The sequence below is a fragment of the Sminthopsis crassicaudata genome, chromosome 1 (genome assembly GCF_048593235.1).
Source record: "Sminthopsis crassicaudata isolate SCR6 chromosome 1, ASM4859323v1, whole genome shotgun sequence".
NCBI classification, from domain to species: domain Eukaryota; kingdom Metazoa; phylum Chordata; class Mammalia; order Dasyuromorphia; family Dasyuridae; genus Sminthopsis; species Sminthopsis crassicaudata.
Genome location: NC_133617.1, coordinates 237,306,328 through 237,378,416, shown reverse-complemented (window position 1 = coordinate 237,378,416; position 72,089 = coordinate 237,306,328).

Below are 72,089 nucleotides of genomic sequence, written 5' to 3'. Positions count from 1 at the left end.
TTCCCATGGTTGGGAAAGTAATGGTTATTCTTGGAAAACTTGTAGATGTTCCAGAACATAAGAAAGGTTTCTTCCTTGTTGCAGTAAAGAAGAAATACATTAATCATTTTTTTAAATTCTTGCAGCTTGTTTTACTTCTTCATTCTGGGAATGGCCATTGCTTAAAACTAGGACTTTTCTTGATATCCTTACAAACATATCACTATTTCAGTGGGCCTGTGATCTCATCATTGTGTTAGTTCCTTCCAAGGATGCCCAAACATGCCTTCTCATTTCTCTGCCAAATACCTAGGAAATAGTGCAAAATGCCATACTTACATGAATCTGCCATTTGAGGACAATAGTTTTGTGTGATGGATGTCTACTGTATTACCAATAGTCAAGACTACCCATTTTTCACTTACCATGCCCAGCTTTAAGTTGGATAATTTTTTTCAAATATGACTCAACCATAGAGACTTATTTTCCCAAAGCCTTTTGCAGTCAATAGCAAACTAAAAACTTCCTCTTTTCTCAAGCTGCTAGATCTCGTAAGTGTCCAAAAATTAAATAAAAAACAAAACAAAACAAATCCTCTCCCCTTCCAAATCAGGAAATTTATTAATGCCATATTATATCAGAACTGGGTCACAAAAACAGAGAGGACTATGTTTGAATTTAGGAGACCTAGGGCCAAATGCCTGCTGTGTGACTATGAACTAGTTATTTAACCTAAGTCACGGATTTTTCTTTTCTGTAAATTGAGGATAAAAATAATTGCCCTATAAATCTCATGGTGAGTTTAAAAGAGATTAGATATGTAAAACACTTTGGAACAATAAAGTCTTCTATCAATGTCAGTTTGGTACAGATTTGAGAGGTACCATGTATCAATAGGTTATGTTTTTCTTGCTATCTATAATATCTTAATAATCTATAAATCTTTTCTTTTAGCAGCTGGTTTTCATTTCCAAACCATTTCCCTTTACTCCTCAACACTCATACTCTTCTTCTCTAGGCTTCTTGTGATTTTGAAAGGTTAGCAGGAAAGAAGAAGAATTGACAGAAAATTCAATTATTCACTTAGAATCATCAATTTAGAACTCAAAGGGATAAGCAGTGAAACACCCTAATATTACAAATAAGGAAATTGAGAATCAGGAAGATCATATGACTCACACAAGGATTTGTTCCTAGTTCCTCTAACTTCAGAGACAAAAATTTTTTCCACCACACCAATTCATTGGACTTGATGTCCATTTTCTTTCTGGCTCTATTCTTTCAGCACAGAGAAAGTAATCTAATTATTACAGACAAACAAAAGGATTCAGAGGTTACTTCTCAGTCCTGGAAGTCATTTCAATTTTCCATCTTCTGAAATCGGGGAAATAGCATAGTGAAAAGGAGCATGTAAGTCTTTATGCTAGAGTTTTTCAGAGTATTATTTTGAATATAGAAGTGATTATTATCTATAAAACCTGCAAGAAGAAATTTCTGGGTAGGAAAGATTTTAACATAAGCAGAAAATGACAAAAAAAGGTTTTGTTTATTTTTGCTTTTTGTTGCCTGGATGGTATGATTTATTAATTATTTGTGTTCTATTACAAAAATGAGGTTTTATGTGAAATTCACTGAAATCCTGAAATCATTTCAGTGGCAGATCATAATTTACTACTGGGGTTTCAAGAGTCACTGCAGAGCACAATGGCATCTCCATATTCATATTTCAGATCTGTCAAGACACCCGGATAGTTCATCTGATCACATGGATTTCCATCCAGGTCTTGAGAGACAAGAAATCCGGCCATCACAGAGAGCCTGGGCAATTAAAATGAATAAGCGCTCCCAGTCTCAGTGGATGTCTTCTGGGTTACCATGGGGGACATGGATTGGTATGAGGTTTAATCAGGCACTAACAGCACCTTGCTGGGAACTTCATGGTTGATAAAGGCATCAGCATCAGACCAAGTAGCTCCTACTTTTTAAAGAGAAAGCAGTCTCTTTTGAAATGTAAAAAAGGCAGGCTTTGTGGCAATATGCAGTACTCAGAGAATCTGAGAGGAGTTGCAATTGTTTTCTTTCATGATGTTCAGCATTATTCCTGAGTTTTGATAATGAAATGAAAGGCACTCTTAAGGCTAAATTTTTAAAGGGTCCTCTGCTATCCTAGATACTGCTTTCTTTTACTATGGTGGCTAGTGCATATAGTTGTAGCTTTGCACATGTCGATGTCATGTATGATGTTGACCGCAGATGCATTCTTACGTCTTCAAGACTGACAGAGCCCACCATCACTGTGCCTATGAAGGGTCTGCTTTAAGTCACATACACCCCCAAAATGAAGAGGTAGTTTTCAGATGTAACCTGGAGTATCTCAGAAACAGAAATGTTTTTTGTTTTTAGTTTATGTATTTTTGGCTCTGAGGAAGAGGAATCCTCTTTGAGTGATTATTATTTTTATTTTGACTTGCTATATGCTTTATTGCTCTTCTGTTAGTCTTTTTTCTCATCAAAGGGGGGTCTTGTTGACAACCTTGCTGAAAGAAGCCCAGGCTTTTCCTATAGAATGCTTCTTGAAAGCATACACATGTCTATAGACCTATTCTCTACTCCCTCCACTGCCTCACCAACCAACCTCAATCCTAAAGTCAATGGCATGTCTACCTCTGTGGAAATATTTAGACTGAATGAATCCCCTTACCAAATCCATGAAAAAGTCCCAAGTATGGGGATTTGAAGGCTTTGATTTAGAAAAGAAAAAAAAAAGATTCTGCTTTTATGTCACATCATTCAGGAAAGGGGTTCCATTTTCTTACTCATGGTCTTTTATGACAAGCAGCATCTCCCCACCATCTATCCCTTCATCATCATCATCCTTCCCACTAAGTCAGGAAAGTAGTAGTTCTTCCTTTCAGTAGCCAGTGTAACCCAGATTGTGACAGCTTGTCATTCTTGTTGTTCTGAAACCCCTTCAATGAAACTCAGAACAACCTTTTCACCAACTTGCATCTACACCTCTTACCAATTCCTTGAATGACACTCACCCAAGATTGCATTACAAGAATTCTTCCTTACCAACCTGCAGCTCTGAGCCTGACTAACTGTTTTTTACACAGTTATATCTTCAATAGGGAGAAACCATTGCTAGAACTTTGGCTATCTAGGTAGCAGAATAGAAAGAATGCTAGGATTGGAGTCATGAAGACTTACCTTTGTGAGTTTAAATTTGGCCTTTGACATCGTGGTGTGACTTTGGGCAAGTCACTTCATTGTTTGACCCAGTTTCCTCATCTGTAAAATGGACTGGAAAAGGAATGGTCAAGTATTCTAGTATCTTTGCCAAGAAAACCAGAAATGAGGTCACAAAGAATCATACATGATTGAAAATGAATAAACAACTACAAATTACTGAAGCTCATTCTACAAATATTAAAGTGTCTTATTTTTACAAGGTAGATGACAAGGGGCTGAGAACTGTAAGAAACTGATTACCATTCATTCACATTTAATTCTTACTGGAGTCTAGCAGCATTTTTACTATTAGAGAAGAGAAAGATATAAAAATCTTTTCAATAGAAGCTTTTTAACTTTATAATGATGCTTTCCTTTTACTTTTAAACTCATACTAGTAATGGGCTAGCTGGATGTCCCAGTGGAAAAAAGTTTAGCAATATAATGAAAAAGATTCAAGTTCAAATACTGATTCCGACTTAATAACTGTGTGATCCTAGACAAGTCATTTAATGTATCAGTCTCAGCTTCATCTGTGACGATTGAATCTACCAATAGGATTGTTATGAAGATAAAATGAGATGATTTTTGTAAAGTGTTTTGTAAATCTTTAAAGATACATTTGAATGCTGGTTATCATTATTATTGCCTATATTTAGCTTTAAATGGATGTAAACAAAATAATGTAAATTTTCAAGGGACTTTGAAAAATGAAAAAGCAAAAGAAATATTCTTAGGATAAAGAAACTAGTAAAGAAAGAGAAACACAGAAAAAGATTTGGGTTATTGGCAGAATCATGGAATGTGGCGGGCAAAGAAAGAAAGAAAATTCTTAGATGTCAAAATGGTCCTTAGAAGAAAATGCTTGGAATCCCTCTCTCTACTCCTCCCAAGCCTCCTCTTTAGCCTGTTCCTTAAAAGTGATGTGAGACGTTGTTACAGTTGCCACAGTTTCTCTCCAGGGTAGAACATGACAGTATTTAAGCCTGTGTCAGGTCTTCTATTCACGCATCTTCAATGCTCTAAAGACAAAGGGGTTAATTGGAAAGGTTGAAAACCTTCCAGTACATTGTGCGTGGGACTTGAAATTTGTGTGTGTGTGTATATGTTTGTGTGTGTGTGTGTGTGTGTGTGTGTGTGTGTGTGTGTGTGTGCATGTTTGTTTCTAGGCTTTTCCTTCCAGAAGACTTTGACGGTTGCTGCACTGTATCTTAACTGTCAAGCTATTTTTTTTCCTTGCTAGCTTTCATTTGTGTTTTTCTTCACCTTTTGGAGACCCCTTACCTCTCCCCTCTTAAATCTACACTCACCACAGAGCAGACATAATCCCAGATTTTCAGTAAATCAACACTATATGCTCCCTACTGACTGAGAGAATTTGATACTGACAGACTGTTATACCTAAAAGAAAAATACTGCCACGGTTCCTCTCACGTTCTTCGCCTGGAACTTGGAGTGGGAAGAAGTACGTGTGGTATCCATTATAAATTAGGTAACATGGGCACAGTTATTCCTAACATGTATTTCATAAAAGTGGGTGCATATGTTTACCCCATTCCCTGACTGGGTCTCCAACCAAACAAAGCCCCACTACCTGGAATATCTCCAAACACAATTAACTTCTTTCAACAAGGGCCCTTGTGATTTATTCAGAATATAGCTAAGATAGAGTCCCTACTGCCTGTGAGCATGCAAAAACCTATGTGTGCAAGACACAGGGACAAAGGCTGAAGTGTTAGAAAGCTGAGACGTCTCTGTGTTGGACAATTCTTGGCTTTGCTTGGTGAAGGTGCATCATGGTATAGTTGAAAAAATGATTTTCTTTTGTTCCTTGGCTCCAAGCCTGTGGCAGAGATAGGGGTACAATTTAGCCCTTGGCTTTTGAGTGGAGCAAAAATAGACTGTGGGTTTTTTGTTAGTAGATGCTTTGAATGCTTTGTATAAAATCGAACCCATCCCTGATAAAGCCAGGTTTTCTAATGAAGCATGAGAGGGAAACTAGTGCAATCCGCCAAAATGCTTACAGGTTGGAAGCCAATCATATCCATCAAATTCTAGGTGAATACTTTGGGTAATGATAGGAACAAGTCTGGCCCCAGGATTCCCTTTGGGAGTAGGCGCTTTTGTCAGCAATGGCCCTATAGTGCTTGCTGGAGTTCCAGGTCATCTTAATGCCTGGCAGTATAGGAAGAATGGATTTATTTGGGGATTCCTAGAAAGCTTGAGGCATTTTGTCAAACCTCCTCAGAATGCTCTGTAGGGGCCAATCATGCTATGAAAGCACAACATGAACCTTTAAGGTAGCTCCAGAACCAGACTTTTCCCCAAGGAAACTCCAGACTTTCCTTTCCAGATCCATCATATATTATTCCCCTTCCAGCACTCATCAATCCAAATTGGTCTTCTCTCTGTTCCTTACACAAGACACATCACCTTTGGTTTCCCTGCGTTGGAATGTATACTCCCATCTCATCTCAGCCTCATAGAATTCCTTTCTTCAAGATACAACTCAAATACCTTCAACATGAAAACTTTGCTGATTCCTCAATTGCCAATTAAATTACCTTACCTATTCTATTCCGATGCTACCTATATACATATTAGTTTTCTTCAATGGAATATTTGCTTCTTGAGAATGGGATTTAGTTTTGTATTTGTATCTCTTGCCCACAGTACAGTGTCTCATACACAGTGAGTGCTTATTACATGATTGTTGATTGATTGATTGATTGAGGTTCCTCACAACCCCGGGTAATTGTGGGCCATATGGATCCCATATATAGTTTCATAATAGGCTGGGGAATCTCCTCTAACCAAAGAGTGCCCCAAATTCTAGTTATCACTCCCTAGCTCTGCTACTGATACAGGGTTTGTAATACTTCTATCTTTTCCCCTCATTTATCATTGAAAGAATGGTTTAAAAATACATCTCTCCCATTTCACAATACTCTTTGGGAGAGAAAAGAGCTTTGCCATACACCCTTTGGGCAGCCAACAAATAATCTTCCAACTGAAGAAGAAAATAATTCTTATGTTTCATTCTCTTTATATTCCATGTTAATCTACACATGCATTTTTTTCCCTCTGGTCTATGTTTCTAGTCTGTTTTTCTGTCTTTGTTTTTCCTCCCTGAGGGCAACAGTTGATGAAAGAAAACAATCATCCCTGTCCTCTGTAAAGTTGAAAATCCCCCAAGTTTGCCTTTGGTGTCCTATGACACTACTGAGTCCCAGCATGCATCTGTCTCCTCCGCTCATTTTCCATGGAACCGCTCTGTGTTTCTAGTAATTGATTAGGGGCCCTGCAGTGGTCCTCTCCACCCCCTATAGCCTGTTTCATTTGTGATGACCACACCTCCCTCCTACCCCACTGAGATGTCAAAAGCTGCTATTCAGAGCCTGGTTGATCAATTGAAGTAGATTTCTGCTGGGAAGACTCCCACCACCATCTCCTCATTTCTTTCCCTAGTGCCTAAAACTTCCTGGGATAGTTCTTATCTCTGTATACTTGGCAAGAAGAAAACTAAACAAAAATGCTAGATTTAGTGATGTATAAGTTCCGTTTCTTAAAGAAGGACTATTTTCACTCCCAGTCTAAAGACTCTTGGTCTGGCTCAGTTGAGTTTACTAGAAAATCTTAGCATTTGCACATTACAGATTAGCTGAATCTCTCCCCTTCTACCCTTACCTTGTCATATTCTGTGTTGATAATTATAGTCTGTGTTGAAGCTTGGTTTCCTAGCTTCTGAAGTGGTCCTTATACTGGACCAGATCACGGCTCTCATTCAGCAACAACAAACATTAGTGCCTCTTTCTTGCTAGATATTTTTTCTTGTGCCTACAATAGCAAACATTTGTACAGAATCTTAATCTTGTGAGAGCTAACCTCATTTAAATCTTAGATGCAATGCTATTATGCATGGTAGGGAATAAAATACCTCCCATGACTAATGTGCTCAACTAGAAGATGTGACTAACATCTTCTAAGGTATCAGAAGGGAATACCATTTTAAGCATAGAGTATCAGAACAATTCAGGAATATTGTGGTGGCAGAGTTGACCAATGAACCCATACTTCCCCAAAGGCTGGTTAGCAACATAGACTCTCAGAGTATGAAGGACTCTCAGAGGCTATCAAATATAATACCCTTATTTGTAGATGAGGAAACTGAGGCCCAAAGAAGTGAAGTAATTTGCTCGGGGGCCCAGAGCAGGTGACTAGGAGATCCAGGCTAAAAATGTAGGTCTCCTGACTCCTGCTTCAGTGTTCTTTCCAGTATTTTATACCTTATCTAATTATTTGGAGTTCAAACCCACTATTCAGCTATATCAAGAAATTTTCTATAATCAGCTAACAATGACAGAAGTATAGGGGTTGTTTCCATATTTATGAATTCATGACTCAGAGTGTGGTTTCTGTAGACACAATTATGATTTGCCATGTTTTATCAGAAGAATCTGCTTAGAAACAATAAACAGACCATAGTCATGATGAGAAGAGAAACAATGGCAGCAGAAGTAATAAAATCATGGAACATGATTAGGGCAGTGCTTAAAAATTCAGTGGCTTTGCATAGTCATGAGTTTGGAAAATATTAATTGTTATAATAGGAAAAACACTGTTTTCTTTATTTTGATTATTTGTTTGAGGTTTTTTTGTGTGATTCTCATATTTTTGTCCAACTGTGAGGACAGAAGATTCATAGGACAATAGTACTGGTAGGTCTGAGTAGGGGATATGAGTAAAGTAGTACAGAAAAGAGAATACTTTATTCATACTTAGGGCAACAGAAATAAGGGACCATAGCTTGGCACAAACTCAATTATGGTTCACAGAAGACAGTTGTGACCAAGAGCAGGGACAATTAATACAAAGAATTATATAGTTTCCCCAATCTAAATGCCTTCTACCCCTCCCACCTCAAACACCTGGCTTTCAAACTTAACCCATGGCCATATATCCATTCTCAGACTGTGATCTTTCACTTGAGATGAGGATTAAATCAGCTTCAGTTGAAAATCTAAAAGGGGGCTAAAATAAATTAGTGGATTGAAAGTTAGGAGTTCAAGTTCTGCCACAAATTCATTGAGACAATTTGCTTTGCCTCTATTGGAATTAAGTTCTTTATTTATAAAATGAAGATTATTGGTCTCAATCATAGCTAAAGTTTTCCTTAATTGTAAAGTTCTATGACTCTTTTTACTCAAAAAGTTAAAGTTCTGTGGTCTCTCCAATAAGGAAAAAAAAAAATGAGTCAAGTACATTCAGACACTTGACCATTGGGTCCAAAAAAATCAATGCAAATTCTGTGATAAAACAAAAGCATTCAAAGACTCTCTGAGAAGCTATTTCAATTTCCCCCCATAATGCAAAACAATTTGGTAGAGCCTATATTGAACTCTTCCACTTGTCCTAATATGATGACTCTTGAATAATTTTATATCTAAATACAATCAGGCTCATTGTATTAAGCTTCCAACTTTTCCCCTCATTAATTGTACTTGCAAGCTTTGGAGATTAAGGAAAAATAACCAAGAAACCTGAGTTCATATAACTAAGACACAAGGATTTTATGCCCTTATTTATGCCCTTATTTTGGGGACTCATTTGCTTAGTATGGCATTGTTGTAAAACAATCCACTCCTGATGAGGTCAACAGTGAAAAGTTTGCCTTCTGAAATTAGTAATCAAGAATGAAAACAATTAATACAGAAAACAGAGAAGTTCTACACTGTGTTCCCATGTAGATGTCTATAGAACAATAAATCAGGAGGGGAAAGAACAATATAGGCATTTACAATTAGTACTCATGCCCTGGAAGGAGAATTTCTGAGAGAGAGAGAGAGAGAGAGAGAGAGAGAGAGAGAGAGAGAGAGAGAGAGAGAGAGAGAGAGAGAAACATCTGGTGCAAGTTGGTTTATAAATAATATAGTTAAGTATGCAGGTAGTGACATGACAGATAGTCTCTTGAGTCCTTGTCCTTTTGTGTCCAGTTTTGAATGTTTTTTATATTCAGACTCTTATGATGTAGATTGAAGGCTTCTAGCCTGTTAGTGCCAGAATCAGGAGCTTCTCTGTAGTCTTGTTAAATATTATTTTCCCAAATCATTGCCTTATACCTCAGACTCATATATTCAGGGAAACATACTTCATTTGTTTTTAACTGATCCCTTACCAAGAGAAGGAAACTTATCATGGTGAAGAGACTTTATCAAATGTATATTTTAGTACTTTTGTCCCTGAGCCATTTTCTTTTGAATTGACATAGAGATTTGATGATGAGAATGTTGGTGAAGGTCAGGTACATGAAAGTTCACATTAAACAATTATGGATGATTCATATCATCTGTATCTTATCTAGGACATTTTGCAGATTTGCAATTTTATCATTTTCAAAATACATATTTTATTTAAATTTTAATTTTCCCTGATTACATGTAAAGACAACAATTTTTAAAAGTTCCAAATTCTTTCTCTTCTGCCTTCTCTGTTTTCAAGAAATTTGATACATGTACAGTCATGGAAAACATATGTCCAGATTTGTCATGTTGTGAAAGAAAACACTGACCAAAAAAAAAAAGACAAAGAAAGTTAAGAAAAAAGGCCTTGATCTGTATTCAGATTTGATCAGTTCTTTCTCTGGAGGTGGGTAATAGTTTTCACCACAAATTCTCCCAAATTGTCTTAGATCATTACATTGTTGATAAAAGCAAAGTCATTCACAGTTCATTATCATACAATATTGCTGTTATTGTGTACAATGTTTTCTTGGTTTTGGTTATTTCACTTTGTATCAGTTTATGTAAGTTTTTCCAGGTTTTTCTAAAAGCTTCCTGCCTATCACTTTTTATAGTACAATAGTATTTTATCACAATAATATACCATAAATTTTTCAAATATTTCCCAGCTGACAGATATCTTCTCAACTTACAATTCTTTGCACCTCTAAAGGACCTGCTATAAATATTTGTACATATATATATATATATATATATATATATATATATATATATATGCCTTTTTCTTTTTGTTTTTTTAGTTTCATCATTTTTTGAATGATTTAAATTAGTGAACTAATTATTTCCACAGTGCCACTATTTGTTATTATTATTATAACATTATTGTTATAGAATTTCCTCTTAATATTCAGAGTTCTATTGAGAACATGATAATGGATGAACTTTGAATATAATTATTCTTCTTTGCCATAAAAGAACTCATAAAAACAGTTTGATGTCATAAATTCTGCATAAAATAATCTGTACTGGTAACTAACAGTAATGGTATGGAAAAATGACATGGAAAATGGAAAAAGTCTGGTAAAATAATAATAAACTAGAACTTATCTAAATAGATCCTCAAGTAACAAAAATTGTTTTGGTTTTGTGCATTGTCTGATCCAATTGTGAGAAAGTAATAAAACAAGTATGAACTAAGGATTTAGTTAAAAAGTCAACTTCAAGAGGATATTTTGGGGCAAGGCAAGGCAAAGAGTATAAGCATTTGTTGAGTGCCTACAATGGAATGACATGGTATAAAGTACCTCAAATATTATCTCATTTCATCTTCACAATAACCTTAGAAGATAAGTGGAATTATGATTCCCATGTTACAGATGAGGAAACTGAGGCAGGCAAAGATTAAATTATTTTCCCAGGTCCACAGAGCTAGTAGATATCTGAGACCTTATTTGAACTCAGATCTTTCTGATTCGTGGCAAAGCATTCTGTTCACTGTACCACAGAGCTGCCAATTATAACATCTGTTTGGCTATCATTATCTATTTTTATAGTCCTAGATAATGAAAACTGACTTTCCAAATGATAACACTGAAGTATTGTATGGTGAAATAGCAAAGAAAGATGTGATATAACTCTCCAACAAGATGTTTGAGGTATCATTTATTTTAACAAAATTCTTGGGAATAAAGTTTGAAACAAAAAGGAACTTTAAGTGAAATACTTCAGTCTCCATTCTGGGTGAGATTTTCCTGTATTTGCAACTACCACTAGTATTTCTATAGGATTTATGAGTTGCTCATAAATCAATTTACATGTGGATCATTTGGATGGACCTCTTTTCATGAATAACTTCATTCTATTACTAGAGTATAATCTTCCAGATAGTAGCAACAGTGTCTATTCATAGGTACCCATTATTGTCTTCTTGGTTGCTATGTAGCCCATGAATCTTTCATCAGTGTTGGTTGGCTAATGAATAATCAAAGCAAAAGCATCCTCTCAAGAAAGACAAAGAAATCAACAAGAGAATTTATACCAATATATCTATTGTTAAGTATTGCTTTCTCTTACCAACATGAATGTTTTAGACTGATGGCCTCCACTCAAGCTGTTCAGAAGATGATTTCTGACTGGTGTCTTCATGTTCCATAAAAAGCTTTTCTAGTTTTCTAAGTATTGTAAAATTAAACTTGGCTTCCACTTTGCCCTATACAAATTTCTTCAAATGTTAAATAGAAACAGCAATACTGGCACTTCCTAAATCAAGTAACTGTTGTAAGGAAAATATTCTCTAAGCCTGAATGGAGTATTTCAGTATTAACTATTGTTACTCAAGCTGACCAACTAAATAACTCAGAATATGGAAAACTATAGTATTTTCCCCTAACTATATGCCAAGACCATTTTTAGTGTTCAATTTTACAAGATTTTGAGTTCCAAATTTTTCTCCCTCCTTTCCTCTCTCTCTCTTCTCCCTTCCAAAAATCCTAGGCAATTTGATATAGGTTTTACATATGCTATCATGTAAAACATATTTCCATAATAGTCACAGTTGTGAAAAAAGAAAAAAAAGAAAAAGTAGAATAAGGGAAAATATACTTTAATATGCATTCAGAGTGTCATCAGTTCTTTTTCTGGATGTAGACAGCATTTTCCTTTTTAAGTCTTTTGTACTTGTTTTGGATCATTGTGTTGCTCAGAAAAGCTGAGTCCATTCATAGTTGCTGATGCTGTTTTCCTGGTTCTACTCTTTGCACCAGTTCATAAAAGCATTTCTGGGTTTTTCTGTAATCTGTCTATTCATCATTTCTTATTACAATACTATTATAATAGTATTCTATTACATTCATATACTACTGCTTGTTCATTATTCCTCAATTGATGGGCTTTTCCTTAATTTCCAAAATTTTGCCATCATGAAAAGGTCTGCAATAGATATTTTTTGCACATGTAGTCCCTTTCTCCCATTTTATGATCTCTCTTGGATATAGACTTAAGAGTGGAATTGATGGATCAAATGATATGCAGAGTTTGTTTGCCTTTTAGGCTTATGACAAATTCTAAGGACAACAAAAAGGTCTTTTTAATTTATGTGGGAACAAGCCATGAAGAAAAGTTACCATGTTGCATGAAAGAATCTAAAATTATCTCAATAGCCTAGAGCAGTGGTGACAAACACAAATAAAAACAGGGACCACTAAATTCAATATAAGGATCCCTGTAGGAACATATTGACTAAGAAAGAAAACCACATATTAATATTAACTATGTTTTATTGTTGTTTTTTGTTTGATCTTTTTCAATTACATTATAATCTGCTTCAGGCCACAATTGGGAGAGTTGATGGTTAAGGGCAATCATGTGTTTGATACTTCTGGTCTAAAGTAGTGAGCCTAATTTGATCACACACAATTTAAGTGGAATAAATGTTAAGTCTTACACTAGGATTTTTCTTTAAAAAAATCACACTTTCAACAAAAGAATTAGGAATAAATGTCTATTTATATTATGTCCTAGTTCATAGGAAAAGACCTATGCTTTAATGAACCATAAGATCACTAAGAGTCAAAACAAAATTCTTCAATATATCAATGGTTCTGTGATCTTACAGACTTGGGTGTTGTCTCTGAGGACACAGATTATGACCCAGTCACATTATCTTGTACATGCCCATTTTCTCCTGTAAATTTTCTAAATGAAAGTCCATCATACATTAGGACTTTTCCTGTAGATCACTTGACATCATATAGTTTCAAGTTGAATATTCAGTCTATGTTTTGTTCATCTCTTTTTTCATATGACTGGTCACCTTTTATAATCATATATCTCTTCTGATGATGCCCTTTATGCCACTTCTCAAGAACATTTTTTGTTACTATATGCTAAAGGTTACTCACACCCGTCATGTACTTTTCTATTATTTTTGAGTGACATGCAACTTAAATTCTTCAGAAACTGTGATATTATATGACTCATAGTTATATAGCCTTACTAGAAGAATATTGACATTAAAAAAAAAAAAAAGATTTGTTTCAGGAAGAAGGATGGACTCATTAAAAGTGTTGCACAATTTCCCAAATGCAATACAATTCATCTTTTTCATCCTATTTAATTCTAAGCCAAGTTCATTGCTCTTCCACAGTTTGTCCAATAAATATGTAATGGTTAACCAGCTCTATGGATTATCAGCTCAACTGTATATCATAGCCTGAACAGTGGACATCCTTCATGCAGTTGGTTTTCTTATTTAGATAGGTCAAAATCTTTTGAGGGATTATCATGTGTTATTATGTGTGCTTTATGTCACATGGAAGCCTAAAAAGATAAAGTAATTTAAATTACATTATTATGACTTTAGTTGGCAACAGTATGAAGTCCAGAATAATGGAGGACATAGACTCACTGTACTCTGCTCTGGTTAGACCACATCCAGAATATTGTAATTTCCACATGCCACATTTTTGGGAAGACTTTGAAAAGCTTGAGTGCTTGTAGAAGAGTATAATCAGCATGACAAAGGGATTCAAAACAATGAAACATGAGGTTCACTTTTGAAAGACCTTGGGCAGTTTATCTTGGAGAAGAAAGAACTAGTCAGTATTTCAGAGTTCAATGACAATTTAGAAATCTTCTATTTTACAATAAGAAAACTGAGATCTAGATGATAGGACAAAAAACATTAAGAAATAAGAGAACTAGGATCTGAACCTTGATCTTTTTATTCACAATTAACTGCTAGATTTGTATATGTTGTTTCTATTATACCACACTGTCTCATAAGATCACCTGACAATTATTTTGCCTGGCTGTGTTATAGAAGAAGGAATATAGTTGATTTGCTTGGTTTTAGTTGGCAGAATTAGGGCCAATGAGTGAAAATTGCAAAGAGATAAATTTTACCTTTGTATAGGAAGAAAAAAAATTGCTAATAACTAGATTTGTTTCAAAATGAAGTGAGCTGCTGCATGAGTAAGTGACTTCAGTTCAATTTATCAGATATTAATTTTCTCCACCAATGTAGATCTTCTATCACAGACTGGATAATCATTTCCCTCTTAAATCTTAAATGATTATTGCTATAGACTACATGATTTCTGAGGATGCTTCCAACCCTGAGCATCTTTGATCCCTAAAGTATTCTATTTGGTCCTTAGAACAACTCTGTGAAGTAGACAGGGAAGGTTAATAATATTAATCTCTATAGTATATATTGGACAACCTGAGCCTTTGAGAGGAAGAATTTTCAAAGGTCACACAGCAGATAAGTTATACCCAGTTTTTCTAGGTTGTCTCTAAAAACAATTATAGCTTTCCTTTATAGATCACTATGTGGTTATAAATTGTTTATATGCATAATTTCTTTTGGTTCTTGCAATTCTGTGAGGGTGCTAGGCAAATATTATTCATCTCAATTTCCTTTTCTGCAAAATAGGGATAAAAAAAACATTGAATGACTTGGACATTTAGGTGGCATAATGGATAGAATGCTGGCCTAGTGTCCAGGAAGACTCATCTTGAGTTTAAATCTGGCTTCAGACATTGTGATCCTGGACATTTAACCCTGTTTGCCTCAGTTTTCTCATTTATAAATTAAGCTATAGAATAAAAATGGCAAACTGCTTCATTATCTCTGCCAAGAAAACCCCAAATGGGTTCATGGAGACTCAGACATGACTGAAAAATAACAAAAGTAACTTGTCTGAGTTCATATAGCTAATAAGTGGCAGAATAAGACGTAAAGTTTGATCTTCTGGTTCAAAAATCACCACCCATTTCATTAGATCATGAAATCTGAGTTTTGCCATTTTGCCCCCCTCCGTTTGAGTATTGCTATCTCATGACATCAGTATTCCAGATAGCCATAATCATATTCTAATTTATCTTTTTAACTCCTCATAAGAATCACGATCATAGCGCTGGAACTAAAATGAACATTTAAAGATGTTCAGTCCAAATCTCTCATATTAGAAAACTGAATCTAAGAGAAAAATTAGTGACTAGCCCAAAGCAGGATTTGAATCCAAGTCTTCTGACTTTAGAGCCAGTGATTTTCCCACTGTGCCATACTATACTGCCTTTCAAACTAGTTGGATTCTAGAGTAATAACTCTTTTCTCCACTTACCAAAAGCAGTATCAACAATTTTCATGACTCAACAACAACAATAACTTTTATAGAAATGGTTTACAGTAGCCTTAAGAGTCTTCCAGAATTAAAGAATAAGCCTATATCCACACTGGGCATTCATAATTATAGGCCCACAATGTATTAAAGCAAACTTCCTCTTTGCCTTCCTCTATTAATAGTCCATTTTCTGGGGCATTTATGTAAGAGGTGTTGTAGTTTTGGGGTAAAGGGTGGTTGTAAATTTCCTGTTGCTCAAGAAAGTGAAGATTAAGAAAACAAAGGCAGTTAGTAGCTCTAATCCATCATCAAGGAATTAACCAATTGGCAGTAAGCAGGGACAACTCAATTTCTTTATATATCTGAGGCCTAAACAGCTTAATTGGGGAAGCATGTTAAAAGGGATGGAATGACATTCATTGTGGATTAAGCTAATACATTTCAGATCCATCACATGGCTTAATTTAACAAATTCCTCGTCTTACTGTTTGGCAGGCAATGGCATCTCATGAACATTATTACCAGTCCCTGGACTTGAATCAGTTGAAAAAGCTGACTCCATCTAAAAAAGGTTCATCTTAGTAATACCATGTGCTACACTGGCAGAATGCTTTATGGTCTCAAAGAGTGTTGTTTGCTTAGTGCTTAAACACTAGTGTCCCTTTATCCTCAGTCCCTCCTCACCATATTTGAAGGGGAAGGGTATCCCATTTAATAGATGGGAATTTGAAAATGGGAAAAAATGTTATATTTAGTTCCAAGTCTTAGATCATACTATATTCCTCAGTCAAAAGCTCATCAGATTCAGAACTAGCAAAGACCTAAGTGATCTTCTAAGGAATTACACAATGGGAAGAATGTTGAATTTGGGACAGCTCTGTCTACTTCCTAGCTGGGTGACCTTGTATAAATCAGAATTCTCTGATCTGTATTTCCTCATCTGTAAAATAAGTGAATTGGACTAGGTGAATTCTAAAATGTATCCAGTTTTAAATATGCAATCCCATAATCTAATTTAATAATCCAGTCTTTACAGAGGAAGAAAATCAGGCTCCATGAGTATACCCAATGTCATACAGATAACAGATAGCAAAGCAGATTTGAATCAATGAGTGGAATCCATTGGTAACTAGGAGATACAGTAGATAGAGTACTAGGTCTGGAGTCAAGAAAACTTGTTGGAGTTCAAGCCTCATCTCAGACACTTAATAACTATGACCATGAACAAATCATTTAACCTCAGTCTACCAGTTTTCTCAACTATAAAACAGAACATAACCATAGCACCTATCTTTCAGAGCTGTTGTGAGAATCAAATGAAATATTATTTGTAAAGCACCTGGTACGTAGTACAAAATTGTTATTTCTTATCATTCAATGGATACCAAATCCAGTATTCTTAGTACACATTATCCCCCACCTAGTTTTTAAGATCTAGATTATTGTTGTTGTTTGTCCTTCATTCTAGAAGAGGAACATGACATCAGGGAGGTGAATTGCAAGTGAATTGGATTTAAGTGAAGTAGGGCTGTGAAAGGTCATCTGTCTCACCTTCCCCTCCAGAGCCATTTGGGTCCAGTGGCCAGATATAGATCATAAGGACTGGAGATGCCCCTGGTTGTAATGGGAGGCCTTGGTCTTTTTAAGCTAAGGACTTTAACAGGTCTCAGTTTTGGTTTTTTCTTGGCAAAGGTAATGGCTTGGTGAACCAATTCCTTCTCCAAATTATTTTACAGATGAGGATCCTGAGGGAAACAGGATTAAATAACTTGCCCAGGATCCCACATCAGAGGCCAGATTTGAACTAAGAAAGGTGAGTACTCCTCATACTAGGTTTAGTATTCTCTCCACTGCACTACTTAGCTACCCTTTATTTTATTACACTTTTTCTTTTTCTATTCCTCTTTCAGACACACATTTTATACATATTTCATCTTTCTTTAGTCAGGGCTTTCTCCAGTCATCATGATTTATTAATTAATTTATTGAATAAGCATATTTACCCCAAATGTCAGTGTCCAAATTCTTTTTTTTTTACATACATGCATATTTATACAATTATCTTGCTGCATAAGAAAAGTCAAATCAAACAGGAAAAAAAAAAGAGAAAGAAAATAAAATGCAAGCAAAAACAACAAAAAGAGTAAAAAATCTGTGTTGTGAACCACACTTAGGTCCCACAGTCCTCTTTCTGGGTGTAGATGGCTCTCTTCATCACAAGACCATTGGAACTGGCCTGAATCATCTCATTGTTGAAGAGAGCCATGGACATCAGAATTGATCTTCATATAATCTTCTTGTTGCCATGTACAATGATCTCTTGGTTCTGCTTATTTCATTTAGTATCAGTTCATCTAAGTCTCCCAAGGCTCTCTAAAATCATCCTGCTGATCGTTTCTTATAGAACAATAATATTCCATAACATCCATATGAGTGTCCAAATTCTTAAAGGAAAAGTTAAATGAATTGCAGAAGGAAATAATTAAACTATACTAATAGGAGACTTCAATTCTCCCCTGTCAGAATTAAATAAATGTAACCATAAAATAAGTAAGAATAACTAAGAAGATAATAGAATCTTAGAAAAATTAAATGTGGGGAGTATTCTGGGAAGATGGAGGAATAGATTGGTAAATTTCAAATTCTCCAGATTTCTCTCACAAATAGAACAAATTAGTACCTCAGGGTGAATGTAGACTAGTGAAAATCAAGAGGACTTGGGGCAAAGCAGAGGTCTTCCTGTACCACCCAATAAGATATGAAGAAACACCCCAGGTGGGGCATTAACTTATAAGAAGTGCAAATACCTTCAGGTTACCTCTGAACAAACACCAAGTGGGTAGCCCTGAGACTAGCTGGGTTTTGACAGAGCCTCTGCAGAAACTACAGAAACTTTCAGCTTCTGAATTGTTTGTGGAGTAAGGAGTTCAAATCCAGGAAGACTGAGTAAAACTCAACTGATTAGGAATGTGAGGCTCAGCTGTTCTGCAGAGATATGGCCTTAAGGGAGAAGTAACCAGCACATCTATGCTTGTAGAGGAAGTGAGGCAAAGATGCTGCTAGCTGCTGGCACTTGCTAGAGGGGGGGAGCTCTTGATTTGGGCCTTCCAGAAGAGAACTTCTGTTCCAGGGAGAACTGAAGTGAAACTTAAAGTACCAACCCTCCAACTCATGTTTAGAGGCACTTACACTAAGCTTCTTATTTAAAAAAATAAATAAATAAATAAATAAATAAATAAATAAATAAAATAGAAAGAATCCCACTATAGAAATTTACTATGGGAACAGGGAAAATTGAGGTTCATCTTCAGAGGAGGACTCTGAAGTAAAAGAAGCTTCTACACAAAAGACTAGTGTGCAATGGCTCCCTGCCCAGAGAAAATTTATAGAAGAATGCAAAAAAGAATTTTAAAATCTAATGAGAGACCCGAAAAACTAAAAAAAAAAAAAAAAACAAAAAAAAAAAAAAAAAAAAAAAAAACATAAAAATAGAAGCCATCCAAGAAAAACAAGAAAATTATGAAAAAATGTTAACCAACTAGAAAGGAGATACAGAGTCTCAAAAATTAAAATAACCTTTTGAAAATTAGAATTGGGCAAGGGGAAGCTAGTGAAGCTATGAGAGACCAAAACAGATTATAAAGAATGAAAAAATAAAACAGAATGCGAGACATTTTATAGGAAAAACAACAGATCTAGAGAACAGACCAAGAAAAGAAAATATAAGAATATTTGGACTGCCTGAAGTTGTGACCAAAAAACAAAAACAAAAACAAACCTTGATACAATAATGCAAGAAATAATCCAAGAAAATTGTCCTGAAGTGACAGAACATGAAGGGAAAGTAGAAATAGAAAAAATCCACTGATTATCACCTCAACAAGATCCTTTGTTGAAAACACATAAGAATATTATTGTGAAATTTTGAAACCCCCAAATCAAAAAGAAAATTTTGCAAGAAACAAATTCAAATACACTGAAGCTACAATTAAAACTGTACAAGCTTATCAGCAACCACAATAAAAGACCACAGGTCCTGGAATCATATCTACCAACAATAAAAAGATGTAGGCCTGCAGCCAAAAATGTCATATCTAGAAAAATTATCTATAATATTAAATGAGAAAAAATGGACATTCAATTAATTTGCAGATTTTCTGGACTTTCTGTCAACCAAACCTGAACTTAATAGAAAATTTACATATAAGAGCCAATATCAAATATCAATTTCAAGAAACTCAACATGACAAATTATTTGTTTTATTTTAACATGGGAAATGTATACCATATGCTTAAGATTGATATCAACAATAGGGTAGCTCAAGGAAGACTGAGGCAGAGTTAAGGTAAACATAGTAATTATGTTATACAAATGAGATGCAGAGGAAGAATAGACACAAAAGCATTAGAGGGATGAGAAGGGCTCATAGTTCTAAAAACTACTCACATTGGGAATGGTTTAAATAGGCAACACTACATATATGCCATGAAGGGTATAGCACCCTCCAAAATCTATAAAGAAATCAGAGGGAACTGGGGGGAAAAAACCCTTTATAGCCAGTGTTTCTGATAAGGGTCTCATTTCTAAAATATATAAAGAACTATGTCAAATTTATAAGAATTGATAAATGGTCAAAGGATATGAATAGACAATTTGCAAATGAATAAATTAAGACCATCTATAGGCATATGAAAAATGCTCTAAATCACTATTGATTAGAGAAATGCAAATTAAAACAACTCTGAGGTACATTTCTCATGTCTCAGATTGGCTAACATGACAGAAGAAAATAATGATAAATGTGGAAGGCATGTAAGAAAACTAGAACATTAATACATTGTTGGTGAAATTTTAAAATGATCCAACCATTCTGGAGAGCAATTTGGAACTATGCTCAAAGAACTGTCAAACTGTGTGTACCCTTTGACCTAAGCAATGCCATTACTAGATCTAGAAAGGAAAATGACTCAGATGTACAAAAAGGTTTGTAGTGGCTGTTTTTGCAGTAGCAAAGAATTGGAAAATTAGTAGATACTCATCAATTGGAGAATGGCTGAACAAGTTGTAGTATATGAAGATAATGGAATATTATTGTTCTATAAAAATGATAAATAAGCTGATTTTAGAAAGGCCTGGAAAGATTTACGTGAACTGCTGCTGAGCAAAACAAGCAGAACCAGGAATACATTATACACAATAACAGCAAAAATGTGCAATAATCAACTATGAAAGACTTGGCTCTTTTCAGTGATTCAGTGATCCAAGGCAATCCCAATAGATTTTGGACAGAAAATGCCATCTGCATTCAGAAAATGGTCTATGGAGGTTTGTTAGGTTCTTACTAAGTGCTAATGAGATAATAAGATATTAGGTTCTTACTAAGTGCTAAGTTGGTACCTGACAATTCTCTAGTTCCAGCCTTTACTGGGAGTTTTACTTGTGAATTTCTGGGGAAGAGCTTTCATGCTTAGGAGGAGCAAGTTCATTGGTTGAAGTAATTTTTCCCAGAAGCCCTTGCATTATCCCATGCCCATTCTTTGGGAGGATAAAAGAGGGAAGTCACTACTCTGGACCAGAGTTAATGGCCACTGTCTAGAGACAACGGTTCTCTACAGGAAGAAGAATCTGTCCCAGAGATTTGAGTTGACACAGCAGGTCTCCTCCCAGAGAGCGATCGGCAGCTTCTAGAGACGACAGCACGTTACAGAGGTTGAATATAAATCAACACATGCTATGTTCACTTCTTTTTTTCTATTTTTTTGTTTTTTCTCTCTCCCATGGTTTTTCCCTTTTGCTCTGATTTTTCTCTCCCAACATGATTCATAAAGCAATGTGTATTAAAAATAAATAAACCAAGTAGAAAAATAAATTTATTAACTTCAGCTTTAAAAACAAAAAGAAAGAAGGGTGGAGCTATGAGCAGATAGAGAAGCAAAAGGCTAGGGAAGAAGACAAGTGAAGGATCCGTGGGTGGTGGGAGGTTAAGCAAAGCAAGGCAAGTTAAGGAGCAGAATTAAAGCAAAAAGTCAGCAGGGACAGGAAAGATATGTGTGTGGTGTATGTGTCTGTCTGTATGTGTATGTATGTAACTATATATATATACACACACACACACACACACACACACACACACACACACACATACACATGTCATTTCTTAACTATAGCTGCTTGAGAATGAGGGGGGATGAAAAGGAGAAAAAAAAATAAAGTAAAAGAGGTACACAGCAGAGAACAAAAGAATAATTTACAAGGAAATAAAGAAAATATGGACAGTTGTGAATATAATTTCTTCTACTCACAGATACACTTTCTTGAACTGGTAATTTGTTTTTATATATTTTGAATCCTCCCTGATGTTGTGTTGGGCATGACAATGTTCTCTTTTGTTTTGTTTTATTTTGTCTTGTATTCCTTTTATGTTTTTCTTTTTTTAATGTTCTGTTTTTTTTAAATAAATTTTTTAAAAGTTAAATATGATTGGCCTCTGGAGAAAAGCAAATGGGAAATAGAAACAAATATACTGTTTTCTCAGCTATATACATGGCTCCTTCATAAAAAAAATGAATATATGTTAGGGCATAAGTGCCGCACAAACAAATTAAGAAAAGCAGAAATATTAAATGCCCCTTTAACATTGTAATGGAATGAAAAAAATTATGTTTGACAAAAAAGCCTTGGAAGCATAGATTAAAATTAATTGAAAATTAGTAATCTAATCTTAAAGAAGGAATAGGTAAAAAAAATCATAGAAACAATCAATAACTTTATTATAGATAGTGACAATAATCAGACAACATACCAAAATTTGTGACATGGAACCAGAACAGTACTTACAGAAACATTTATAACCTTAAATGTTTATATCAATAACATTAAGAAATTGAGCAACAAAGAAAATTAGAAAAATAACAAATTAAAAATCCCCAACTAAACACCAAAGTGGAAATCAAAAAGAGAAAACCCAACAAGGCTGAATAAAATTGAGAGCAAAGGCCTTTGAACTAGTAAATAAAATTAAGAGGTAAAATAACTAATTCATTGGTTAAATTGATTAAAAAGACAAGCAATACATTTATACACACACATACATACATACATACATACACATGCAAACACATCCCATATAATACCAGTATCAAAAATAAAAAGGATGAATAAATTACTAATAAAGATGAAATTAAAACAATTATTAGGAGCTATTTTACTCAACTATGTGCCACTAAAGCTGACAATCTAGGTGAAATGGATGAATATGTACAAAAATATAAATTGCCTAGATTAATAGAAGAAATAATACAGTTCTTAAACAACTCTATCTTAGAAAAAGAAATTGAAAAAAAGCCATAAATGAGTTTCTCTCATCCCCCCAAAAATTTCCAGGACCAGATGAGTTTACAAATCAATCCTGTGAAATATTTAAAAAACAATAAATAGGTAAAATAGGAAAAAAAAGAAACTTTAAAAATTAAAAGGTAAAAGGTAAAAATATATAAGAAAACTTAAAAAACTAGGTAAAGGAGTCCTATCATATTTTTATTATAAAAATATGGTTTTGATACCTAAACCAGGGAGAGCAAAAAACAGAAAGAAAATTATAGACCAATTTCCCTGTATGAATAATGATGCAAAAATTTTAAATAAAATACTAGCAAGGAAACTACCTTAATATGTCACAAATATCACTCAATATTATTAAGTGGTGATCAGTAACAAGAATGTAGGACTGGTTCAATATTAGAAAAACAATAAGTATAGTAGGTCATATCAATATCAAAATTTTAAAAAGATTATCTTAATGTACCAAAAACTTTTGACAAAAATACAGCACCCATTGCTACTAAAAACAGGAAGCCTAGGGATCAATGTACCCTTTTTTAAAATGATTAGTAAATGTGTAAAACCAAAAGCAAGAATTGTCTTCCTAGTAAGTAATCCTAGTAAGATTAGTGGTAAAGTGGTAAAACAAAGAGCTACAAAACTGTAGCTCTTTACACATGATATGGTGAAATACTTAAGAGAATCCTAGAGAAGTAACTAAAAAATTAGTTAAAACAACAACTTTAGCAAAATGGCAGGATATAAAATAAAGCTACATAAATCATCATTATTTCTTTATATTACCCACAAAGTTCAGCAAAAGAGTTAGAAAATAAAATTCCATTTAAAGCATTTCCAGACAGTATAAAATTCTTGGTAATCTACCAGTCAAGACACATTCAGGAGCTCTGTGGACACAATTATAAAACACTTATGATACAAATAAAAATAGAACTAAAAAAAAAAAAAACTGGAGAAATATTCATTCATTCCTTATGGATATACTAAGTCAATATAATTTAAATAACTAAATTAATTTAGTTATTCAATTCCATGAGACTCAAGTGACTAAATAATTATTTTATAAAGCTAGGAAAAAAATTCTGAAAAAACAAAAAGTGAAGAATATTAAAGAAATTAATGTAAAAAAAAAAAAAAAAAAAAAAAAAGAAAGAAACCTGAAAGAGCACAGCTTCCAGTATCAGATTTCAAACTAAAATGCAAAGTAGTAATTAATTAAGATGGTCAATACGATAGGAAAGAAAAAATGACCAATGCTGGAGGAGATGTGGGACATGAATGCACTGTTGGTGGAGCTGTGAACTGATTCCACTATTCTGGAAAACACTTTGTAACTACCATCATGTATCTGGAAAAACCACCAAGAGCATACCAGCAATTCACTACTGGGCATGTATTCCAAAGAGATCAAAGCAAAAGGAAAAGGGCCTATATATACAGTAATATTTGTAGCAGTTCATTCTGTGATGTCAAAGAATTGGAAACAGAATGTCATCATTTGGGAAATAAAATAAGTTGTGATGAGATATGATTTTAAAGGAATGCTATTGTGCTATAAGAAATGATGCACCCCAATTGATAAATGGTCAAAGAATATGAACAAACACGTTTTAGATGAAGAAATTAAAGCTCTCTATAGTTATATAAAATCTAAATCATAATTGATTAGAAAAATTAAAATTAAAACAACTTTGAGATACCACCTCATAATTATCAGATTGGCGAATATTACAGAGAAGGAGAAATGATAAAAGTTGGAAAGAATGTGGAAAAATTGAAATACTAATGCATTGTTGGTGGAATTGATGAACTGATCCAATCATTCTAAAGAACAATTTAGAACTATGCCCCAAATACTACAAAACTGTGAATATCTTTTGATCCACTTATACCACTATTAAGTCTGCATCCCCCAAAAGAGGAAAAGAACCATATGGACAAAAAAACAAAAACAAACCCAAAAAAGGTTAAATCAAGTCCCTTTGTGGTTAACAACATGTAAAATAGAAATTGAGGAGACATCAATCAATTGAGGAATGGCTGAACAATATATGTAATGGAATATTACTGCTCTTTGAGAAATGATGATCAGGAAAAACCTGGAAAGACTAACATGAACTGTTGCTGAGTCAAGTGAGCAGAACCAGGAAAAGACTGTACATAGTAAAGCAACCTTCCACAATAATCAGCTTCAGTAGTCTTAGCTCTTCTCAGCAAAACAATAATCTAAGACAATTAAAAAAGACCAATGAAGAAAAATGCTCTTCATATCCAGAGGAAGAAGTATGGAGTCTGAATGCAGATTGAAGCAAACTATTTTCACTTTTTTCTTGTTCTTTTTTCCCTTTTGTTCTGATTCTTCTTTCACAACACTATTAATGTGGAAATGTTTAATATGATAATACATTATAACCTATATCAGATTGCCATCTCAGGGAATAGAGAAGAGAAGGAGGGAAGGAGGAAGAAAAGAAATCAGAAATCAAAATCTCATAAAAGTAAATGTTGAGGAGCAACTAAGTAGCACAGTGGATAGAGCACCAGATCTGAAGTCAGCAGGATCTGAGGTCAAATTTGATCTCAGACACTTAACACTTCCTAGCTGTGTGACCCTGGGCAAGTCAATTAACCCCAATTACCTTAGAGGAAAAAAGTAAATGCTGAAAACTATCTTTGCATATAATTAGAAAGAATAAAATACTATTAAGTGTGAAAAACAATTTTTTAAATCTGCTCTAAAAAATGAGAAAGAAAATGATCCTGGGAAGGCTTACACGTGCTGATGCAAAGTAAATTGAGCAGAACCAGTTGAACACTGTAGATTGTAAAAGCAATATTGTAACAATGATTTACTGTGAAAGCCTTGGCTACTTTGATTAATATAATGATTCAAGACAAAATTCCTAAAATTCCAACAGACCTATAATGGAAAATACTATATAGCTCCAGAGAGAAAACTAAAGAACTATGAGTACAGATTGAAGTATGCTTTTTTCATTTAATTTATCTTGCTTCTGTTTTTTTGCAACATAGTTAATATGGAAATATGCTTTATATGACTTCACATCTAAAATAGTTATCATATTGTTTACCTCAATTTGGGGGGATTGGATCAAGATAAGAAGAGAATTTGGAACTCAAAATTTTAAAAATCAATACTCATGATCTGTTCTCTTGGGAATCTAACTCTTAAAATTTATTTGCATGATATAATTGATACAAAGAAGGCTGGTATAAGAAGCTCCAAAGAAGGCTTGTGATCAGAAGAGCTAAATTCTAGGTCCAAAATTTCTGCTTATTTGATGGAACCTTAGACAATCACGTGGGTTCTCAGCTTCCTAATTTGTAAAGTGGAAGCATTTTAATTATATATTCCATAGTCCTGGTGAAGATTTTGGCCCATTGTTATGATTTCACTGAGATAGGTAACTCCTAGTGAAAAAAGTCTTCTAACAAGAGTTACCTGTAGCAGTAAAAAGTTAAATTCCTTGTCTAAGGTCACACAAAGAGTATATGTCAAAGGCAATACATGTCTTCCTTTTTTTGAGAACTGTATCGATCCATTTCAACAAGCTACCTCTCTATTGAGGATTAAATTAAATAATTCAGTAGTGTTTGCAATTCTTAAAGAACTATGTAAATATAAGGTATTATTAAGCTATTATTGCTGCACTGATAGGTGCAGCAATTGAAGGGTATGTTACCCCTTCCAAGGGAGATATTTTAAATAAAGCTTTCTGGAAAGAAAATATCTTAGCCCAATGGATTTACTTTAATGGCAGAATTTCAGGCATCCTGGAAGGAGAGTGAGGTAGGTATTTAGGGCCAGGCAAGGAAAATCCTCAAATGAACTCCCATCAGGCTACTTAGCCTATTCAAAGGGCTGTCCTAACAGATTTTATGCACCTAGCTAGGTGTAGTGGTCCAGGTAAAGAGGGAATTGGGGCCTAAGACTAGAGCATGACAGCTACTACATTCAGGTAGTGATTCTCATGGGTCCCTGAACAGGCAGGATATTTCAAAACTGCATTCACTACTCTCTGGTGCTTTTTCCTCTCCTGACTGCCACTTACAGAAAGATTCCCTCCACAGTAATAGCTAAAGGAGCAGCCAGCCCATCATCAGGGGAAAGAGAGTGTGTCTATAATAAGGAGTAAGAAAATGAAGTAGGAGACAGAGGAGAGAAAAGAAATGGAAACTCTAGTCATAAAGCTGCCTTTACTTCCCCAGACTCCTTCTTAGCTAGAAATGTACTATAAATGTCTTATGTTAACCAAAGTCATTTGGAAATGTACAAAACAATTAGCAGTATTCACAACTCAGAACCTTATAATCAAAAATAGATGCATAAAGTGAGTCAAATGACTTCTTGTCCTTTAGATGGATGTTGTAATATTTCTGTTTTAAGAGTGAACTCCCTATGATTCCATGGCTCTATGCACTCCTATAGAACTTCAATGCTTCAAAGTTATTTTTTTTCCTCCCTCTAAGAGGCAGCTCCACAGCTGTCTGGCACAGCACTCCATAAGTGAGAACAGTATGTGTCTCAGAGCAGACAGCTACCTGGTTTCTATCACCACTGCTAAGTGAATTCATGTGGTCAAGCTCAAAATTATACAGCATCCTCAGCATTCTGGGTAATTTGTAAGGGAGACACCACTTGACTCCCAGTGTACATAAGGACATGTGTTAAAGGAAGTATTCAACATCCAGAAACCAAGTTTTGGTAAAAAGATCATATTGAGGTGGGCCAACTTTTGTAAAAATGGTGCTATTAGAGGGAGACTGCAAAGCATTAAGTTGTAGGCTATCCCTCTAAATATCTGATCTTTTTATCGTCATTTAGCAAAAGGCTATCAACCATTTGGCTAGTCAGTGAAATTAGATCCCATACTGACCCTAAATATAGATGGTCGAGATAGAGGATGTCTATTATAAGACTTGTCTATAATCCCTTATCCAGGGTCTTTCTAGACACCATTTTCTCCATCTGTAAAACTAGAAAGATTATATTCCAAGCCAGATAGTATCAAATGAAAAAGGGGCAAATAAATATATGTGCTATCCACTGAGATCACTTTGCAATAATAAGGCTTTCAGAGAGGTTGCCCTCAGAAAAAAGCAGTTTAATAGTGCATGGGGTTTAATGGAGAAGAATCCCATCGGTCCAAACTTCTCCAAATATATTGTGCTTTTCTCTTTTCAACTTTTCCTAGTGACTGTGTCCCTCTACCTAGCTTTCATTACTCTCCCAATCTCCTATCTTGGGTTCATGTTTCTTCCCCATTCTATATTCAGTCACACGCTGTTCAGAATATGCAATCTACCCACCAGGTCTGTGTGGGTGAATTTCCATTTCCTGACTACCTCTTGTATTTCATGAGGTATCAGGAAATTGAGGAAGAGGGTATGAAAAATTCTTTGAGTCTTTTATACTTCTTTCTCATTCTGCTTTCTTCTCTGCCTCCTTCCTCTTGACCATCATCTTGATCCTAATATACAAATAAATTAATTTCCTGGGGTTTCAGGTAGCTTGAAGGCTCTTAAATTAATTCAGTCCATCTTTGTTCTACTTTGGTTGCTGGGCATAGACAGCCCTAGATAAAATCATGAAATTGGCGCAGATTGTTTGATCATGCTATCCTTTTCCATCTTTGGCATCCAGAGCTCTTGTGCTCTCCTTTTATTCTTTAATATTATGATCTGCTTCAGAAAAGGATGTGATATCAGTTTTTTCCTTACTTAAATGTAATTTAACTTCTGCTCCTGGGATATTTGCATTTAAACCTTTACTATAATTATAGAATGAAAGGTTCTGCCCTTTTATTAAGGAATTTTAGGCCTCAATGAGCAGGTTCACCTAATGGCATCACAAAAAATGAAATTGACTGTGTCTTGATGGATAGGAAACAGCTGGTTATAGGTGTAGCAGTTATTTCAGAATCAGCTGTCTATGTGCAGTTAGATCATCAACCAGTTAGAGAAAAGGTCAAAATAAATACCAAATGAGAGAAAAGATGAACATGATACTGCATGTAATTACCACACATGGAACTCCTGATCTGTTTAAATAACCTGTCAGCCTCCCTCACCTTCCACAAGAGAGAGAGAGACATACAGAGAGAGGATCTTGAACTATCATTAGAATGTCAACCTACTGAGGACAGGGACTGTCTGTGATTTTCTTTGTATCCCAAATACTTAGCAAAGCACATAATAAAAGTTCATTGCTTTATCTCTCACCACTTTGAGCAAGGTGTAGCTGATATAAACCATCCCCATAGTGAGAAAGCAACAAGAGACTTGAAACTCTGTGAGCCAACAGACACAATCTACTTGCTGAGTGGAGAGACATAGCAGCACCAGTTTAGAATTTACTCATCTTCAAACCAACATGGAGGAGGATGACAAAAGATTATAAACCTCTAAAGTCAGCAAAAATCAAGTGAGGATAAAATGAGCCCACAAAGAGGTTGTTGTACAATCCAGCTAAAACAGATTATCCGGGGTGGATTTATTCCCCCACCTTTGGTTTCACTTACAAACTAATCTGGGACAAAAAGCAACATTTTTTTTTTTCAGAGAAAAAAATTGTGATTTCACCAACATGGGGAACTTCCAGTATAGAACTTCTCCATATCAATATAGATCAGCAGCTCATCTATAACTTACTGTTTTAGAAACGTTACCTGGGGTAGTGAAGGATTATCAGTGTTGCCTCAGCTAGTGTCAGTAAAAGACTTGAAAAAACAGTCTTTTTGACCCAAGGTGAGCTCTCTAGCCACTATCCCTCTCTCTTTTTCATGCCAAATTCTCCATAGTAAACTATTTTTTCCAGTCCATGACAATGGGATTCTTTCATTTCAGACAATCTCAGAACGTTATACACTGATAGGAAATATGTTAAGAAACACAGAGGCCTTGGAAGCTTTCTAATCCAATGATAGGAAAAGACAACATGATAAGACAATTTATATCAACTTCATGATTTTATGTAGGACTGTCTATTCCCAGCAAGCTAAATAAAACAAGGATGGACTGAGCTAATTGAAGTGGCTTCAAACTTCCTGAAGCTTCAGGAAAGTAATTTATTTGGTTATTATCAGTCCATTAGCATCAAGAAGCTGGTCAAGGAGGACAGAGGCAGAGAACAAAGCAGAGTGACACATGGGAGGAAGACTCAGAGAATCAGATGTTTTTCATACCCTCTTCCTTTACATGAGTCCTATTACATCTTTAACATGAAGTCAACAAAAGTGGCTGGACCTATCTTGACACAAAGGGAAGACATCTCCTAGAAATGACATAATACGAAAGACCCTGAGAGATAAACTAGGTGGTGGAAGATACAAGATAATGTTTTCATCAAGAGAATTCAACCGAGAAGACATCAACAACTTCCAACAAATAGAGGCACTTCCCCACCTTTATAAAATCTTAATGAGAATGGTGTATATACACACAGTAAGGTAGCCTTGATAGATACATGAAAAGGGAGCAGGTGGGTTTTCAAAATGACTTTTCACAGGAGTGCACATGATCACATCCACATAAATGTCTGAGAATTGAAAAATAAAAAAAAAGGATTGAGTATATTCTATTGGTTTGATTTTTTTTTTTTTTTTGCTTGTTTTCAAGCATATTTGTCAGTAGGGGGTAAATGTAGCCTTGAAGGATACTCAGACAAGGAACATATTTTGCACACATTAACATTATATAAAATTCAACTTCAAATATGATCACTGAATTATAACAACCTCACAATTATATATAGCATCCTAAGGTTTTTAAGAGAGGTTGAGTTGAATGCATTATGGATAGAGAGTTAGTCTTGGAGTCAGGAAGATCTGGATTTAATTCCTGCCTCTGAAATATACTATCAATATAACTATGAGAAAAATCACTTTTAAAAACACTATAAATTATGTAGAAGTTGCAGATTTGCATCAGCAGAGAAAACTTCTACAGTGGAAGTCGTTCATGTTAATGGAATTGCAGCTCTCAAATCTCCCTTTCCCCCAAACACATAATATTTGCAGAACAATTTACTCAAAGTAACCCAGTGCAGTAGGATGCAAGGATTTTCCCATTTTACATATGAAAAAGCCGAGTCTCGGATAAGTTTAGTGACTTGCCCAGGGTCACACAGCTATTGAGTATTTGAGACAGGATTTGTACTTGGGTATCCTGATTAAATATAGCAGAGATTTGCAACACTATATTGCTTCTCAAAAGAAAAATCTATATTCAAAAAAAGTATTTTTTTTAAAAATCAGCCAAGTACCATTGTAAAATTAGGTATAAAACCAAGAAATAGGTTCACTGAGGACATTCTCCAGAATTGTGAAAGATATACTACTTAGACTTCAAACTGAAGGGAAAAACCCTTATTAATAGAAGCTTCTTGAAATTCTCCTTTTCACAAATGACATGGTACTAATTGCATTAAGCTCAGGGACATTGCAAAGCCTCCTCAGTGAAATCTATAATTATTTTAATGAGATCAGTTTAACCATCCACACTGGGAAAACAAAAGGTATTTTTTTTTTAAGAAAAGGCATACATATTGGCCATGTGAAGCTAGACTGCAAGCAAGCCTACTAGTTGGTGCATCAATCCATAGAAATTGTATCACTCATATCTTTTCAAACTTCAGCCCTGAGTTATCTCCTTCCCCAACCCTTTTTCTCATTTCCCATCAGGCTGCTCTGATCCAACTTGTGTGCCGCTAAACACGGCTGGAAGGAGTCACACAATTGTGTTGGCTGAGTCCACTACAAATTTATTTTTATCTATTTTCAACTGGTCTCTTGCTACTAAATGGCAATCTTTGTACTCTTCTCTGATTGATTCTCCATCACATTCCCCACAGATGCTGTTCCATTTTTTCCCTTCTCTTCTCAAGCCACCTACACTATCCTTTCCTCTCTCTCAGCAGAGGACTTTGCTAATATTTTCCTGAGAAAATAGAAACCATGTGTTATGATTTCTTTCCAGTTCTACACCTCAAATCCCTTTATTATTCCCTATTCTCTCTTCTTTGGTGCCAATCTCTGAGGAAGAGATAGGTCCCTCTCTTTGCCAAAGCCAAACCTTTTACGTGTGCCTTTGATTTACCCCTTGCTGATTTTTCCAGTAGCTTTTACTTTGAATTTCCATGCTCCCCCACCACACCCACAAATCTTTGATCTCTCCATACCCACTGACTTCTTCCCTCCTGCCTACAAACATAACCCAAACTCATATATCCCTAAAAAATCTTAACTTGATTTTACCATCCCCTCTAACTATCATCCTATATTCTTTTTCAACCAAATTCCTAGAAAAAGCCCTTTACACTCATTGCTTTCTCTTCCTCATTTTCCCCTCTCTTCTTAACTCTTTGAGCTCTTACTATTACTTTTGGGAGTGGAGTAGGAACTATTCTTTCCAAAGTTAGCTATTATTTCTTTGTCGTTAAATCCGGTAGACTTTTCTCAGTCCAAATCTCATCAAACTGTCTTCCATATTCGAATCTATTGATTACCCCCTTACTTTTCAATATTTTCTTTTCTATGGGTTTTCATGACACTGTTCTCATCTCCACATTGTCTGATTCTTCTTTTTCAATTTCCTTTGCATAACCATCCATGACCTGCTCTTTTATACATGGATGGATTCAAAATTCTGTCCTTGATTCTCTACTCTCAGAGATTTAGTTAGCTCCCATGAGTTCAATATTATGTCTATGCAGATGATTCTCAAATCTATTCTCAACTGGTCTCTTGCTGCTAAATGGCAATCATTGTAGTCTTCCCTGATTGTTTCTCGATCACATTCCCCACAGATGCTGTTTCATTCTTTCCTGCTTTCCAGCTTTCATCTCTCTATAGCTCCAGTCTTGCATCTGGACTGTCTGCTAGATATTTCCACCTGAATGTCTCTTTATCTCCACTTAGGATTATTACCCTATATTAGATTTTCAATACTTCTACTGGATGATTTCAAAAGTCAACTAAATGCCTTCCCTATTCATACTCCTCTGTCCAATATTAACCTCCACCCATTTGACAAATCGATATTCTCAAAACCATGATCCTGTCATGTAACTCTTGTACAAGAAATCCAGTGGTTCTCTAGAATATTCCTATTTGGTTTGTAAATCCCTTCAGTCTGGTTCCAACTATCTTTCCAGAGAGGTTTCCAGTTGAGCTCACATTACCCCTCCCATGCAAAAAAAGAAAAAAAAAATACATATTTGTTCTGATGAAAGTGGATTACCCATCTCATTCCATCTGCCCTCAAAGCCTAGAAAGTGATCCTCTTAAAATCCTGCTCCTTTTCAGGGCCCAGTTTTCAGGTGCCATTTTCTAAATAAGGACCTTTCCTAAAACTTGCTGTTGTTAACATTTTCCCCTTCCAAGTGCACCTAGGTGGCACAGTGAATAGAGTCCTTAAGTCAGGAGGACTTGAGTTCAAATCTGATCTCAGACACTTAACACTGTGTGACCCTGGGCAAGTCACTTAACCCCAAATGCCTCAGCAAAAAAGAAAACCATTTCCCCCTTCCCCCACGGGAAGAATGCTAGTTTTGAAGTCAGAAAAGCTAGGTTCTAATCCACTTTAGATGCTAACTACAAATCTACAAAGTCTATGGATTGGATTAGAAAGCCTCTGAGGTTACTTTAGGGCAGCTAGATGGTTCAGTGAATAGAATTCTCAGAGTCAGGAAGACTCATTTTTCCTGAGTTCAAATCCTACCTCAAACACTTACTAGCTATGTGACCCTGGGAAAAATCTCTTAATCCTGTGTGCCTCAGTATTCTCATCTATAAAATGGCCTGGAGAGGGAAATAGCAAATTACTCTAGTATCTTTGCCAAGAAAATTCCAAATGGGATCATGAAGAGTTGGACTTTGCTAAACAATAATGAGATCCCATTGATGAGGTGCAAAAAAGTCCTGAAGGTGTAGTCATCAAAAAAGAATTTATAGGCTCAGGCCATCTCCAAGTCAAAGGGCAAATCTTTATTGTGACGCCATAAGGCAGGCTAAATTCCCTAGGGGAACTTATGACTTACAGGGGGAAAAAATGAGATCTTTTATAGGAAAGGACCCAGAGTAAGGTTTGTTAACTATGAAATTATGTGTATCAGTAAATCAACTTATGCTCGTGGTCATCCTGTTAATAAAAGATAGCTTCTGGAGTTGAGCTTAACCTCCAGATTGTATAAAATAACAGTGGGGATCAGTACAGGATAGCTCTACCTGTACAAGATAATTCTGTCAGTATAAGATAATTCCACAGGGTCAGTTTGCTCTTCACTAAGACTCATTTAGATACCAGAGACATGATCTTTTGGTGGGGTCTTTTTACCCTGCCACCACCACCAAGTTCTATCTTTATGATCCCATAATATATAAATAGATTGATATGAAGATCTACTTACCCACATGGGAGAACAAAATTGATGTGTTTTTTTTTTTCAATGACTAGATATCCTCCAAATCACAATTGTTTGTTTGTTAGTTATTGGGCATATATGTGTTACCTGATTTATGTACTATTCTTCAAAGATCAAAATTGTAAGATAAATGGAGTAAGATAAATTGAAGTGTTTGTCAGAGGAACCCCAATCCCTGGACAAGAAGAGAAAACCAAAAATAGACTAAATCTGAGGACATTAGTCAGCAGAGGGGAACCTGCTCTTAGTTCAAAAGATCTTAGTGCCTGGGGCTGAAAATCTCCTACAGAGGAGATGAAGCTTCGGTGGTCTAGACTCTGAGGGAAGAAGACAAGAGAACTCCAGGGGAAAATCTTTGCTAGCTCCAAATGAGAATTTGCTACTTTTATAAAAAAAATCCATAAAAAGAAAGGAAATGGGCATTGAGCTAAGTAAGCATGGCAGCACCCACACTTTTAAAAAGAAGACAGCCAAGGTTTTCAGCTAAGATAAAAACTGAAAGTGACCAAAAATATATAGTGGACTCAGCAGATACCATATATCCAGCGAAATAGCATTCAAGTGAAGTAGTCCAGATGACACACCAATGGAATGATGGGGCAGCAGCTAGAAGACATGTCCAGTGGATACTTCAGTAGAGCTATAGGAGCAATGGCTACATACCCAGGCACAATAGGATCAGAATCATTATCTATAAAACAAAAGCATTAGAGTGGATCAGGGTTCCCTAACCTTTTCACTTTGGCTTAAAATAAACCTTCCTGTACTTACTTTCAATATAAAAATAAATTCCAGAGTTTGCCATGCATTTTCACACAAGAAATGTTATAAAGAAAGTAATTTATCACATGTATTTCCTTTAAGAGACTTACATGAACTGATGCTAATGGGCAGAACCAGGAGATCATTATACACTTCAACAACAATACTCTATGAGGATCAATTCTGATGGACGTGGCTGTCTTCAACAATGAGAGAATCCAAACCAGTTCCAATTGATCAGTGATGAAGAGAGCCATCTACACTCAGCTAAAGAACACTGGGAAATGAGTGTGGACCACAACATAACATTTACACTCTTTCTGTTATTGTTTGCTTGCATTTTTGTTTTTCTTCCCAGGTTATTTTTACCTTCTTTCTAAATCCGATTTTTCTTGTGTAGCAAGACAACTGTACACACACACACACACACACACACACACACACACACACACACACACATATATATATACCTCCATATATCCTGTAATCTGTGACACTGGCTTCCTTGTTCCTCCCAACTGACCAGCTCTCTTTCCCTAAACCAAGCATTTTCATTGGCTGTCCTCCATGCATCTTCCTCCTCCTGGCTATCCTGATCTCTTTCAAATCTCTACTAAAATCGCATCTTTAACAAGAAGCTTCTTCCTGTTTTCCTTAATCTTGTTCTTAATACATTCCTAGTCTGATACCTGACATATAGTGGAGCTTAATAAATGTTCGTTGATTGCTTGACCGACTATAGAGCTTCTTAGGTTCCTTGAGATACACACACACCAGAATGGGAGCTCCTGCCCCAAGTGATCTACAATTGCCTAACTATGAATAATTGTATTATCCTTTGAATGCATACACTGGGAAGACACACACACACACACATATACAGATAGCAAGAGAGAGAGACAGAGAGACACACAGAGACAGAGAGAGAGAAACAGAGAGAAGCAGAGAGACAAAGAAGGACACTAGAGAGAGGAGTGAAGCAAAAAGAGATACAGAGACAGAGACAGAGACAGAAACAAAGAGAGAAACAGAGAGACAGAAACATAGACAGAGACAAACAGACAGAAGAAAGACAGGACAGAGAAGACAGAAAAAGACAGACAGAATCAGAGAGACACAGAGAGGCAGACAGAAAGAAATACAGAGAAACAAAGACAGAGAGACAGAGACAGAGAACCAGTGAGGAAGGAAGGAGAATTTACTTCTTTTTAAAATCTTTTAGTCCTATGTGATTTATGGTAAGATGATTTCAGTGTGTTAGTTGAACTGGTCAGCATTTGGTTTTAATTTTCAGTCATATTCTTATGTGTTGAATAAAGAGGTCCCTTAGAAACTCACCTCTCCTCTCCTCTCACCTCCCCCATGCTCCCATGCTTCCCCAGACAATTTGCCTTTCTCCCCATGGTAGATAGGTTGGGGGTAGTGGGGGTCCATATTCTTAGCCATTAAAGACCACAGCATAGGATGGACGAAGTTTATGTTGCATGTTTTAATTTTCCTACTTGGGAATAATAAGACATCTGCACTGGTGGCTGTTTGAAACTGAAGATGAATGGCAATGCATCGGGAGGAAATCAGCCAAAACTCTAATGCTTTATCAGATGATACACCCTCATTTATTATCTGCACTCTCTCACCAAAAATCAAATGGGAAAGGTAACAAAGGGAGGAATTTACATGCTGCCCTTGTTGCAGAAGGATTTTTCTCTGAGCTTTCTTCCCCAGTTTTTTGACAGCTCTGTTGAATACTGTTGTAAAGTCAAAGAATGAAAAAACCAGGGCACACCCAGAGGATGCTAAAAATGAGCTTTCCCCCTTGCCCCTCCCGTACTGGCTTTTTGTGTTTTCTTTTTCATTTTCCTCTCTCCATTCCTTTTCGGAAGGCTCTTTTCCTTTGCTGGTCCCAGCTCTCTGGCATGAACTCCACTCCTCCTGGAATTCTCATAGCCTTTTGTCTCACACACATTGCCCTGAAATAACATACTGAGCATACACTTACACTTTGCAAGGCTTTAAATACTTTCAGGCCCCACTGACTTCCTCCCAAGAGATTTCTGATTCCTCCACACCTGCATGGAGTTCAACTGTGCATTTCATATAGGGTGGGGTGAGAATTTTCCCGGTATGGTCCTTTTCCTTTATTTGGGGAGGGGTAGTTTGCCTTTGTTCATTTCTGAGTCCATTCATCAGGTTCTGATCAGCAGGAGAGATAGCATCACTTAGTTAGAGTTAGCTTTCATAGGACGAGAGATTACATCTTTGATTTGTTTACAATTGGGAAGGCAAGAAGCCCCAAACCAATAATAATAATAATATTAATAATAATGACAATTAACATTTATGTAGACTATTCAGGTTCACAACCATTTTATATGTATGTATATATTGGTATTTGTATATTACATGCAATACACATTTGCTTAGTTTATAATGTAGATATTATCTCATTTGATTCTCAACACAAATCTGTGAAGTAAGTGCCATCATTATCCTCATTTAATAGCTAAGGACCCTGAGATTTGGTTAAGTGACTTTCCTGGGAAATGCGACCTATTTGGGTCTCATAGCTAGGAAGTAGCGTAAGCAGAATATGTATACAAGTCTTCCTAGTTCCTCGCCTGCTATCTACAACACAAAATAGGAGTAGGCAGACAGACCAATTCTGAAGTTTGTTCTGAGCATTCCTTCCTTCCTTATCTATTTAGTCCAGTGCCCTTCCTCCAGTGTGGTCCAAATGCACATCTATACTCTATCCTTTCCATGAGTTTTTACTATTTTGTTCTGAAAGAAAAACAAACCAAAACAATGAATCTCCACCAATTTAATAATGCTTATTCTTAATCGTTCCCAGTAGAATGAAAGAACCATTGAGGGACCAAAAACCTTCAAAACTCAAAAGAAGCAATCTTTAGTGTTGGAAAGGCAGGACCTATGGCAGGCAGGTGGGGGAGAGATTTAGGTATTCTGTAACCGTGGGGGTCCCTACATTAGGCTTGTCATCTGATTAGGGACGTTCTAAAAGCCTTAAGTTTGCTGTAATTCTGTCATTGGAAGTGAAGTTGTAAAACATTTGAACGGCTTCTGATGCTGCCCCACTTAGAGAGCCAAGATTCACTAACAATGGACTGGGGGGATGGGATCCCAGCCCTGAGCTAGAAAAGGTCACTGTCTCTTGTGTGGCTTCCAGAGCTGTGCTGCAGGATCCCTTCTGTCACAAAGAAAAGGGACACAAGGAAATGCAAAGGGTAGGAGCAACCAAAGACATTTATAAGAAATAAGATTAGATCTGTCAGATGCAGCCTTTAAACAGAATAAAAGAAGACACCTCGAAAGAGGGGTCATTCAGACCCTTCTTCTGTAAGGTCAGGGAAGGAGATCAGGACTTCTAATTTTGGGTCCATCTGTTTTTTATTTATTTTTTATTTTTGGTTACTTTGGGGGGGGATGGAGATGGGTGTTTGTTTTTTCCCCTTGTTTTCCAGTCCCCTGAGCTAATATCAAAGATTAAAAACAAACAAAAAAACAAAGAGTCTTCCCATTTTATCCTTTGCTTCTCCCACCTTCCAGGAAGAGGTGTGCTTCTGCCCCCAGTATTGGGTGTTCTCTCTCCTTGTCCTCAAGAGATCCTTTAAATTCTCACAATCGAAGGAAAGCCTTACCCTCTCACATTAGATCTCACATTGGATTCCTCTTTTCCCATGGTGGGAAAAAATACAGCTCTCCTAGTCTCACGTGGGGCTTGGCCCTCTTCTAAGGCAGCCATTTCTAGGCCTGTTACAACATTTATTCATAAGACTCACTCCTGAAATCATGGGCTGTTTTATAAGAGATGGATCACTCTCCTCAACCCCTCATTCCCCACTCTCCTTCTTTATCTCCATCCCTATCACTAAATATAAATAGAAATATTCCACTCATTCATTAATATTTCCAAACCCCAAATTCATGTATGGTAGGGACTGTGTATTTCAAAGGAAGCATCCTTTCCTTTGTCTTGTTGAAGATAGCCAGAGAATAAGAAGGGCGAAAACAAATAACAAAAGCCTTTTCAAAAGAAATGGAACTACTTTAGCAAAACCCAGGCTTATTTCCAGGGTCCAGCATTTAAGTGACAAAGTTGCTCAACTTAACTGTGACTTCTACCATGATTAAGTTGTCCTAGACAAACATAGAGAGGATATCTATTGTACCTTTTTGGTTTCTAATTTCTGTAATCACCTGGCTTTCCCCCGGGGACTGAGGCAGAAGAATGTTGTCTCATTTCCTGTGAGCCTCCAGCTCCCCAGGCCTGAGCAGTGGGCTCCCATAGTCTTACAGCAGTCCCCGTTAACCCCTCTTAGATTAGTGGCTGTGGCAGTTCTTCCAAGAATAGGATACTCAGAAGAATGCAAAGCTGCCTCCCCCTTGCTTTATTTGAAAATTAACCTCCTCTGGTCGTTGGCTTTCAAGTAGCACACTGGACTTATAACTTCTTGAGCTCCGAGATGCTCTCCTGAGGACATGTTCTTTATTTTAATTGAAGTCTTCATCATTGGCTGACTTCCAAGTGGTCTACCAGATGTCTATTTCTTTACTATAGCTGAAGCAGATTATAATGTTCCAGTTCATTTTTTCAATTTACTGTACTTTGTTGGCAGCCTGGTTTCCACAGCATGCCAGACTTGAAAGGCCGGGCTTGTGGAGCAGAGCTGCAACTAGTGCATCTTCAAAACAAACTCACTCGGGTTCTTTCGGGCAAACCTGTCATGCACCCCCAGGTCTCATTGTTGCTGTGCTTTTTTTATTTGCAGACAAAGTTTTCCACAACAACAACAACAACAGATATCCAATGAGTATAACTTTGCTAGGATGTCCTTATCTTATGCCCAGTGGAAGATGAGGACCCCACAGTCAATTTTTGCTCATTCCCCAGTGGTCTAATTTCTCCCACCTCTCCAGTTTTGCCCACTATGATCTGTAAAATATATTAATATCATTTTTTATTTATTCTTTAGTGCTTTATGGCCAAATCAGGGGTTCACAATACTTTTTTTTGGCTGAGATATTTGGGGTTAAGTGACTTGCCCAGGGTCACACAACCAGGAAGTGTTAAGTATCTGAGATCATATTTGAACTCAGGTCCTCCTGCCTTCAGGGCTGATCTCTATCCATTGCACCACTTAGCTGCCCCTCACAACACTCTTGAATGTGATTCAAATCAGTTTGAGAATAATAGAATAAGTAAAAATACAATTAAAAAGAGATAATACTACATGTGATTTTTCTAAATCAATATGTAGCTGGTAGGGACCCTTGTGTATGATTTCATGTTCCCTGTTTTCTCTCTGAATTTGATACTGCTTTAAAAAATGCCTCCAGGCTCAATATGGGACAGCTAGAGGATTTAATAGAGTCAAAAGATCTGAGTTTAAATTTAGTTTTATATATTTACTAATTTTGTGTCTTTGCACAAGTCACTTAATCCTTGTTCTCTTAGGACATAGCTAGGTGACTCAATGGATACATCAGGAAGTCCTGAGTTCAAATATGGCCTCAGTACTTACTAGCTAGATGACCCTGGCAATCAATCAGTTAACCTCTGTTTGCATCAATCTACTAGAGATATCTTTGCCAAGAAAAGTTTATGAATAGTATAGTCCACGGGATTATAAAAAGTTGGGCATAATTGAATAGCAACAAAGTAAGTAAAATGAAAGGCAATGACCAATAGTCCATAATATCGTTATTTTTCAAAATTTGCTCCATTTTTAACATATTTTAAATTTAATTTTTTTAATTTATGGAGTAAAATAAGCATTTGTATGACATAGTACAATTAAAAAAGGGGATCGCACATGAAACCTCAAATTCACTATGTATGACTTGATATTCCTTTTAAATACACATCAAAGTTATCACATAAATTTTTTCTTCACCCCCTTTTTTTCTTCCATAGAGTCTTCTTAGCATAATAAAATAAACAAGTTAAAATGGGAAAAGATCTGGTCTAATTCCTTTATATTATGGAGAAGGAAGCTGAAATTTGGAGAGGTCATGCATATGGTTAGAAAAACTTTTGAGATCTGAACCCAAGCCCTTTGGTTCCACATCAAGCACCCTTCTCATAATGCCTCAGTTGTCTAAGAACCCTGTTAAATTAAGCTGCTTATTGTTATCTGGCAGCACAGTTTAAAAAAAAAAAAATAGAAAAAAGACTAGATTTGGAGTCAGAGACATGGATTGCTCTCTTATTTATAGTTTATGTCAAGGCTTCTTAAATTGTGGGTAGCAACCCCGCATGGAATGACTTAACTGAATGCTGAGGTTACAAAAAATTTGGACACAGTAAAAGGTGTCAGATATTCCACCAAGATTTAATTCTTTATGTAAAAATAAATAAGTACACTCATCTAATTAACATGCAAATTTGCTCTTATCTTTAATAAATGGTAGAATAATACAGATATCAACAAATTGTTTTAAAATAAATTTCCTTATGATTTGCCATCAGTAAATGTTTGATTTGTATACTATACATACACACACACACACACACACACACACACACAGAGACATCATTTCTTGGGCAAAAAAAGGGGTCACAAGTGGAAAAAAGTTTAAAAAGCCCTGCTTTTTATAACCCTCAGGCCAGTCACTTTATTTCTCACTCTCTCTGATTTTCTTCATCTGTCAAATGAAGGTTCTGGTAGTAGTGTCTGATCTTAGAGACCCCAAGACCTTTATCCCCAACTTAAGTGGCAGATGACAAGGCGCTTCATTTTACTTTTTGGTTTAATATGGTAGAAACCCAATTAAACCTATAATAAAACAGACGGGAATTTTTACTTTATAGGAAGCTGGGAGGGTCCAAGGGCCTCAGGAGACCTGTCAGAAGTGAGTGTGATTAGAAACCTACATTTCTTAGCCAAGTTTTGTTAGCCTCAGGTGACGGTGTTAATGCAGTGTTAGTCCCTCCAACGCCTGCCTTCTCCACAAAACACAAACAAAATCGCACAGAACAAAAACAATCAAACCAGCCCCCTACTGCCCGCCAGCTGATGTGGAACAGCAGGATGGTGGTGTTGAGGAGGGGGTTCAAGCAGGAGGAAGGTGGCAGTTCACTAACAAACTGTATTGTTTTGAACAATTTTTGCTTTAGTATAGAGGGAGAAAAAAGCTCTTGTGCTGAAGATTTATTCGGAAGTTCCAAGCAGATTAACTTTTGCTAAGAGTCGAGACTAAAAACTTTATTGGGAATGCTACGTACACTCCAAAGACCAACAAGAGAATTTAAGTTAGATGTGATTAGTATGAAGAAAGTTACATTTATTGTACTCTTATGTATAATTGATCACATGAAAGGCCTTTGTAACTATAAAAGAGACAGCACATTAAATTGTTTTACCCTGAGGATTATACAAATTTGCGGATATCGGATTGGAGCCCTAGCCTATTGGTTTCACTGCAATGGTAAATCATTAAGAAGCTCATTTTTATTCATATATCTTTCTTGCTATTTATTATTAACCAAATGGCTCCTCCCAGCATCAGCTCAGCTTTCAAACATCTGAACCAATCAACCTGCTACTCCATCACCTGCAAAAGATCAGTTGGCCCGCTAATAACCCTTTAGGTCATTTATTGGGAGGGACTTCAAATAGGAAAAAAAAAAAAGAAAGAAAAGTATTGAGCAAAAAACACATCCCAAAAGATAATGTTCTATCTGTGTCCTTTGGTTACGGGTAGAGAAGCTGATGAAATAATGGTCAGGGGCCATCTCAGGAACTTGATTTAGATAGAAAGGTCACGACACCATTGGAATTGGTAAGTCCAAATAGATCGAAATCATTTTTTGCTCTTGCCATTCTCCTGACCTGAGATTACGGCTGGAAGAGCTAGACGTTGTGCATGCTGTTTGGCAAGAATGAGACAAGCAAAGAGGCTCATGTGCTGACATTAGAAATTGCTGTCAAGGTTGGTTGCCATTCCCTGTTTATTTCAGATAGGCCCACAGAAAAATTAAATCTGGAATTAGTGCTGGTGGATGTTTTAGGAGGGTGCAGCTGCAAATCAAGGCCTGGATCTTTATTACCCTGGAACTGAGTTGAACCCAGTTTGCCATTGCCTGTTCCCTTGATTTAATATACACAGAGATATCCATCTGCCTGATATCAGTCACTGCAAATATGGATGATTAAAAGTAGAAGTTGATCTTAACATAATGAGCTTCCTCAGTTGGCAACTCAATCTTCTAGCTTTTCATACATTTGAATTTTACCACCAATGTCCCACACCTGTTTGTTGTAATCTCACTGAATGTCCCAGAATGTTAGTATTAGAAGGGCCGTGAGGGATAATCTACACCAATTGGCTCATTTTCATAGAAAAGAATAAAAATCCACCCAAGTGAAATGACTTGCCTAAAGTCACACAACTAGTAAATGGCAAACCAAGATGTGAAATTGGATTTTTTTGTCACTTTGCAGGGCTCTTTATCCTAAGGTATAGCTTGATATTTTTCAGAAGTCCATGAAAATTCCAGAAAATACTATTATTCCAGAATTAGCATAAAAGTCCTCAAAGAAGTCTATATACTATACTGATATCTATATAATTCCAACTACAGAAATTGGAAGGTGATTGTATGAATATATAAATTTAGATTTCCTAGAAAGATACACTGTTAAATAAATGACATTTGCCTTAAAAATATTTGTTGTATTTTATCTTAAATGAAATTGCTCAATCAGTTGAACTTTTTTTGAGACAATGAAGATATTAGAGCAGGAAAGCAGTTAATGAACCTGTGGAGAAAGTTGCTTCTAAAGATCATTATGTGTTTAGAGCTGTAATTGCTTTATGACGTTTTGATGTCATTACAACATGAAATTAAGAGGGCAAAGTGATTCCAGAGCATTTCTTTGGATACCCTGTTAGGAAACTATTAAAAGGCAAGATTACCCTGGCAAAATGATTTCAGTGTGTGTCTTTAGATACCTGTTTCCTAAGCTATTATGAATTGAGTTGATATTACAATGGTCAAATGATTTCAGTGTGTGTCCATGAAAAAGAGCCCACTCCAGTGTTTTTATGGTCAAATTGCTGTGGGGGATTAAAATGCAAAGTAAGATTGCAGGAAAAGTCTGGGGAGGTCAGTCTCAATTAGGATGTCAAAATGAAATGAGGCAAGTGTGAGTATTATTGCTGAGACTAAAACCCAGAAAAACAAGGGCCATCTGGGTTACAAGGGCCACAGTAAGCCAAAATCACCCACTTGTGTTCACTGTGTTAACAACATATGTGGTCCTTTGCTCCAGGACCAAAGTCACATTGTCTAGGAAATGTGACAGAGCTGTCTTGTATCTGGAAAGGAGATAACTGGAAAGTGCATTTGAAATGCATGAAAGGCTGTTTTCTCTAGGAAATTCTCTAGGAAACCTAGAAAATCAAAACTTCAGAGTGCTCACTTCATCTAAAATACCCAGAAATCATAGATGGTCCACAGAGAAGAATCAGGTCCTTCCTGAACATAATCTTTTGAGATTCATCCACATATTCCCAGTCTCAAAATATACTGCTCTTTCATCTGTCTCTCTCTGTCTCTATCTCTGTCTCTTCTCTCTGTCATTCTCTGTCTCTCTCTCTCTTCATCTCTAGCTGTCTCTCTTGGTTTCTCTCTGTCTCTCTCACTCTCTTTTCTCTCTGTGTCTCTGTGTCTTTTTGTCTTTCTGTTTCTCTTTTTCTCTATCTTTCTCTCTTTCTCCCTCCCCTCCCCTCTCTTGATCTGTTTTCTGTCAGGTCCTCTGTCTCTGTCTTGGTTTCTCTCTGTCTCTGTCTTTGTCTCTTTCTCTCTCTCCCCCTCTGTGCATCTCTGTCTCTCTGTCTCTGTCTCTATTTCTCTGTATCTCTCTTTTTATATCTCTCTTGATCTCTCTGTTTTTCTGTCTCTTTCTCTGTCTCTGTCACTCTGTGTCTCTGTCTGTGTCTGTGTCGCTTGCTCTCTGTCTCTGTGTCTTTGTCTCTCTTTGTCTTTCTCTGTCTCTCTATCACTCTGTCTCTTTCTGCTTCTTTTTTCTTTTTGTGGAGCTTTCAAAACATTTATTCCTATACCAATGAAATAAGATGTCCTTGCCATATACACCTAGATACAAGGTATTTTGAAAGTAAGATACTTTCTTTTTTTTTCTTTTCTTTCTGCATCTTTATGTGTTTGTCTCTATCTTTCTTTTTTCTTTCTTTCCCTCTTTGTTTCTCTGACTCTGTCTATCTCTGTCTGTCTGACTCTATCTCTGTATCTCTCTTTCTCTTTCTCCCTTCCACCTCTCCCTCCCCCCAGATGTTACCTCCTGCTGTTCAATCCTCACATTCAAAGAAGCACTGTGAAACACAACATCTGGGATGCTCCATTATAGGAGCATCCACTCAGAGGAAGAAGGAGGTTAAAATAACTAATGATGTTTCTTGTCAGTTCATAAAAAAGAAGCTTACTTTTCAAAGGGCATATCTTTGCTGGTGGGTCAGGGCTTCCTAACATGGACCATATTGGAAATCTGTGTGGCTTACTGAATGAGCTTGCACTTTTCATCAGTGAATTCATTGGAGAACATTTTGAGTTTCATTTTTCATGGCACTTCTGTTATGTGTTAAAGAGCAATATATCTAAGGAAACATAGGAATGCTTTTCAAAGCCTATTCAGAATATAATGACAACAATGATAATGCTAATAATAACTATCATTCGTATAATGATTTAATGTTTGCAAAGTGCTTTAAGATTTTTTTCCACTTTTATCCTTACAACATTATTATCTCCATTTAACAAATAGTGAAACCTATGCAAATAATGGCAAAATAACTTGTCCATACAACTAATTGGTATCTGAGGCAGGGATTTGAACTCAAGTCTTTCTGAGTCTGGATTTAGTACTCTATCCATTGTGTTACTCAATATTATATATTATTCTCCTCCATACCCTGCAGTCCAGGCAAATTGGCTTCCTTAAATTCCTCACAAATGACAATTCCCTCTTGGTGTTTCAGTGTTTTTGTATTGATGGTTTCCCATCTGTAGAAGGTACTTTCTCCTTACTTTTATCTCTCAGAATTTCTATTTTCTTCAAAACTCTGTTTGAGCTGTGCCCAGGTATAATCATGAGGTCTTTCCAAATCCAAAACATTGTTCCTTTCCTTATACCTATTTTATATTATATACATAGACACACAATATACAGGTGTACATATTTATACGTGTGGACATAAACATATACTTGTACATATTTCTATACATGCACATTTTACATGCATGCACACATGCACAGATACCTATATGTATTGTGTGTGTGCATACACACATACATAGTTTCCTTCTAAGCTCCTTGAGGGTAGGGACTGTTTCCACTTTTGTCTTTATGTGCTTAGAACCTAACACACAGTTTGGTACTTAATTGAAATTTACTATTTGTTGATGATAGATTAATAAGTGGAAGGCAGAGTTATAAATATGGAAGAAAAGAATTTCATTAGATAATCTTTAACTCAGAAATAAATATGAAGCTGATTAATGCTGTATTGTCATTAAAAATACAGTGGTATAATTTGGCTCTCACAGTCCTCTTTAATAAAATGTCATTGAAAATGCAATCCCTCACTGGGATAAGATATAACCAATTTTTCCAATATTTTCATTCTACCTCTGTAAGAGAATGGAGCTTTGGGGATCCACATTTCAAAGCAATACCCACAGAAATAATGGAAGCAATGGTAGCAGGACATCAGGACAGATGCTGCCTGAGGCCAGAATGGCAGCCTCTCTCCCTCTCTTTCTATTGCAGCTCTGTCTGGTCTCTGGGGCTGTTGAGTCATTTTCAGTCATGCTGATTTTTCATGGCCCCACTTGGCGTTTTCTTGGAAAAGATACTGGAGGGGTCTGCTCTTTCCTTGTCTAGCCCATTTTATAAATGAGAAGATTGAGGCAAACTAGGTTAAGTGACTTTGCTCAGGGTCGCACAGCTTGGAGGTGTATTTGAACTCCCAAAAAGGAGACTTCCTGAGGCCAGGGTTAGCACTCAATCTGCTGTGTCATCTAGCTGCCTTTAAAAGCAAGGTTTGCTTCCTTTTAGTCTTTTTCTCCCCATTCCTTACTGAGATGAGATATCTCTTTTTCTCAGCTGGCTTGGAACTTCTCTGACCCATTTTTCTATCATGCCCCAGGAAGGTCAATGTTAGAATAACCTCATCGTCCTGTAGGATGTCTCCAGACTTGTTACTCCTCCTCATCACTACCCTCTGCCTCCATTTAAGGAGAGAGCCTACTACAGAAGATCTCATTTTATTTTTGGCTGTACTTTGTTGTTTCGATTGCTGTGTAGTTTCAATCATATTTGACTCTCTGTGCCCCCGCCCCTCAAGAGAGATGCTGCAGTGGTTTGCCATTTCCTTCACTCATTTTACAGATGAGGAAACTGAGGCAAAGAGTTCAGCAACTTGCCCAGAGTTACAGAACTAGTAAGCGTCTGCAGCCAGATTTGTACTCAGGAAGTTGAATCTTCCTGACTTCAGACCTGGCTCTGGTGTATGGATACATACAGTTCCAGGAGGCTCCAATTCCTCTATCCTTTTATCCACACAAATTTGGTTAAAAGATTCCATTCCATTCTGTCTCCTCCAACAGATTGCCCCATCTGTCATCTACCTCTATCATTTATTTTCTTATTTTCTTTTTTTAATTATAGCTTTTTATTTTCAAAATATATACATGGATAATTTTTGACATTCATCCCTACAAAAGCCTGTGTTCTAATTTTTTTCCATCCCTTCTCCCCATTCCCCAGTCGGCAAGTGTCTATCACTTATTTTCTTTTCTTCTTTTTTTTAGTTTCCTTTTTTATTAAAACTTTTTATTTTCAAAACATATGCATAGATAATCCTTCAACATTAACCCTTGCAAAACCTTGTGTTCTAATTCCCTTCCTCTACCCCCTCCCCTAGATAGCAAGTGGTCCAATATATGTTAAACATGGTAGAAATATGTTAAATCCAATAAATGCATGCATATTTATAAAATTATCTTGCTGCACAAGAAAAATCAAATCAAACCAGAAAAAAATGAGAAAGAAAATAAAATGTAAGCAAATAACAACAAAAAGAGTGAAAATGCTATGTTGTGAACCACACTTAGTTCCCATAGTGCTCTCTCTGGTTATCACTTATTTTCAATCTTTCCCTTTCTCTTGATTCTTTTTCTACTGCCTACAAATATGTCCATGTATTTTCCATCTTGAAATAACCTTTACTTGGTTCTTCCATCCCCTCCAACTACTACCCTTTGTGGATAAACTCCTCAAAAAGGCTGTCTCCATCAGGTCCTCTACTTTGTCTCCTCTCTCTTTCTCCTTAACTTCTTACACTCAGGCTTCTGATTTTATCATTCTATTGAAGCTGCTCTCTCCAAAGTTACTAGTGTTCTCTAAGGTGTCACATCTAATGACTTTTGCTCTATCTTCTTTCTCTTTGACCTCTGCCCAGCTTCTGACACTACTGATCACTTTCTCCTCTAGAAAACTCTCTTTTCTTTAGGTTTTCAGGATGCTGCTCTCTCCCTATTTTCCATTCTGCTTTCTCCTTTGCTAAATCCTCCTCCAGATCATGCCTTCTATTCATACACATCCCTCAAGGTTCTGTCCTGGAGCCTCTTCCTCTTCTCCCTCTGCACTACTTCTCTTGGTGATCTCATCAGCTTCCAGGGATTTAATTACCATAGCTCTGTTAATTCTCAAACATACTTATCCTGCCCCAGCCTCTTTGCTGACTTCTATTCTCTCATCTGCCTTTCAGACATCTCAAACTGGATGTCCAGTAGACATCTTAAATACAGTTATGCATAAACAGAATCCATTATCTTCCCTCCTTAACCCTCCTCCCTGTACCCACCATCACCTTTCTTATTACTTTAGAAGGCAACACCATCTTCCCGGTCTATCAAGCTTGAAACCTAGAAGTCATCCTGGGCTCTTCACTATATCTCATATTTACTCTGTCTCTAGAAGTCTTCACTATATCTTATATTTAATCTGTCTCCAAGACCTGTTGATTTCATCTTTACAACATCTTTCAAATGTGATTAACCCTTCTCTCTTCTGGCATTTCCACCATTCTAGTGCATGCCTGTTGTAGTAACCTGCTTATGGGTCTTCCGGTCTTTATCTCTTTTCTCTCAAGGTCATCTTGTAGTCAACCACCAGTGATTTTCCTAAAGAGCAGGTTCAGTCATATCAACATCCTATTCAATAAACTCCAGTGGCTTCTTATCACCTGTAGAATCAAACTCAAAATATTTTCTTAGGCATTCAAAGCCCTTTATTATCTAGCCCTCTCCTACCTTTCCAATATTCCTATACCTTACTCCCTGACACACATATACTCTTTGAATCAGTAACATTGATTTCCTGACTATTTTTAAACAAGACATTCAATTCCTTATCTATGGAATTTTCCCATGCCTGAAATGCCCTGCCTACTGGCTTCCCTCACTTCCTTTAAGTGCCAACTAATATCCCATCTTCCATAGGAAGCTTTTCCCAACTGCTGATATCTAAGGTCATTCCTCTATTAATTATTTTTCCTGTCTATAGTTTGCTTTGTATATATTTGGTTGCATATTACCTCTCCCATTAGATAAATATCCCATCTTCTGTAGGAAGCTTTTCCCAACTCCTGTTAATTCTAAGGCCTTTCCTCTGTTAATTATTTTTCCTATCTATAGTTTGCTTTGTATATATTTGGTTGCATATTACCTCTCCCGTTAGATAAATATCCCATCTTCTATAGGAAGCTTTTCCCAACTCCTGTTAATTCTAAGGCCTTTCCTCTGTTAATTATTTTTCCTGTCTATAGTTTGCTTTATATATATTTTATTGCATGTTGTTTCTCCCATTAGATTGTAAGTTCTTTGAAAGGAGGGGCTGTTTTTTGCTTCTTTTTGTATCCCTGATACCTAGTGCAGAGTCTGGTAGATGATAGGTACCTAATAAATACTAATTGATTGATCAAAAGATGTTTGTTAATGGACTGACACTTCCTCTGACTTTTTTCTTTAAAGCTTTTATTAATTGATCAAGTTTAAATAAGATAACTGATTCAGCACAATATTTTATCAGATTTTCTTTTCTTTTCTTTTTTTTTTTTTTTAAAGCAAATAAACACAAATTCATTTCACCTACCCTTCTGTTGGGGTCTTTAGGGTTAATTAGGAGCTGCTTCATATTTTGTTTGGTGGTTAATTATCAAGCATAGCAATTGTAGAAAGTATAACATTGTGGGGAGATGCTTTTCATCTCAGCATCCAATTCCCAGGAGGTCTGGGAAAAACTATTTTACTTGTCTAAGGCCTCATACAGTATTAAGTAATTATTAAATCTGATTGCATATCAGAGGCTAAATATAGCACTGCAGAACTGTACTTCATGTATATTATCCTCATGGCAAATGAGTCAGAGAAACATTGCCATGTATTTTTGAAGAGTAAATCTTGTGTGCTAATTAATTATATCAATATCAACGTGTTGATATTGATATAATTAGCACAGTGGATGACACTGATATAATTAGTACAAATATTTACTCTTCAAAAAAGGTGGTTTATATGCATATAATAATATTAATAGTAATGCTTTATATTTATAGAGCCTCCTTCTCTGAGGAGCTTATAAAATGCAAGGAGTAAATAATAAATAACAGAATTAAGAAGTTCTGACTTCATTGAAAACATTAGAGATCATCACTGAGGAAGACTAAAAAGGGTTGAATAGTCAGATGTGTCCAAATAAACATGTCCAAAAAAAATTCTCTTTTTTTTTTTTAAATCCAGAAAATATTTATGGATATAAATCTCTAGACTGTTACCTATATGATTTCTTTTTAGAAGACAAATTACCTCTTTTTGTATCCCCAACACCTTAGTGCAGAGCCTGGCACATTATAGGTGCCTAATAAAAAGTTATGGATTGATCAATCAAAAGATGCTTGTTAATGGACTGACACACCTGACTATTTTCTTTAAAATTTTTATCAACTGATCAAGTTTAAATGAGATAAGGAAGGAATTGAAAATTCTAAGGGACTGAGGTAAGAAAGGAATACAATACAGCTATAAATAGTGACATATATATATATATATATATATATATATATATATGTTTATATAAATATAAACATGGTGACAAAAGATGCGATGTCAATTTCAGGGAGTAGTTAGTGGTCCTTTTTGAATATTTCTCTAGAATTGTTCTCTCATCCAGGTCAAAAATGTTCCTTCAATCGATTCAATTTATTTGACATAATCATAAGGTCTTCCACCATCCTAGGCATCCACTCTCAAGTTCTATTTCTCTTAATGTCCTTCCTAAAATACAACACCCAGATCAGGACATTACACTCCATATATCATCTGATCATGGCAAGATGCAATGAGACGAGTTATGTTTTTCCTAATGCAAACTAAGAGTAATAATCTTTGAGAACTGTCATATTATTATACTGTTAATTCAGCCCTCGTAGGTCTGTTGTGAGAAAGAAAATTATGTGACCTATATGAAAGTTTCAAGAAAGTAAAGCAAAAAAGTAAAGCAAAGTGTGATATTCATCAATACTATAAAAATAAATAATTCTGAAAGATTTAAGAACTCTGATGAACAAAATGACCAACTATGACTTCAGAGGACCAATGATGAAGAATCCTGGCCATTTCATGAAAAAGAGGTGATAGACTAATGTATATAATGAGACATACTTTTTTGGATGTAGCCAATATTGAGAATTTGTTTTGCTTTATTTCTTATAGTGGAAATGTACTTCTCCTTGCAGTCCCTTTCTCTGATTGGTCAGTTCCTTCAAGAACTTCCATTTTAAGGAAAGTACTCCAGCCAGCTATGTTTTCATTATTCTCTAATCTCTCTAATCCTGATTCTTTGGACCTTTCACCATTTTGGGCTACCTTTCATATATTGACTTCCCATTTTAGAATATAAGCTCCTTCAGGGCTAGAACTATCTTTCTTTCTTTCTCCTTATATTTATTTGTCTTCCCAGCATTCAGAATGATGTCTGACACATGTTAATTGCTTAAAGTTGCCAGCTGACGACTTGGGGCTGATGGTTTTTATGTTTCATTAACCTTGAAAAACTTTTCATTTAGACACCTTCTGGATATATCACCATTTTTAAAAATCTATGTTAAGAAACATTGCACAGATGTAACTTGCTCTAAATGTGTTCTTCCCACTAATTTTTTAATTTTAGGATGGCAGTCAGGCTCTTACACACAAGAAAACCTCAGCCTCTTATTGCCAAACATCTTTAGGAGATCAAGGTATTTTAAATATCACCTTCATCCAACAATTCAGTTTAATTTACAAATTGAAGCTCAGAACATTCAGTCTCTATTCTTCCTTTACATATAAAAATACTGTATTTATAAAAATTTGGTATCTATGGAGAAAGTTTACACTAGATAAAATAGTTGTTTAATGTCCTTTTCTCTGGAGACATATAGTTTGATGTCATTCACTTATCCTTTTCTCTGGAGACATATAGTTTGATGTCATTCACTTATCAAGTTGGTAGAACTTCTTTGTCCAGAAAATCATATTCAGTTATATTTAGGAATAGTGATGGATTTAAGAGTAGGCTGAACCACATTAGGTGTAAATTCTCTCTCTAAAAGATGCTAAGTTTTATATCCTTTTTTCCCCCTTACTATGCTGTTGACATATTTAAAATAGAGAACATTTTTCTATGTGGACCCCAAATAATTTTAATATTTTCTTTTTATCTGGATCTATTAAAAAAAAACATAAGCACTACATGACCACTATGAATTCAAAATTGAATCAGATGATCAACTGTGGTGGATTTGGCTCTTTTTTAAACAATAAGGTGATTCAGGCCAATTTCAATAGTTTTGTGATGGAGAATGCCATCTGCATCTGGAAGAGTACTATGGGGACTGAATATGGATCACAATATAGAATTTTCACTTTTTTGTTATTGTTTACTTGCCTTTTTTCTTATTTTTCCCCTTTTGATCTGATTTTCCTTGTGCAGCATGATAAATGTAAAAATGTATTTAGAAGAATTGCACATATTTAAAGGAGGGAGAACAATTTGAAACACTATGTTTTGCAAACTATTTTGCATGTATTTAAATAAATAAAAAACTTTTTATTATTTTGAAAATTTGAATTCAAGGCTTTGTAATTATCAATATAAATAGTATAAGTGTAATGGTAGTTTCAGGCATTTTGTTTAGTGATCACTGAATCAAAAATGAGTTGCTTTTTATATCCTAGAGCCCTTGACATAGCCTTTTTGCTATTCAACCAATATTTTATTTTTCTTAAATGTTTACAGACTTTTTTATGGGAATATAAGCTATGAATACTTTGTATGACATACATAAGCACAACTAGAGGTTGAGGTATTCTGATCATTTGGCAATAAAACAAAAAATAGTTTCTGTTAAAAAAAAAATCACATTCTCATCAGAGAGGAAGCTGATAAAGTGCCTTGAAGGCACAGCTTTTGACTTAATAATTATGGCTTTGATCTAGTCCTCATGCTTTCCAGTTAGGAAGAGAAGCTAGGAGTTGTCACCCCTCCTGACTTTACTGTTCTGTCATTCATAGTACTAATAGTTTGTTGGCTTTTTCTATTCTGTCTTTGATCCAACTTTTATTTTCATGCTGTTGGATTTCTTTCAACTATATAGATGACCAGAACTTTTCTATATAATCCTTTTTCAGGAGTTTAATTTCTTCTCTAATTCCTTAAGCCTCATCATATAGATTTTGATTGCTGTTTAATTGTTTACTTTTTTAACTGATTAGACTCCTTGGTTTGACTCCTTTTGGTTTTTATTCTTACTTTTACTTGAGTGAATCTAGAATTTCTGATAAACTTGTATTTGGGGATTCCATACTCTGTTTCTTTTTCCTTGCCTTGAATTGGACAGTATAGTTGTAAAGTCTGCTATTGCATGTAACAGATAGACATCAATATAATTTTGCAAAGGCCTATCACAGACCTTCAATAACTTTCTCTAATTGAGTCCACCATGTTTTATCTTTACTCAGTCCTTAGAAGGACTACAATATAAATAACTGTACTTTTTCTCCTATAGTCTTTCCCATGGTAATAATGGCTACAGTTTATAATGTTATATAAGATTTTGAATTGTTTTTTATACTTTCTGTTAAATAATGCCAGAGAATATATTTACTCATGATAGTTATAGCAGATACTAGATTCTTAAAATTACTCTCTTTTGGTAGTATTTGTGTGTTTATATTGTAAAGTTAGATTCATTATATCAAATTCAAAAGAGAATCTTTAGAGTTCCAGTCCAAGTATGCTCATTTCCTTTTCAAAATCATTTGGGACTAATATTATTTCTGTCCTGTTTTCATTATTAGAATTATCATTATTACAAAAATACTATTATGACATTATAATAAAACCCATACTTCAAGTCTATATTAAGTAGTGAATTATGATGACTTTACAAGTAGCAGTTTTTTAGATTTTAGGTTACTAAAAGATATCTCTTCATATAGATGAGATAACTGAAGTTCACCCTAATTAAGTAATATGTCCAAGGTTAGAGAACTAGGCTTTTAAACAGACAGAAATAGAAACTGGTATCCTAAGTCTTTTCATTATAACATGCTGTCCCCTCCCGCGAAAGTAGTTTCTTAAAAAATATCTCCGCAGGCTTAAATTTAAACTCTAGAAGTCCCTGAAAGTAGTTATAGAAACAGTAGGATTCCTTTTCTCATTTGAAAACATGGAAGATAGAAGAAAAACAGAGATAATATGATTTGATATGTTAAAAAAAAAAATCAGAAATCACTTTCTTAGGTGTTTTTCATCTATTTCATCATTTCCAATCAGTGAATACCAAATCTGTCTCCTTATAAATAGACAGATAGAAATGAATAAAGAGGAATCCTTGTCAGTGTCACAGAAAGAAAATCCCACCTTTGTCCCTTAGCAGAAGGGCCCTCCAGCTTTTCCTTCTTCCTTCTGGTTATTATTCAAACATCATTTCAGCTAGAATTTATAAAAGACCTAGACAAAAAGAAAAGAGTTGGAGAGAGAGCAGATCCAAGGATGACATTCTCTTTTTTTCAGAATTGCTCATTCTCCACCAGTTTCAATTCTTTTCCCAGGCCAGTAAGAAAGGCCATTTGCTTTTACTTCCCTCATTGCGTTTCCTGTCACAAATTCAGCCTGGCGCTTGCTCCTTTCAAATGTGACGAATATGTCCTTCTCCCAAAAGTTAATGACCTCCACTTCAGCAGCTCATATTTCCTTTTTTCTTGGGCAGGCCAATCTCAGGGTGGCTTCAGATGCCACTGAGCTTTCTCTTCTTAGGCCCTAACATTTGACATTTTGTGTCTTAAGAGTTCCCGCTCCCATCACTCTGAGCTTTCTTCTTGTTTAAAGCCTTCCCCCTCCTTCCTTTCCGCCCTCCTTTTCAGTGTTTTACATTAAAGTACAATCTTGTTTCTCTGAACTAACTCTTTCGACCTCTATGCTTGTCGCTCCCCTCCTCATTCTCAGTGCGTCCAGAGCATCAGCAAGACTGCCTTGCAATCAAGGGAGCTGTAGGAACCTTGCCACTGATAACATGTATTTTTATTTCTTTCTCCATGAGATTAGTTTCACTCTTGGTCATCATCATATTTAGCATTTAAAAGAGTTTTTCATCTTCAAAGAGCTCCTTAGTTATATAGGGTCCTCTAGGGTTAGTTTGAATAAGGAATTTTTTTTGGTCAGGTGGATAAATGCATTAATGAGCCTGCATAGGCATCTGTGCGGGATGGGTTACCTATAGGTCTATCCCCTCCTTAGATTCACTTAGACCAATTTACCTCCTTCTGCTTGGAATGTCTGTCTTTGTCAGCATCTTTCTACCCCATACCTTTTGGTTACACAACACTTCAAAGGCTCTGGACTAAAAAATCTCTGCTTCATGTCTTTGACTCCAGCCACGTTCTTTAATTCAGTCCTGAGGGCAGAAACTTTGGAATCATCATTGACCTGATATTTGCCATTTCTTCTCATATCTTTCTTGTCAGTGAATTATCCAGGATTCTCATAACAAGTCTTTTCTCAATCCCTCCTTGGTAGACATACTAATTCATACCTTAGTTATTGAGGTGTTTTTATTTTTTTTCTCTCTCTGATCCTGTATAGTCTTGGTGCTTGGGGAATCCATGTGGCATTTGAGAAAAAAAAATGTTTGGACACTGGTTTGGAGTGAGTGTATCTGGATGTGAATCTGCTTTGTTATTTAAGCCACTGATGTCTTGCAAGTTAATTAATCTTTCTTGGTCTCATTGTTTTCATTGTAAATTGATGGGATTGGACCTTAAGATCTGGTTGTGATGAGGTTTAGGTTTTAGGATTCCTTTTCATAGGGAACCAAATGATAAGGTCTGGATTTAGGGAACCAAAACGAGATTAGGGTTTTTGGTGGTCAGGGAGTTAAATGATAAGGTTTAGTGGCAGGTTCAGGGTTCAGGGAGCCAAATGGAGAGGTTTGGCTCCCCATCTCCTTGGGATTCAGTGCAAGGGTAGGGAGTTTTGGGGAACTCCCTTCTGATGGGGCAGAGATTCTTTGTAAAGGAATTTACAAACCGGAAAACCTAGATTGATAAAAGAGGTTTATTATAGGGATCGGGAAGTAAGGTTAGAAATCCTGACAGAGAAGCATAAAATCTAGTTAGGGAAATAGGTGAGGGTAAAGAGAGGATGACACTGGAAAAGAATATTCCAGTGGGCAGAGGTTTCCTTGGCATAGCATGGCATAGCCTAGCATGGCATAGCATGGCATGTTTAGAACCTCTGCAAAGAGAAGATTTTAGATTGGTTCTTTTATAATAAGAGCTTTGGCTACCAGCTGAAGGAGGCTAGTGGGTGGAGTCCCAAGTTGGCTCATCTACAAGCTGGCTTTCAGCTTGAGCTGGAATTTGAATAGAATTGAATGAATTTCTTTAATTCAATAGCTTTGGAATTCTTTTGCTCAGGATTCAACCAACTCCACCTAGATAACAGAATGAAACTTGGGTGGGATCCCTCACTGAGGCAGAACTGAAGATTTTCTCCTTCAAGGAGTTTTAGAGTTCCTAAAAACTCTAAATCCCTCAGAGTTAGGAGTCCCTTCTTCAGCTGCACATGTGGATCTATGACACTTTGACGATAATCCTTATGTAACCTTTGTCTCATTCCCTCTATTACTTTCAGTTTCCATTTATCTAATAGCTATCATAAGATCTACCCATCTTGCTCTTCTGTCTAGAAAATCATAGTTTTGTTACTTTTGTAGACCTCTCCCTTCATTAGTCTCATTTCTATCCTAGTGGTCTCACAGCTACTTGTTGACAGCTACATGTTGACTTCTTAGTGGTTTACATCTACATGACAGTGTTTTGGAACTGAGAAAATAATGTGTGATACCATCTGTACTTCTGGGACACCAATCTGATAGAGATGTCCAAAGAAGATCTTCTGTCTCTATTCACCTTCAAGCAAGCTATTTTACTCTATCACAATATGACAGATACAAGATTCCTTTTCTTGTGCAATCTTTCCTACTGCTAAGTCTTGAAAAGTTAAAGTCACTAAATATATGTTGACAAAATGTCATTCAAAATCCAAAGATTATAATCAACAGACAGAAAATTATCTAACGCTATAAATTCTCTGAGAATTCTCCACATAGTTGTTTATCTACAAATTTTTAAAATGAGGACCAATCACTCTTTTTCCATAGTTCATATTCCCTCTCTAGTACCCTTCTCCTACCACAGAAACCATTGCTCTCCCATTGTGTCTTTCCACTTATCAGTAACCATACCTGGACATTTATGTCTAACATAATGACTTACATATAAATAAATGTTGAAGGGGATTCAAATGAACTAGCTAAAAAGATCTTATAAACTAATCTACACAAAGATGTGTTTGTTGGTTTTTAAAAAATGTTACTGTTATTCATTCCATTGGTATTTGCATTTTAGCAAGGGATAATCTCTTCACTCAAAGTAGTATAGTTCTAACAGCAACATTTCAGAAGCTAAAGATAGAAGACACTTTAGGGAGAGCCTATCTTGATTCCACTAAAATGATCATATTAGATAGCTTTCTTTCTTACTCACACAGGGTCAATTCTATCCTTGATATCTTTTGTCATCAAAACACTTTAAGGTTGGGCCATATACATAGAAGAGATCAAGGACATTTCTTTTTTTAATTAAAGCTTTTTAATTTTTAAAAGATATGTGTAATGTCTGGACTAGCTTTCTTTAGGGTCTTGAGACCAGCCTTGGTCTCAGCAGAATAATCACCATGAGAATAATCAGGAATAGAGTCCAAAGTCTTTATTGTCTCCTTCAGCCTCCCAGTCTGAACCAGTCTCCCCCATAGTGCAGGAGGCATGAGAGCCACCAAGAGGTTGATCAAAAATAGAATGTCTGTGGCTGACTTTGTCCTCAGTTTAAATAACCCTATTACAATTATATCAACTGTAGAACTATTACATCACCATGCTAAGTACTAAATATATGTAAACTAGATAACCACTGTCTCATAATTTCCACTGAGTTAACACCTTGTTTCAAGTATACTTCTCCAGAGTTCTGGCTCCCTACAGATATGCATGGATAATTTTTCAAAATGAACCATAGCAAAACCTTGTGTTCCAATTTTCCTTCCCTTTCTCCCACCCCTCCCCTACATAGCAAGTAATCCAATATATTTTAAACATGGTAGAACTATATGTTAAATCCAATATATGTATACATATTTATACAGTTATCTTGCTGCACAAGAAAAATCAAATCAAAAAGGGGAAAAAATGAGAAAGAAAATAAAATGCAAGCAAACAATAACAAAAAGAGTGAAAATGCTATGTTGTGGTCCACACTCAGTTCCCACAGTCCTCTCTCTGGGTGTAGATGACTCTCTTCATCACAAGATCATTGAAACTGTTTGAATTATCTCATTGTTGAAAAGAGACACGTTTATTACAATTGCTCATCATATAATCTTGTTGTTGTCATGTACAACTATCTCCTGGTTCTGCTCACTTCACTTAATATCAGTTCACGTAGGTCTCTCCAAGCCTCTCTGAAATCATCCTGCTGGTCATTTCTTACAGAACAACAATATCCATTAACATTCATATACCACAATTTATTCAGCCATTCTCCAACTGATGAGCATCCATTTAGTTTCCAACTTCTTGCCACTACAAAGAGGGCTGCCACAAACATTTTTGTACATATGGATCCCTTTCCTACCTCTAAGATCTCCCTAGGATATAGGACCAATAGAAACACTGCTGCATCAAAGGGAATGCACAGTTGGATAGCCCTTTGGGCACAGCTCCAAATTGCTCTCCAGAATGGCTGGATATATTCACAACTCCACCAACAATGTATCAGTGTCCCAGTTTTTCCACATCCCCTCCAATGTTCATCATTATCTTTTGCTGTCATCTTAGCCAATCTGCCAGGTGTATAGTGGTACCCCAGAGCTGTCCTAATTTGCATTTCTCTGATCAATAGTGATTCAAAGCACCCTTTCATATGACCAGAAAAGGTTTTAATTTCTTCATCTGAAAATTATCTGTTCATATCCTTATCGGGAAATTTCTACCAAATTTGGGTGCCAAATTAATAGAATCCAGTGGCTTGGCAGGACTGCTGCTGAGTGCCATAGGTTCTACCTGCATGGGACTTAATGAGAAGCAGGCTGGTATATAGTAACAAATACTGAACATTCAGTCAAAAGACCTGAATTTTTGTTCTAACTTTTATATATCAACTTTCATATATATGTACACATATATATATGATATCTAACTAAACATATGACATTGGCAAATATTTTATTCTCTTTGTAATTCAGCTTCCTATACTTTAGACTAGATGATCCCTAAGACCTATTCTATCTTCAAATTCTAGGCTTCTATGATGCAGCAGAGTAATTCAAACTTATAGATAATCCATTAATCATCTTATCTAACTATTTTACATATAAAGAAACTGAGTAAAGAAAAATTATATCAAACCATAGTCACAGGTTATAGAACTTGATTGGATGATAGAGATCCCCCAGTCTCTTGGTGAAAACAAGCTGCTCAGGTGCAATATGCTGTCCCAGTGTCTTATTCATTGTAGGTGCTCAGTAAATGTTTCTTGACTCATAAACCTTTACTTTGCAGATAAGGAAACTGAGGCCTGAAAAGGTTAAAAGATTTCTCCACTGTTGGTGCCCTGATCAGATAATAAACAAGATACGAGAATACTCAGGCAATGAGAAGTATCACAAATCACTGAAATGTCAATAGAATAATGGAAAACTAAACCTAGATTTCTGATTCAGTGGTCTCTTCCATACACTATTCCTCTTCCTCTCTCTTTGACTCCTCTTCCATTCCTAAATTCTTTCCATAAAAGTTTGGATTCTACTGTCATAACTTTTGTAAACCCAGCATCACTTCCATATTAACCTGAGACATCATATGATGATACGAATGCATAAAGTTCAGGCCACTTGTGTTTGAGCATGCTGGCGCACTTGGGCATGCTTATGAGTAAGACTTTAGCAGACTATTCATTCATTTAGTTAAGAAACATTTACTGAGCTCCTACAATGTGTAAGACACTGTGACAGCATATTGTACCTGAGCTTGCTGAAAACAGAAGCCCTTACTTAGATTTACTGAGTATCCCCAGGAAGTGAGAACCTCAGAAAGCTTTTCCATCTGAAAAACTCCTTGAGGGATACTGCTTCTATGGAAGATAAAGATTTTGGCTGACCTCCCTCTTCCAATATCCCATGAGGCCATGATCGCTGCTGAGACACAATTTGACAATCAGTCTTCTTTTAGATTCCCAGCTAAATCCTATACATCACCCACTCCTGAGTTCCAGGAGTTTTAGATAATCAAAAAGATGAAACAATGTTTTTTTGGTGTTTTTTTTTAAATCCAGAAACTCGAGCATTAAAACCAAAGCCTAAAATCATGTCAATTGCTCCACCAATGTGGTATTAAAGAGGAGGACAGAGAGTTCAAAAGAATTTTCATGAAAACACAGAGTGAAATTGTTTTGTGTCAAATTTTTATATCAAGTCCTCTTGATATCAATTTTATGAAACCCTGAAGCCAGACAGAGAAGACTATTACAGGATTCCAAGTCATTTCACATGACTCATAAAAAGTATATACTCATCATCTTATCCTCCTATCTTAGTTTTAATATTTGTGCCCTTTTAAAATAATAATATTTAATATTTATATAAAATTTGTGAAGCACCTATTAATCCATTTAATCTTCCCAATAATCCTATAAGGTAGATGTTATTTAATTAAAGCTAAGATCCATTTTACAGATGAGGGAACTGAGGCTGAGAGAGGTTACGTACTTGAGGTAAGATTCAAATTCAGATCTTACTGATCCCAAGCTTGCTGGTCTATGGATTAATAACTTGTATTTATATGACAAAATAAAGTTTTCAAAATGCTTTACATTTATTATCTTACTAAATCTTCAGGATAACTTTGTAAGATGGATAAGACAAATATTATCAACTTTATAATAAGATAAGAAAATTGAGGCTCAGAAAAATTAAAGATTTACTTATAAATATATAATGAGTAAATATCAAGTGAAATTTGAATCTAGAACTCTTTTGACAACTTATATGTCTTTCATATACTGTTGTTAAGCCAGTCTCTCTCAACACATCTGGACTCATTTCTGGACTCATTAAACTTTAACTGCTCTCTCTAAAATTGCCAACAATCTTTTAATTGCCAAATTGAATGACTTTTTTGCAATTTTGATCTTTCTTGTCCTCTCTAAAAACTTTGTAACTACTGATCAACTCTTATTCATGAACTCTTCTCTTTTCTCTATTTTTCCTGACACTGCTCTCTCCTGATCATTCTCACCTCTCTGATCATTCTTTCTCTGTCCCTTTTGAAGGATATTTATCTTCATCATCCTGATGTTTATGAATGACCCCCAAGGTTCTGTCCAGTGCTCTTTTCTCTTTCTCCTTGAATATCATCTCATTTAATTCCCAGTGGATTCAGTAATCACCTCAATACAAATACTTCTACCTAATTTACCAGCCATAACCTATCTTCTAACCACCAGTATCATATCTCCAACTGCCTACTAGACATTTCAAATTAGATGTCCTCTAGATATTTTAAATTTAACATGTTCCAAACTGAATTTATTACCTTCTCTTCTTCCTAATTTCCCTATTATTGCTGAGGATACCACAATTTGCCTGGGTATTCAGGCTCCCAACCTAGGGGTCATCCTCGATTCCTCATTCTCTCTTACCTCTCTCCCCCAAAGCCACTTAGTTGCCAAGTGGTGTACTTTCTATTTTTATATCTCTCCTTTTTATTTACTCTATTTTGATACCATCACACATCTTCTACTGGACTAGTGTCATAATCTGCTCATTAGCCTCTCTCTAGCAATCCTTTCTCCACTCCAATCCATCCTGCACCAGCTGTCAAATTGATCTTCCTAAAGTACAGGTCAGTCCATGTCAGTCCTCCTTCAATAAACTCCACTGACTCTTCATCACCTCCAGGATCAAATATAAAATCATCTTTTGTCTTTTAAAGCCTTTCATAAGCTATTCTCTTTGTATCTTTACAGTGTTCTTTTCCTATTGCTTTCTCTGCATACTTTGTGATCCAGTAACACTGTGCTCCTCGTTTTTAAAATACAATGCTCAATATTTGGAATCTGAATATTTTGGCTCCCCCAAACCAGCCCTTCCCACTTCCACCTGCTGCCCCATACCTGGAACTCTCTCCCTCTTCACCGCTACCTCTGGTTTCCTGACTTCTTCAAGTCTTACCTAAAGTCTCACTAAGCCTTCCCCTGTCTTTAATTTTAGTATCTTCCTTCTGAAACCACATCCAATTTATCCTGCATGTATCTTATTTGTACATAATTATATGCATGTTGTCTCATCCATTATATTGTGAATTCTTTCAGAGAAGGGATTTTTTTTCATGTCTTTGTATCCCCGGTGCTTAGCAGAGTACCTGATACCGTGAATCTTTCCATTATCTTTTGACTCACCTGCAATTTTGATTCTTTGAAATTATAGTGTTATATGACAGGACTTCCTAAACTTTTCCCACTTGCGACCTCTTTTTGCCTGAGAAATTTTTATGTGACTCCAGATATATAGGTATATAAAATAGACGTACAAATCAAACATTTACTGATAATAAATCATTATTTCCTAACCCCCACATTCAGTTATGAGATTCCACATGAGATAATGAGCCACATTCTAAGAAGCTGTATTATGTATATATAATAAAAAGCCACATCTCATTACCATGTATATGTTTTGGGGAGCAATTAGACAAGTTATTTCACAAGTGTAGGGAATTCATGGTAAAGAAACTATTTCAACTATGCAGAGCAGGAGATACTCAACAATTTAGAGTCTCTTTATTGTGGCCTTGGTTTAGTCAATCTGCCAAGGTGGTTTTACCAGTGTCTATCTGTTCTGCAATGCTTTAGTTTCTGGGAGCCACAAGTGAAAGTTGGGTGACAGGTAGATAAGTATCCTTGAAAAGGACTCAGCAAGCTATCATACCAGAAGTACTGCATACCCTAAGAGCACAAGTAGACAAATCAGAAGGGAAGTCATTAAAATCAGATGAGTAATAATTTATATAAAAGATACCTTTTATCTCTAATCACAAATGTTTCTAAACAAATAATGTAAGAGAAAAGAAATTTAACTAATACCTGATAAAATACAAACTCCTAGAGATTCCCCAAAGAGCATGGAACTTCAATAGAATGTTATATAATAGTTAAAGAAAAAAATCAGAACCTTTATAGAAGAATTTAAATGATATAAAAAAGCTAGATTTATACACTGCATGCAGAAATATTTGGCAGGATAAAAAAACTTGAATATATCATACCTAATGTTCCCAAACTCGCAAAAGAGAACAACAAATTGGTAATGCAAAAATACTAAAGTGAAGGACAATGTGGAAAAAAGAAAAGCAAAAAGACATTACATTAAAGGGATACAATATTACTATACAAGCAAAATACATTAATCTTGAAGATAGGATGGATAGAGACAATTTAAGGATCATGGGCCTCCCAGAATAACATGACAAGCCATAAAATTTGAACACTATGATGTAAGAAATAATAGAAGAAAACTACCCAAATCTTCTAAATACATAAAATAAAGCATCAATTTAAATAATTTATAGTTCACTTGCAGAAAAAGGATGGCAAGGAAAAATTCTGAAAATGAAGAGGAGAAAAACCTGTAAATATAAAGAAAAAGAAATTCAAATAACATAAGACTAATCTGTATCCGTCATAAATTGCAGAAAGGACCGAAATAACATATTCTAAAACTCAAAGGAACTCAGTATGCAACCAAAAATGGCATATCCCACAAATCTGAGGCTAAATAAAAAAAAGGCAGATGTTTAATAAAATCAATCAGCCAATAAAGATATATTAAGAAACACGTGGCAGGCACTGTGCTAACTGCTGGGGATACACAAAAAAGGCTAGTATAATGAGAGAACATTTGAAACTTTTCTAAAACATAATTATAGTAAACATACATACACACACACAGATTTTTATACATGTATGTATATATGTATATATTTTATCCAGATATTTGGATTTGTGAATTCAACAAATAATAGGACCATACCAAAGGTAAGTAAATACAACTACCAAGGAAAGCAAAAGTAATAAAATGAACTGCTTCAAATGTAAGTGACTACTGAAAAAAAACAACAGAAAAAAATACTAATGGAGTTTTTAAAAAGTAACAGCAGAGGGACTACTGAGAGTTTTCTTTTGAAAGATAAAGTAGAAGTTAAGGAGAAAAATTATTGCTGGAGGAGCAAGTTTGAAACACTGTGGATTAACTCCAATAACCTTTCCTAAGGTGAATTACTATATTTGTGGGACTACATTGCAAAATGTGATTGTGCATTAAAGGGGAAAGGACAAGTAGAAAAGAGATGAGAATGTTTGATGAACACTAATCAAGACTATTGTAAACCACAAAGGGAAAATAACACCTACTATCTCTCATCATGAAGATGAGCTACAGAAGAATGAGTAAGCAGACAAAAGAAGCGATTGAAATGGGGGCAAAGAAAGGGAGAAATCTCAGTGGTGGGGTGAGTCTTAATAATATGTACCATGGGGACTTTGCAATGAGTCTAATTACCATGGGTTTAGTGGATAGGGAGACCTCTTTTCTGAGAGTATATCGTCCTTCAGTGAATAAGATTCCACCTCAGGAGACATGGAATCCACTCTTGGTTAGCAACTAGCATCAGAAAGGTAGGAGACCATTGAATAGAAAAGAGATTGCAAAGCAGAAAGAAAATGATTATGCGATGAAGGAACAATAAGAGGAACATAAGGACAGTTCTATCATTGATCAATTCTTCTGTCTTCATAATTTCAAGAAATGATATTGCTGAGAGTGAGATACAACTGAAAAAAGAAGATGTATAAGTGAGTTATATAAAATAATAATAGAAGAGTGTGTGTGTGTGGGGGAAATTAGTACTTTTAGAAACATTAATTTAATAAGGAACATATACATAAGGGCAGATATCAAAGAATTAACTTTTCAATAGATGGAAAGAAAAGAGAAGTAATGAAGAGAACAGTGTGAAGAATCTCTTTTTTTTTAAAAAAAGATACAGGAAAAAAACATTAATAAGGAAATACTGAGTTAATCATTTAACTAAGAGTGGTGGGAAAAGGAGAAAACGAAGAATTACATAATTAAATAAAAGGAAGAATTAAAAGGAAGGAATAAGTGAAACTCTGAAATTAGGAAATAGTTAATAACAACGAGAAAGGAGTGAGATTAAAAGTGTGAGGAAGAGAGTTTATGGAAATAGATTAAGCTATTAGATTAAGTAAAACTAATTGTAAGGGAAAAGTACTATCTTAAAAGAGGAAGGGGAAAATTCTAGTTCAGGGGGAAAAATAGAAACACAAATGAAGAAAAATATAGATCTGATTCTCAAAACTTTAAATGCCAATGGGTTAAACAATCCAATGAAACAAAACAAATAAACCAAGAGTGACAGATTGGCTAAAAAGGCAAAACCTTACAAGAAATACATCTAAAAACCAAAGACAAACAGAATGAAAAAAAAAAAAAAAACTGGAAAAAAGTTTACCATACATGAAGTGAACTCAAAAATTTACAAATAGTTGCAAACATGATATTAAACAAAGGATATGCACATTTTAGTAATTTCATTTTTCCTCTTTTTCTTTATTCCTTAAAATAAGTCTTTATTATGTGGGATGGGTTTCTGAGAGGAAGGGAAGGATACAGGTAGAAATTTAGGCAATGTAAAAGCTAGCAATTAAATGACTTTTTTTTTCCCTTTAACATGTGTACTTTAATCTGAATTGGTCAAACGTCAGTGTACAGGTAGAATTCCTGGTGTCTCCCAAGTATGTACCAAGCTCATAAAATCTCTCCCAGGGATATTAAAGTTTCATTCACATTTATATTGAGAGAAGGGAGGGAATTTAGGGAGCTATTCATTATGTTTCTAATATTTTTTTTTTAAAAGGAACAAGTATTAAGGGAGAAATTACAAAAAATTGTTTTTTCTTCTTGTTTTTGGTTTCGGTATTTTAATTACCTAATGTATATGTAAAACAGTACTAGAACTTCCTTCCTTTCAGGTCTACCTGGTCTGGGTTTATATTAAACAGTGTCTTTGTGTAGAACAGGACAGCCTTCATGGAGGCAAATAACTCTCTGTAAAACAATATATTATACAATATTTGGAATGACTATTAAAAATAAAAAACAAATGTACAGAGTCCTGAAAATGCTTTGCAGAACTTTGGAGAAGTTTGCTTCCATGCCTTTATAACTCTCACTCCTCCATTTTTAAAAATTCTGAGTAAAGTACAGAAAAACTAAACCAAACAAAACAAATAGAGCAATGACAATCTCATCTTTTTTTTGTGTGTGTGTGTGTGTGTGTGTGTGTGTGTGTGTGTGTGAGAGAGAGAGAGAGAGAGAGAGAGAGAGAGAGAGAGAGAGAGAGAGGAGTGATTATCATGTCACACCTTTTGACCAAAAAAAAAAGAAAAAAAAATCTAAATCATAAACATTCATTTATAAGTATTTATGGGAGACAATTGAGGGCCCAGATTCATCATCTGGTAGAAGGCAGAGAAAGGTCAAGATGGAGCCTCCAATATAGACAATGTATTTGTGCTCAGGTAGGACGATTATCTTGATTTTCCTTCTGCTGGCAACGAGAGTTGTATCCTGTCAGCAATGCCTGGATATGTGATGATGCTGAAGGGAACCCGAAACTCTAAAACTCCTTGAAGGACAGATTCTCCTTGAATCCTGGCCTCTGTAAAAGATCCCGAGAGACAGCACTACCTCTATTGATAACACTCACTACTGATTAAGCTTCCCATTGAATTAAAGAGACTCATTCAATTCTATTCAAATTCAGCTCAAGCTGTACCTAGCCCCATCAAGAGCAACCCCCAGCTTGTAGCCAAGGCTTATAAAAAGAACCAATCTTAAACTCTCTCTTTGCAGAGGAACTAATACGCCAAGGAATCTCTCTACCTGGCATAGCAAGCCTCTGCCCTCTGAAATGATATTCCCTTTCAGCATTTCCCTCTCTTTATCCTTACCTATTTTCCTAACAAGACTTTATACCTCTTTGTTGGGATTTCTCTTACTAGTAACTTTACTTCCCTGCTGAGACCTTGCCAAGAAGGAATTCAGCCTTTCTAATCATGCATAGCAAAGGCTGACTTCCCAATGGCAATAATAAACTTCTTTTTATCAGTCTAGCTTTTTGGGTTCACCAGAAGAGGGTTCCCAAAATTCCTTCCCCATGAGCTGAATTCCAAGGAGATTTAGGGGAGCTAAACCTCTTCATTTGGTTCCCTGAACCCCGATCCTGCCACTAACCTCATCATCTAACTTCCTAAACACCAGGAACCCTAATCTTGTTATATTGGTTCTCTGGATCTAATCTCATCAATACCACTAGATAATACATTGTAAAGGGCAGGAACTTTGGAGAAATATACTTAAGGCTCAGTATTATTGATTTAAACAAGATGTTAACTCAGTGGAATTGATAAGACAATGGTTATGGAGTTTAGCATGTGAGTTTTCTAGTTCAGCATTGATTGCCCTAATGATATAATGATTAGTTTATACTCAGTATACTATAATGATGTAATCATAATAGAGCATATAAATTGGGACAGACTTAGCCAGAAACAGACTGAAAGAAGACAGAGGACTGGAGGCTGGAGCTCAAGCTCTCAGACTCAGAGACATTCCCTCTTCATCAGCCTCATGGTGGCTCTCTTGCCTTCATCACTTCTCCACTAAAGAGCAAGGACTTGGGATTGGTCCCAAGATCCTCTAGAGAGCCAGTCTGGACACTATATTTTAATCCCTGGTGTGGGGGCTCTGGAAAGCAGGACATTACATTTGGATGTGCAGACTGCTAACTGCCTGACTGGCTGAGATTGTTGATGAAGACTGGAAGACTTTGAAAGAGATAATAAAGAATTTGGACTTTATCCCTAGCTATTCTCATGGTGATTACTCTGCTGGTCCCAGAGTAAAACATGAAAAAAGACTTTGACAAAGTACAATATTTGTTTATGCTAAAAACCCTATACAGTATAGAGATGTTTTTATGGCATACACACACACACACACACACACACACACACACACACACACACACACACACACACATATATATATAAGGCATCGCTAAAAAACCAAAAATATTTAATGCAACGGAGATATACTGGAACTTTTTCCAATAAATATGAGAGTGAAGCAAAAATGCCCACTCTCCTCATTATTATTTTATATAGTTGTGGAAATGCTAGCAATAGCAGTAAAATGAGAGAAAGAAATTAGAGTTATAAATACAGGTAAAGAGGAAATAAGACTATATTTGCTGATGCTAAAATTGTTTACTTGAAAAATCCTAGGAAATCAGAAAAGTTACTAATTGGGACAATTAATAATTTCAGCAGTTTTAGGCTATAAAATAAATCCTCAAAAATCAACAGTGTTTCTATGTAATAATAACAAAATATAAGAATTAATCACTGAAAGAAAAATCTCATTCCAAATAACTATAAAATGTATAAAATATCTGGGGACTCAACTACAAAATTATACAAAAGAGTTACAGAGATTCAATTACAAAGTGTTCCTTAAGGAAATTAAGAAGAATTTAAATAGCTGGAGAAATATTCAAGGCTCATGGCTAGGCCATGCCAATAATATAAAAATGACAATATTATAAAAATTAATTTATGCCTTTAATGCTATAACAACAATAATATTAACAAGGGAATATTTTCTAGAACTCGATAAAATAATAACAAAATTAATTTCAAAAAACAAAAGATCTGGAATATCAAGGGAAATGATGAAATAAAGTAAGGTTGAAATGGACAAAGTACTTTTTGATATCAAACTATATTATGTATCAGCAAGCATCAAAAAACAGTTGGTATTGGTTAAAAAATGGAAAGAAAGATCAGTGTATAAGACCACACAAGGGAGAATCTGAAATGAACTCAATAATCCAATGTTTGATAAAGGAGAACATATAAATTATCAGGGCATAAACTGCTTATTTGATAAAAAAAATTCTGGGAAAACTGGAAATATTTTACAGAAGTTATCCCTGGGGCAGCTAAGTGGTGCAGTGCATAGAGCACCAGCCCTGACATCAGAAGGACCCAAGTTCAAATCTGGTCTCAGACACTTACATCCTAGCTGTGTGATCCTGGGCAAGTCACTTAACCCCAGCCTCAGGAAAAAAAAAAAAAAAAAAAAAAAAAAGAAGTTATCCCTAACCAAAAAAAAACAAATTGTGAAAAAAATAATGATGATGATAGAGAAAAAGAGGAGAGGTGATTTTTAAAAAACTGCTATGGATGCACAAGGGACTTATTAACCAATCTAAATTTTAATAAGACATATAGAAAACAGAATTAATATCATACAATGGGAGATAAATGCAAAATAGTACCAGGATAGTAGTGGTATTAGGAGACATTCAAGATTTATAACATTATAATTACAAGTCAGGCTTTATGGTAGTGAATTCCAAACTTCATGCAGCAATGCTCCATTTTTTCACCAAAAAAAAATGCCTTTCTTCTCATTTTTTTGTAAAAAATGAAGATAATTTTATTATTATTTATTCAAAGAAAATAAGAATTTATGCTAATTTCATAACACAAATTTTCATTGAAATTAAAATAATGTAACATAAAAGATTTCTTAATATAATTTTTTCCAATTTTCTTATCAATAACTTACAAAAGAGTAAACATAATAATATTATTGATGAACTGGGTAGGCTTTTAAAATTTATAAAAGGTCACTAATGTTACTGCTATCCATCATTCTTTTCTAACAATAATAGATTAGTACTTTGTCTATATGTTTTCTCTTCACCTATAATCAAAACATAATATTTTCAGATATAAACTACACTTTTCAATATAATATCAAAAGTCATCTATTAACTGTTCTTTTTCAAACAGGATATGTACAATTATATTATATTTGTCCAGGAAAAATAAATTTATTGTTCCTTCAAATTTAGAAATATCTAACTAAAAGAATTTTTTTTTTTCTGTAGACTGGTGGTTAATTTTCATGTTCTTAATTTTTTCTATTTTATTTGCAAAGTGGATATTTTTTAAGTTGGAAAACATAAAAAATCTCCAGAGAGAAGATTCTGAACTAGAATTATATTAATCTCAAGGAAAAAAACAATGAAAAATAAGAATGAAACAATTTTCAGGCTTTAATCTATGTTAGATATCAGTAATCAACAAAATTATTTCATCATGATTTTTTTAAAAAATCAGAAAAGTAGATTCATTGCATATGCTACATAAGAAAAAAAATTTTATCTAGTTAAAATCCAAATCTACAGTCCAATGCTTTATAAATCCAAGAACATAAACTCCATGAGACAGAACTTCCTAAACTCCTTGTTTTAGAACTTCCTATTCAATAAGGCTTGATACTAAACTCAAAAGTTCGGCAAAAAATAGAGTTGTAGTAGAATTTTATACTATTAACCACAACGAATGCCAAAATTAACATGCAATCTCAGTAAAGCCAGTCAATAAACATTTATGTAGTAACTTCTATATGCCATTCACTGTGCGAAATGCTGGGGATATAAAGAACAAATAAAAGACGGTTCTGTTCATCATCCAATGAAAAAGAACATCACAATAGTGAAGTTCAAGGTGGAACAGTATCCAGCACAATGGCATAATGAAACCCTGTAGCCAAGTTGATAAATAATGAGATGCCTTTCTCAAATGGAAGATTCTATGCCTTCACTTTCTCCAGCCAGAGGAGGGAAAGGTCCCAGAGCAAGGGATTCTGAGAAAGTATGAGTTTCAGAGTTGATTTCATCTCACAAAATAGTGAGTTTCTAAAAATTATGAAGTCTAAGAGAATAGCCAAGGCGCATCAATTTTGTTTGTGCAAAACTTTTTTCAGTTTAATCAAAACTATCTATCCATCCTTTAATAAATTCTTCAATTTAAACTCTTCCCATTTCTATAATTGGGGATGGAATTTCAACCTTTGCTCACTGAATTTTTTTTAAGATGGAATTGTTTATATATGTCATTCAACTGAAATTTATTATATTAGGTGTTATGAGATGTTATTCTAAACTCAATTTCTGCCAATTTCTCTAGTCTTCTTATCAATTTTTGCCAAATAGCAGTCTTACTATCATAGCAGGGGTCTTTGAAATTATTAAAGTACATGCTATATGTTCCT